The following is a 72,089-nucleotide window of genomic DNA, read 5'->3' on the forward strand; positions in this document are numbered from 1 at the left end:
GAGGTGACCATGCTCCACCGGTAGTAATGATAACCACACACTTACACTGGTAGTGACAGTGCTCTTCTGGTATTAGTGAAAATCTACAATTGAATGCTTCCCTCTCGTACTAGAGGTACCCTACACTTCCCTAGCCGTGGTCATGCCCCTCTGTTGCTAATGGTAAACCTTTCTTATATTAGAGCTCGCAATGCTCCACTGGTTCTAGTTGTACCATCTACAATTACACTAGATGAGACAGTGACCCTTCGCTGCAAGTGATACGCTACACTTGTATTACACATGACAGTGTTCCTTCAGGACCAGTGGTACCCCTGCACTCATACTAGATGTGACCATGTTCCTTCGGTATGAGTGGGATTCTTGCACTTATAATTGTAGTGATCGTGCTCTTCTGGTATTACTGGCAGTGTACTTATATATTAGAGCTGACCGTGTTCCTCCAGTGCTACTGGTTTCCTAACCATGCACTTGTGGTGAACGTGACCGTTAGGCACTAGTGTGTCCATCCACTTACACCAGCGGTGCTCCTGTTTTTAATGTACTATAGGTACCGATAAACATGCACTAGATGTTACCAGATTACTCAGTTAATAGGGTGCCTATGGTTACTCAGGATGTGACAAGGCTCTTTCACTGCTGCAGCTGATTTTATTCCTGTTCGGAGTTCCACTCTTGTTGCACTGACGCAGATCCAACTACTGCACTACTGGCGAAGTCTCTACATATGTAGCACTGATGTTATAGCTATTGCTCCGATGCAAGTACTGAACAGTTTACCACTCCCTCTATAAAGGATTCCTTAGGGAAGGATACCAGAATTATAAACAATACACCAGATGTACTCTCATCAAGATCGTATATAATTGCAGTAAGGCGTCTTTAATCTTACATTCCAATCATTTTGTAATTCAAGGCTAAAACAGGTTTTGCTTTCCTAATTGTTTGCTGTACCTGCAGTGATATAAGTACTGGGGGAAACAAGTAAGAATACAAGAACATAAAGAATTTAGAGGCACCGAGATAGTGTGGATAGGAATTGCCTGTTTCATTCCGCAGAATGATCAATAATCCAGACCGCGTAGATTTAAAGTAATTGGTAGGAGTAGAGAGAAGATGAGGAGAAAATGTTTAACCCACATGTTATATCGGTCTGGAAATCACTGCCTGAATGCATGATATAGGCAGAAAGCCTCATCTCCTTTGAAAAATATTTGTAATTGACTTGAAGTGCCGTAACCTATCAGGCCACGGAACAAGTGCTGGAACTTTGGTTTTGGTAGTTAATCGTTTTGTAATGACGGATAACATTCCACTTACTATCCTAATTGCTTGCTGTACCTGAATGTTTACTTTCTTTGATTCATGTATAACGACACCCAGGTTCATCTGAATAACAATAATTTCCAAAGATTCGCAATTTAAACATATTCTGTTTTTTTATTTTTCCTGCCAAAGTGGGCAACTTCATACTTCTCCACGTTGTATTCAATTTCACATGTTCTTGGCTACTCACTTAACCTCCCTATATTCCTTTCTGAGCTCTTTGCACCTTTCTAACAAATTAAATTCCCAGCTAGCTTTGCATCGTCATCAAGCTTGGATAGATTGCATATTGGCCCCTCATCTGAGCCATTGATATAGATTATAAATAGCGGCAGTCCAAGTACTGATCATTGTAGTGCTCCACTTATTACAACCAGCCAACCTGAAATTGACCCGTGTATTACTGCTCTGAATATCTTTCCGTTAGCCAAATCTCAATGCATGCGAATATATAATCCCTATTTCCATGAACCCGAATTTATTGTGTAATAATTTATCGTGTGGGAAGGTCTTTTGAAAATCCCATTTAGATAAATCCACTGTTTCTCCCTTATCCAACCTGCTAGGTAAACGCTCAAAAGAACTATTAGATTTATTAATGACTTGACTTTCATCAAATCAGGTTGACACTTGACGCATCATATTATGATTTTCTAACTGCCCTGATACCAAGTCCCGAACAATAGATTATTGGATTAGCATTTTCACTCATACTAATATCAGACTAATTTGTGCACAGTTCCATGATTTCGCTCTACCTCCTTTCATGAATAGCGGCTTACATTTGATAACTTCCAATCTGTGGGGACCGTTATAGAAGATGGGGAATTCTGAAGGACCAAAATCAAAAGAAGGACCACTATCTCGGCAGCCAACTTTTAAAACATTAGTGTGCAGGTCATCAGGTCCAGGGGATTTTTTGTCTTTTGGTCCCATTAATTAATTCAGTACCATTTCTTTACTAATATTAATATCTTTCACTTCCACATCGCTCTGGACCCATCGTTCCCCACGATTCCTGGAATGTATTATGTCTTCTTCCATGAAGACAGATAGAAAGGATTTGTTTAATGGGTCTCTTATTTCCTTATTCTCAATTACAATTTCTACTGTCTCACTGTAATGGTCCTAAAACGAACTTAGGGAGGCCACCTCGGGAATGTAAGTAATACTGCTTTGGGCTTGCCTTAATGTGGAGTCATTTGTTGCAGGAATGGGACCTGGGCTCACCCTCTAGCTTTTTGCCTCCCACCCTTCCCCAAGGGCCGGTTCACTTTCGGTGCCAAGCGGATTTCTTTGTGTCACGACCAACGAGCTGCATGGGACAACTGGCATCTGAAGCTCACAGACCGTAAGTATGGAAAGCCGGAAGTCCAATTTTCAATGAAATTTGGCCTCATGTCTTTGAGTATGACATATCCAGACACGTATGCAGAGATCAAGACAGGCGGCCAAACGCCTGACCAAAGCGTTAGGTTTTCAACGGCATCTTAGAGGTGGAGGAGGAGAGACAGCGAGATAGAGAGAGAGATAATTAGAGGGGAGTACAGGGGTTTATGCAGGTTTAACCAAGGGGTATGGCCTTTGCCACCAATGGTGCAGCGATCAAAATCGTGGATGCACAAGAGGATAGAATTGGAGAAGTCACATATCATAGAGGCTAGTTGGGGAGGAGCAGGTTTAGGGGTTAGAGAGGGTAAGGCCATGGAGACATTTGAAAACTTGGATGAGAATTTCAAATCGTGAACCAGGTAGTTCTGCAAGTTCAAGCAATGATGTCTGAACGGGATTTGGTGCAGGTTAGAATGCACACAGCAGAAATTGCATGTCTGAGTGTTTGAACGCCGCTTTTAGTCTACTACAGCAAATTGAAAAACATTCACACAGAAGCAGACATAAGCGTGCAACTGAATGATGTTTTGTGAGTTTAGAAATTACTGTTTGCGATAGTAGCTGATCAATAGTAATCTTTACCTCCACACTATTTAAATGGTGGCTTTGGCCTTTTTATCACGAATAACTGGCGATGTTACTTGAAATAATTAGTTACCCATGCCGATACCAATAGTGCACAGCAAAACATAGGAGAGAAAGGCTGGAGTAATCATAATCTTCTTTCAATGGAGAACAAAAGTGGTCGGAGTTTAAAATAAAGCGGAGACCAGAACCCGCTCTTTTAACGCATGAGCAGTTTGGTTAAATTACCCCATCGTTGCCTTATCAAATACTATCATAAGGAGCAACAGTGCCATGTCAGTCCTTGTGAATAACTTTGGTGACTCGCTGAGAGATTCCAATCAAATTATCAAGCACTGTCCATTTCTCCAAACTGCGTTAAGAGCCCAATCATTTACCTGTAGAGCCATGTGTCTCTGTGACTGGGGGTCACCACATGTGATCTTAGACTAAGATTGCAACGTGTAACATTGTTTTTCTTTAGATATGGTGTGAAATCATTTTATCTGAAATTAACATTTTTCAATCAGGCATCTGCTCTCCTCAGGCTTAAAGCCTGGAACCTAAAATCCGCCCCAGTTCTTCATAGATCGGTACAATTCCATGGCATTGGTAATAGGAATATTGGCACAACACGTGCAACACGTAACGTCTATTGTTCTATTCCATAGTTCAGCCCGTTTATGCAGCTGAGGTATACATTGTAACAATGTCGCAAATTCAAGATTGGCTTATAATTCGTTGGGAGGAGGAAGCAGAAAATGATTACCGCCATTAGTGACAATTTTAACCTAATCTGGCAGTCGGGGAACTGATGGAATCAGGGGAATGTGCATTTGGCACGCTGCCTAATTTTAATCTCATTGCTGGCAACGGAAAGTAATATAGAGGGGACGGCGTGCTGAGGACGTAAAACTGGCTTTCCACATGTTCCTTTGAGATACCCGGCCGGCCTCTTATGCTAAATTGCATATTGTGTGACCGGTGTTTGTGAGGGAAAGTCCAGGTCCAGTATGAATATATTCTCAGCAGACAGGCTCAGAAATGTCGAGTTGACACCGACCCTATTGACCAACTGATCACATACCACCAACAAGTAATGAAGCTCCATATGGGTGAAAGGTGAAGCGGGGTATTGACAGCTGGTGTGGGGAGAAAGTAAGATGATCTTAAGCCAATAAAGTAATCACGCCATTGTAAGTTTATTTCATTCGTATAAACAACAAGTGCATCAATTCATTATATATCAACAAGGTTGTTCACTTCTGAAGAACCAACGATTTAGACTGGTGTATTCCAGAGTGATTTTTTTTCCGACTATAAACTGTGGTGACAGGTCTCCAAGTCTCCTTATTCTGTTTAATAATGAGCTGTTTTTTGAGATAATTCTCTTAGCTTCAAAGGTGTTTATCGACAGGAAGAATTAAGCTCAACCTGGAACTGGATTTCGACGTTACGGCACCATAGAGCCTTCTTACTCAATCATAGAATCATAGAAGGGTGCAGCACAGAAAGTAGGAATTCCGCCCATCAATCCTGTGCCGACTTTCGGAAAGAGCTATCCAATTACACCGACTCCCTTGCACATTCCCCACAGCCATGACAAATTATCGGTTTTACGTGTCTTTCCCATTCCATTTTGAAAGTTACTGTTGAATCTGCGTCCACCGCCCTTTCAGTCAATGCATTCCAGCTCATAACGACTCGATGTGTCAATACATTTTCCTCATCGCCCCTATTACAAATTTGCCAATTACATGAAATCTGCGTCCTCTGTTTAAAGACTCTGCTGAAGTGGAAACAGCTTCGCCCATTTATCTTATCAAAACGCCTCATAATGTTGAATACCTCTAATTAATCGATCGTTATCCCGCCCTGCTCGAAAGAGAATCATCCTCGCATCTATCGGTACACCACATAACTGAAAAATCTCACCCCTGCCAAATTTCTAATAACTGTCAGCCATATCAATGATATTGATATGCTCCATAAAGTGTGACATCCAGATTTGGACACGATGCTCCAGCTGAGGCCTAATCAATGGTTTAAGATGTTTAAGCATACCCTCCGTGTTTTTGTAATGCTTTGCCTCTATTTACAAAGCAATAATCCCGTATGCTGTTGAAGAACTATATCAGCTTCTCCAGCCATCAGCAAAGAGGTAAGTCCCTGAAGCCCGGGATCTCTCGCTCCCTGAACCAACTTTAAAATTGTACTATTGAGTTTATAAAACCTCTCCTCGTTCTTCCTTTAGAATGCATCACTTCACACTTCTCAATGTTACATTTCATCTCTAATGTGCCCATTGTCCGGTCTCCATTTGTACCATTGACAGCCTTTCTACAACGTTACTGGTATCAGACTGTTGTGGGTTACACCTTGCAGATTTGTGTTTGAGAAAGGTTGTTCTGATCAGTAAGCTCATTGGAATATTGGGAAAGTAAACAGAATTATTGCAAAATATAAATAAACAAACCAAAATATGCATATATATGCAAACAAAAAAGCTGAGGTAAGTGATGTTAATTTCGTTCACGTATTAAATTAAATTCCTCTATAAATGAGAATTGCAGCACACGTTGTAATAGGCTAGAATTTACAGTGAAAATAACAGTTTGTCTAATGGCACTCGCTGTTAATTATTCACCAAGGGGACAGCTACTTCTGGCTAGCACAGATGAGCAGCTCAATGCGAAAAACTGGTGTTGCTGTCCGCGATCCACATCTATTAGGCAGGATGCTCGAAAACGGCATCTCAGTTTCTGGCACCCCAATCAAGTGTATTGAGCTGTGCGAATTTCTTGTACTTGCATAGTAGAGAGAGGCTAATCTCGCCACACAAAAAGAGGGATTGTCCATATCTGTCGAAGTGGCATTTTTTAAAGCGTAATAATTATTCATTACTGCCAAACAATTTCCCCAGCACTGATAATTAACTTTACGAATGTGGACGCTCATTCCTTCAGATTTTAATTGTTGATGGATTTTATTTTAGAAACTAAAAATTAAAAACAATGATTTTAACTTTCTTTATGTATGTTTTCTCTCTCAGTGAAAACAATGTCTCTTTCCCGTTTTTTATTTCACTTTCAATACCTGACTTGATATTGAATATTCTAACTTATATTTTCAGTTTCCGAATCTGAACCGTTCAAACAAGCATCCTTTAATATGATTGGTGACGGAGATACATAGATGCTTGCTGGTTTCACACAGCTTCTTCTTATTGTGGCCCTCTTGTGGGCTCCGCAACATTTTTAAATCTTGCTGCAGCTTCCAGTACAAACGGTCATGGAAGTTAAATGGACATGGACTAGTTTAACGAAAGGCGTGCACCATTCGTCCGTTGGCTACAGTAATTCCTCGTGCAAAACGTATCATTGCGAGGTGCTTAGCAAATTATGACTTTTAGCATTAATATTCTGCAGAGCCGGAAATATTGATCAGTAATTTTGCCTTGTAACTGCAACTATTATTGACTTGTATTCTGTAATGGTTCCACAGCTCCTTGCCTATGAAAATGGAAACGGCAATTGTTTTCAGCAGCTGCAACATTGTAGCAAGTAAAGAACGAGTACGAGATGAAAATCGGTAGCTTTGCATCAGTGTTAAAACTGTGTTCAAGGCAACCAGAAATAAAATGACTTCAGGCAACAAGAACTGTTGTGCATAAAACGACAATACATTTCGAGGAGAATCTGACATCAAAGCTTACAAATTAGCCAATTTTGATCCAACAAATATATTGGGAGTGACATTGATTTCCACCAGTACAGTCGAATGGGCACCGGACGCCAGTATTATGCTCCTCCTGTATATCCTCTCCAATTGAATTCAATGGAAAAGAAAATCGAGAGACGCTCAACCCAGACAAAGTGAATCTCCATTGCCTCAAAATGAGGTGGCCATCCACATGTCATCACGAACATATCTTCAGCTGATAGAATATTTCAGTGTGGGGAAGAGAATTAATGGTCCAACCCCTGGAAATATTATACAAACTCCATTTGTAAGTCGGAATTTTGCCTTTCAATACCGCAATGTCAGCAGTCTAGCAGAATAGTTCATTGAAGCATCACTCCTCTTCTTGCTGTGGAGGCAGCAGCCACAGAACACTGGCGCTTTGGCGCCACCGCTGGCCGGTTGATGTAATTACAGCTTTAAAACGTGAAGGAAATGACATGACCATTGGAAATCTTATGGTAGGCTGTGCACATAGAAAGGATCGGACAGGCAGAAGGGTGCTTTAATCTCCGTAGTACCAATTCACAGAGTCATAGAATGATACAGCAGAGAAGGAGAACATTCGGCACATCGTGCCTGGACTTGCACCTTGAAAGAGCTATCGAATGAGACACAATCTCTAGCCTTTCCCCATAACCCCGCATTTTTTTTCTATTCACATATACATCCTATTCCCGTTTGAAAGTTATTATTGAATCTGCTTCCTCCTTCATTTCAGGCATTCCAGATCATAGCAAGTCGCTATTTAAAAAACGAATTCCCTGCATTTCCCGCTGGATATTTTGCCAATTATCTTCCATCTGATTGCTCTGGTTAGCAACCCTCTGCAATTAGGATCAGCTTTTACTTATCCAATCGATAACCACAACAGGATTCTCGCGACCAATGTGATTAATCTTTTGATTAGACATTTGGAGCTTTGATAAAAGTTTATGTTGCCTCTCTAATGATTCATTTGAACTCCCAGCTTGTTTCCTGTTTGCATGACTTCACAGGATGTCCATTCATCCCATAGCAACGCTGAATGGACACTGTACTGCACTTCCTCCATTAAGATGGAAACCACGAATGGTGTTAGAACGCTTCCGAAAGGGATTTTCCACTGCTTCTCTCTCAAGCTGATACGCCGACCATTGTTTTTATTATGCCCGTTTTTGCCTGGGAAATGGAAAATCTATAAGGCGAAGGGCAATCTCAATTGATTTTGGAGGAAACTATTTCCTTGTGAAATGAACCATAACACGCTCAGATTAAGTGCCGATTTGAAACAGTTATTCACGTATTAACGTATTAATGAAGTATGCTTGCACTGTATAAAGCATGCTGTAGGTTTCAGCCGGACTACGGTAGCCGATTCTCGGCAGCATGCTTTCGGAAGGATGTAAAAGCCATAGTTGGGTGCAGGTGAGACTTTATACAAAGGCACCAGGGATGAAAAACTTCAGTTACGTGGCTAAGCTGGAGACTAGGGTTGTACTTCTTACAGCAAAGAATGATTAGCGAAAATCTGATGGAAAGTTTCAAATTCATGAAGGCGTTTCATCGATAAAATAAGGAGATTGAATCCAGTGGCAGAACGATCGGAAACAGATTTAAGGTAATTGGGAAATTAACCAGATGGAACGTGAGGAAAAAAATATCCATCGCGTTGTTGTGATGTGGAATGATTTATCTGGCAGCATATTCAATTGATAACTTTCGAAGGGGATTTGGTAAATACAGTACTGTACTACCAATATTAAGGGACCAAGAGTCGCAGAGACTACCAGAAGGGCACACAATGAGTGGAATCCTAAACTCGAAGTAATTGAAAACAGGACTAGATTGGCTTTGCCAAGAAAGGCACGGATTGTTTTCAGCGCCACAAAAAACGCTACCTTTGAGGAATAAGCAAAAGATCATTAAAATATCTGAATTTGGTGATATCTCCACAATGACATTAGTTGTCTTGGTGGACACTCTCATTAAAAGCATTCAACTAAATGCATAAATGAATTCCAACTTTGATACAAAATATATTTATTGGAATAAATATAGCATTATATAAAATTACAGCACAGAAGGCGGCCATATCTGTGTCAACTCTTTTACAGAGCTAGCAAAATAGAATATTTTTTTTCTCGCAATAACATTTGATCTAGTATGGCAGGATATGTAGTTGTCATAAAGGACAAACATTAGAAGTTTGATGTATATAAACCAATTTGAGAAGAAACGTCCCGTCTTGGTTGCAAAGAGCCTTAAGACACTTACGTTGTAAAAATTACATGAGAAAATGTGTCTGGAATTGCAACAGGGCCTCGAGGTTAAAACATTGTGTTTGAACTTAAAACAGCGACTTGGCATCGAAACAGAGAAACATAGAAATCTACAGAGCAGAAAGAGGCCATTTCGGTCCATCGTGTCTGTGCCAGCCGAAAAGGAGCCACACAGTCCTTGCTCAGCAGACCTGAAGGTTACATATGAACAAATCAACAATTAACAAGGGCGGTAAAGTTAAGAGCAACCAGCCCAACCTGTCCACCCCAGAAAACTGCGACATTCCTTGCACCGAAACATTTTACACACAAACACAACGGGAGCCATGCCATCGCCTGCTTTTATGTCAATAAAGTCCTAATTTACCCCCATTTAACATAACAAAGACAATAGCCACAAAATTGCCATTTACCCCAATTGGTCGCGGTAACCTTATGGGTTAACCTCTGCCTGGCATGGATGTCCCACCGTCAAATCGCTCCTGTGCCTCAAAGGAAATAGAACATTTTACCCGGCACTCCGCTTCTTTGAGCGGCACTCTCACTGTGCAGAACTGTGCCCATGTCCGTGAAGCAATGGCCCTACCATTCAATTAAATGGAAGGGCGGGAGCGCATTCTGCAAGCACTTTGCTGGCCGGTACTGGGCCACCAGGGAGGTGATTGACTGGGCCAGCAACCGAAATAGGAATGACGCAATACACCATTGTTAGCCAACAAATAAAAATGGTGGTCCAGCGTGTTAAAATTCTCCGCTTTAAGGGGCGCCCCGCGAAGCTGCCGTTGACATCCACCTACTCCAGCCTCCCTACCCGCAGGGACAAAATAGATCGTCACTATGTTGGCATTCACATTTACTACATAATGGCCCATTGCGCGCCAGCCATGTGCTTTAATTGTGGGGCGAGGTGCTGCCAGAACAGCATCAAAGAAGCATAGAAACATAGAAAATAGGTTCAGGAGGAGTCCATTCGGCCCTTCTAGCCTGCACGGCCATTCAATGAGTTAATGGCTGAACATGCACCTTCAGCACCCCATTCCTGCTTTCTCGCCATAGCCCGTGATCCCCCTAGTAGTGAGGACTACATCTAACTCCTTTTTGAATATATTTAGTGAATTGGCCTCAACAACTTTCTGTGGTAGAGAATTCCACAGGTTCACCACTCTCTGGGTGAAGAAGTTTCTCCTCATCTCGGTCCTAAATGGCTTGCCCCTTATCCTTAGACTGTGACCCCTGGTTCTGGACTTCCGCAACATTGGGCACATTCTTCCTGCATCTAACCTGTCTAAACCCATCAGAATTTTAAACGTTTCTATGAGGTCCCCTCTCATTCTTCTGAACTCCAGTGAATATATCCTCTGAACCACCAGCGCAATTTCGCGGCAAGCATTAGAGCCCGCCCCTTGACTGGGCGTAAACGATATTGCGAACTGTCAGCGCCCACTGGAAGGGTCAAAATTGCCCTGCCTCGCAATTGGGGATTGTAACCTTCTGCGGCTGGGACCTTAATACCTCCGAGAGACGCCCTGCCCCTGTTTCATAAATGCCTTTACCAACCCTCAAAGGCAGCGGAGCGCAATCTCGGGCATTGTTCATGTAGCAGTATCCAGGACACTACTGCGGCACAAGGATGCTGCATGTAGCGCTGGTGAGCTTCACAGCCTCGCCCCTCCGATTATAGTCGAGGCCCGCAGCACACACATCAAAGCCTCTGACTGCCTTTAATCAGCCAGGAGGGCAGAGTTCGTCCGGCCGTACAGCCCGGCAGCCAAAACGGAGTGCCGGACTAAATGATGGTGGTCCGGACATGCAAGCTGTGCAATCCCCATCCCTTAGGAGCTGTTTGGGCTGGCACTGCCTCTGAGGAAGTGTTCGGCAGGGCCCCGCCATGGAGGTAGTGTTCGGGCGGGCCCCGCCAGTGAGGAATTCTTTGGGCTGGACTGCAGCCATTAAAGAGCACCCCTGGAGATGTCCACCCGCTTCTTTACACGGAAATCAATTTTCCCCACGTGGACTCGGCACAGGGCGGAGGAAGGCACGATGAAAAGCACGTGGTTGGGATTTGGGAAAACTCGGAGAACCGGAATTATGAAGGAAAGAAGAGAGAAGACGTTATGTCCGCGATCCATGGCGAAATACCTGGCCCTGAAGCTGGTGAAATCGATTTGACATGCAAATGAACCAAGTCCGCTCTATACTCGTTCGAAAGACGAATCAATCCATCATTGACTTGGCTCTCTCTGACGTTTCCCTCAGGTGAGCTGCTTCTGACCCACACTTTACTATTTCTGGTGAAGAAAATGACTGAGGCCTCAAGCCAAATGCACCTGGAACTAACCTCAAAATTTAAACGTTTCAGAACAGCTGAATTGATCCTGTTAACTTAATGCTCTATTTAATTAAACATCACAAGATAAAAGTTTTCATAAGTACCGTTCGCTAATGCATAAGGCACAGATGCAGACGTGAAGACAAACAAGTCGGAAACGTTATAAAAACCACAATACTGCGGCTGACAGCATGCTCGATTATTAGCGCCTCAGTTTCCTCGGGACGTTTCGTTGGTCATCGGGTCTTTCCACAATCTCATGGTGGGTTGTCGCATTTTTAAATTAATCCATTTTAAACTTTTACCTGCAGTGAGAACAGGGGATTTCATTTCCGTGGTAACACCAATACCGTCCCCAGTGTTTGTAGCAGAAAATCGGAAAGTTCAGGGTGTTAAACATCACTGATGCTCACGATCACGCGCACAGAACAGCGGGATCCCAGCCGGCACATTCACCATTTCTCCCGTCCTTGTGGTGACTCATCCTGGGGACCGATTTCACGTTCATACCAAACTCAGGAACCTAAAAGGACACGTGTCCGAAAACACTTGATGTTGATCTCAGCGGAGTACACGAGTCCCCATCGTGAACTTACATGGCAGGTTCAATGGGCACTGACGCTGAGAGCGCAAAGCTTGTGAAATTTAACCCCGCAAACCCAGAATACTCTGTGCGTTTGTCAGTGTCGCACTGGAGCCCAGACTGAGCACCACCCTGGGCCCTTCCTATTTGTGCATTTCCGCAGTGCCCCATTAGGAAACATTCAGCCCCGGATATCCTGCAGAAACAGCGCTGTGAGTGGGGCGGCTGACTTCCGTGACCCTGTGGCTGTCCTCTGCTGTCACAGTAGGAGATGACGCTCGCCCAGCTCGAGAGGGAAACCATTAAAGCGCCATTAGGATTTAAACCCAGAGCACGGCCACTGAAAGTGGAGGGGCAGGAAATCGATCCAAAATGGTCACATAATGAGACCATTAATATTTATAAATTGAAAATCAAACCTTCACATTCAGTGCGGGTCTTGTACGCTGCAGTGCCTTGATTTTTTCCTTTCTTTTTGAGCTGACCTGATTCCCCAACAGCCTGAAACAGATTAAAATTAAACAGGAAATAAAAAGATTGAACAACAGTGTGAATAACAAGGAGACTGGGGGTAATATTTCAATAAGAATTTCAGACAAACATTGCTCAATAATGTGACTGAATCCCATCTATAATAATTGATTGCATTAAACAGTAACACAAACACTCACAAAATCCGCTCCAGACTCCTGCAGCTCAGTAGGAGGCGGCAGAATGTGGGGACTGGACGGCTTGTGAAGGAGTTTGATTCTCGGCTCAGAACTGTCAGTTTCCGATTTGTATTGAGAGCGGAGGCGAGATCTTTGGTACAAGAATATTTGAGATCGACATCACCAACCCAGAGAGTGAGAGGGGGAGAGTGAGAGAGAGAAGAAATGACAATAAATCCCCTGTGTGATTAATATCAGTATTACTGACACTAGTAATAATGTACAATTTAAGATCTGCAGTTATTTTAGATTCATAGATATATAGAGCATAAAAGGAGAGTCTTTGGAAAAACATTCGTGCTTTGTCCCACATCACCGCTTTTGTTCGTAACCCTATAACTTGATCATCCTGAAGAACCTCTCATACTGTGAGTTAAAACTACTTATGGAATCAGATTCCACCAACATTTGAGGTAGAATCTTCCAGATCCAGACTATTCTCTGCGTAAAAAAACTTGCATGTCCCCTTTGGATAGTTTTCCAATGACTTTGAATCTCTGACCTCTAATTGTTGGCCATCTCGTCAGAGCGAATAATTCTTTTCCCTATTTAGTCTATCAAAACCATTAATTATGTTGAATACCTCTATTAGATGACCTCCTAACCTCTGTTCCAAGAAGAATTGTCCTACCTTTTCCAACATTTCCTCATAACTGCAGTCCCTCATCTCTGGCAACATTCTGGTAAACATCCTGTCAACCTTTCAAATAAATTTTATATCTCCTGAAAGATGCTACCCAGCATTGTCCACAATACTCGAGCTGACGCCTAACCGGTGATTTTTAACGTTCTAGCTTGACATATTTGATTATGTATTCGATTCCACAATTTATAAAACCAAGTAGCTCATATGCCTTTTGACGAGCTCATTAATCTGCCCTGCTACCGTTAAGGATGTGTGCATATGGACACCAAATTCCTCATGCACATCTGCACTTTTCAAAACCGTGCTATTTGTAATACAGAGAATACTGTATTTCCCCATTGTTCCTACAAAAGTGCATCACTTCACCCGAAAGTTAGGTCGTGCCTGATGATCCTGATTGCATTTTATGAAGAAGTGACTAAAATAGTTGAAAAGGGAATCTCTATGGATGTTATTGATATGATCTTCCAGAAGGCATTTGATAAAGTCCCTCATACGAGGCTGTTAACCAACGTAGACGCCCAAGGAATTGTGGGTAATTTATTGACCTGATAAGGAAATTGGCTGAGCAACAGGAGAAAGAGTTCGGGAAAATGAGCAGCTACTCCAAGTGGCAGGCTGTGACTGGTGGTGTCCCGCAGAGATCTGATTTGCGACATCAACTATTCAGTGTATTTATTAACGATTAGATGATGGGATTGAAATTCACATATCGTAATTTACTGATGGCATAAAGAGATACATCATTGTAGGCAGTGTCGATGAAAGCATGGAATTACAAAACGATAGATTAAAACAATAGCAAAACTGTGGCAAATGGAATCCAATATAGGCAAATCATACACCTCCACTCTGCCAATGGCCGCTGGCCGCCACTCCTTTTATGGCCCCCACCTGCCGCTGATGTTTCCTCGCAGGTGGGGACCTCCACACTGCACATGGCCTCCAAAGCCGGGAGGTATATAATTTAAAGGTATAGCGTGAGCTGGTACAGGAGGGCGACAGCTGGGAAGAGTGACATCATCAAGGTCCAGGTCAGTGATTGGAGCATGGGCAGATAGAGCAGGAGCAGCGAGGTCGGGGCGAAGGAGCGGCGAAGGACTATGGACGGACATGATCAGGGCCATGGGGAGGCGCGAGTTCGGGGCCAGGGGCCCAGGGGCAGCACGGGCCAGCCCACACTGTGATATGTGTGCGCGCTCGGTCTGTGCACTAGAGTGGTCTCCAGTTGTCTTGCGTAATCCTTGCCACTGGACCAAGATTTAGCTCTGTCAAGCCTGTGTGGTGGTTTGTGTACAACAGCCACCACACGTTAACAAACTCCACGCACAGGCATCTTCCACCTTCAGGTAGTAATTCGGGTCCTTCATTGAAACACCTGTTAAATTGTTCTATTTTTGGTATGGAAGCACGTCATCCTCGTTTCGAGGGACCGCCTATGATGATGATGATCGGCAAAAGTGAGGTCAAACAATTTGGAAATTGAAGGATGGAGAGGGTTACCTTCTAAATGGTGATAGGTAAAATCCTCGAGGTCCAAAAAGACTGGGAGGGTCCAGATGCATAGATCATTGAAATATCATGAACAGGTACAGAAAATATTCAGAAAGGCGAATGGAAAGCCCGCATTCATATATAGGGGATTAGAATGCAAGATATATAATTTATGCTGCAGCTATACAAAGCCCTGTTTGCACCACATCTGGAGTATTGTGAGGTGTTCTGGTAACCACACACGACAAAAGCATATATTGACCTTGGGGGAAGTGCAGCATAGATTTCCTCGAATTATGCGACACTCCAAGGTTTAAATTACGAGCAGTGATTACACAAATTATGGTTGTATTTCCTAGAAATTTACACGGTTTATTGGTAATTTGATCAACGTTTTCAGAATATTAAAAGGAACAGACAGTGTAGACACAGATAAACTATTTCCGCTGGTTTGAAATTCTAGGACAACTTCCTAATATTAAAGCCAACTCTTACAGCAGTGATATAAGGAAACGCTTCTACAGACAAAGTGTGGTAGACGTTTGGAGCTCTCTTTCACAAAACACGATTTCCGCTGGACCATGGCACCGTGGTACAGGGGGCTATGCAAGTGGGGGGAAATGAAGTGTTGTGGTCGTGGCAGGGGACAGTATAATCAGTGGGATAAATACTGTTCGCCGCAGCCGCGGCAGGGTGTTCCAAAGATTGTGTTGCCTGCCCAGTGACAGAGTTAAGTATATCTCCTCGTGGCAGGAGAGGAACTTAGAATGGGACGGAGTGGATCCATTGTCGTGGTCCACGTATGGACCAATTATATAGATATAATTCACATTAATTCAGCATGGGAGTTTGAGGAGCTACAATCTAAATTATTGTGCTGAACCTCAAGGGTAATAATCTCTTGATTACTACCTGAGCCACGAGCGAATTGGAATAGGGACAAGCAGATCAGTGAGATAAATGCTGAGTTTGAAATGTGGTGAGGGAGGAAGGGGTTCCAATTCATGGGGCAGTGGCACCAGTACTGGGGAATCAGGGAGCTGTTCGATCGTGACGGGCTCCACTTAAACAGGGCTGGGTCCAGCGTCCTGGCGGATAGAATAACTCGGTTTGTAGTTAGGACTTTAAACTAAAAATGAAGGGAAGGAACAGTTGAAGGGAAATAAAGTGAAAGGTCAATGCAATGGAGCAGGGTAGCGATTGGTGTAAAAATAAGCAGAGTGTGACACGAAGGGACAGAAAGTTTAAGAGTAGCAGTTCAGCATAAGTTCAAAGCAGTGAATAATGAGAACAAAATAAATTAAAGGCTATTCATCTGAATGCATGGAAAATTCGTAATAAGATAGCTGAACGAGTGGCACCAATTTATGAATGCATTTGTATGACTTAATAGCCAATTCACAACAAGCAACTAAATGTTCCAGGGTATTGATGTTTCGAAAAGACAGGCAGAATGATAATAAAGGATGATATAAGTAGATCCTGCAAATAACCTAAGAGGACAGATGCACCAGCGTTGGTTTCCTCGATCAGGCCAACATCCCCAGAAGCGAAGCATTGACCACACTCGACCAGCTCCGTTCGGCGAGCTGCATGGTTCGCATGCCTGACACAAGACTCTCAAAGAAGCGGTCGACTCGGAACTCCAACACAGCAATCGAGCTTCAGGTGGGAGAGGTAACATTTCACTCTCAATGCCTCGTTGATGAAAAGCAACATCGCAACCGACACCTGCGAGTCCGTGGCCAAAGACCTCCGTAAGTGGAAGAAGAGCATCCTGGATGGAGCTGAGCACCTCGACTCTCATCGCCGAGAGCATGCAGATAACATGCGCAGATAGCAGAAGGAGCGTCCAACAGAACAGATTCCCCACCTATCGTTTCGTTGAAAGACTGGCTGTCCCACCTGTGACAGAAATTGTAATTCCCGCATTGGACTGTTCAGTGACATAATAACACACTGTTAGAGTGGAAGCAAGTCTTCCTCGATTTCGAAGGATTGCAAATGATGATGATGAGGATGGAGAGAAGGGATCTTGGCTTAGCAAAATCATGAATGTATGAGGCGAGAATTGGCTAGGAAAGGTTGGCGAATGATACTTAAGGGGTTGACTGTGGATGGGCAATGGCAGACATTTAGAGACCGCATGGATGAACTACAACAATTGTACATCCCTTTCTGGCGTAAAAATTTAAAAGGTAAGATGGCTCAACCGTGGCTATCAAGGGAAATCAGGGGTAGTATTAATGCCAAGGAAGTGGCATACAAATTGGCCAGAAATAGCAGTGAACCCGAAGACTGGGAGAAATTTAGTACTCAGCAGAGGAGGAAAAAGAGTTTGATTAATGCAGGGAAAATAGAGTACGAGAGGAAGCTTGCAGAGAACATTAAGACGGAGTGCAAAAGTTTCTACAGATATGTAAAGAGAAAAAGGTTAGTAAAGACAAACGTAGGTCCCCTGCAGTCAGAATCAGGGGGTGTCATAATTGGGAACAAAGAAATGGCAGACCAATTGAACAAGTACTTTGGTTCGGTATTCACTAAGGAGGACACAAAAAACCTTCCGGATATAAAAGGGGTCAGAGGGTCCAGTAAGACGGAGGAACTGAGGGAAATCCTTATTAGTCGGGAACTTGTGTTGGGGAAATTGACGTGATTGAAGGCCGATAAATCTCCAGGGCCTGATGGACTGTATCACAGAGTACTTAAGGAGGTGGCCTTGGAAATAGCGGATGCATTGACAGTCATTTTCCAACATTCCATAGAATCTGGATCAGTTCCTATCGAGTGGATGGTAGCCAATGTAACCCCACATTTTAAAAAAGGAGGAAGAGAGAAAACAGGGGATAATAGACCGGTCAGCCTGACATCAGTAGTGGGTAAAATGATGGAATTAATTTTTTAAGGATGTCATAGCAGCGCATTTGGAAAGAGGTGACATGATACGTCCAAGTCAGCATGGATTTGTGAAAGGGAAATCATGCTTGACAAAACTACTGGAATTTTTTGAGCATGTTTCCAGTCGAGTGGACAAGGGAGAACCAGTTGATGTGGCATATTTGACCTTCCAGAAGGCGTTCGACAAGGTCCCACACAAGAGATTAATGTGCAAAGTTAAAGCACATGGGATTGGGGGTAATGTGCTGACAGTTATTGAGAACTGGTTGTCAGACAGGAAGCAAAGAGTAGGAGGAAATGGGTACTTTTCAGTATGGCAGGCAGTGTCTAGTTGGGTACCGCAAGGTTCTGTGCTGGGGACCCAGCTGTTTACATTGTACATTAATTATTTGGACGAGGGGATTAAAATGTAGTATCTCCAAATTTGCGGATGACACTAAGTTGGGTGGCAGTTTGGGCTGCGGGGACGACGCTGAGGCTGCAGATTGATTTGGATAGGTTAGGTGAGTGGGCAAATGCATAGCAGATGAAGTATAATGTGGAGAAATGTGAGGTTGTCCACTTAGGTGGTATAAACAGAGAGACAAACTATTATCTGAATGGTGACAGATTCGGAAAAGGGGAGGTGCAACGAGACCTGGTTGTCATGGTACATCAGTCATTGAAGATTGGCATGCATGTACAGCAGGCGGTTGAGAAAGCAAATGGCATGTTGGCCTTCATAGCGAGGGGATGTGTGTACAGAGGCAGGGAGGTGTTGCTACAGTTGTACAGGGCCTCGGTGAGGCCGCACCTGGAGTATCGTGTACAGTTTTGGTCTCCTAACCTGAGGAAGGACATTCTTGCTATTGAGGGAGTGCAGCGAAGGTTCACCAGATTGATTCGCGGGATGGCGGGGCTGACATATCAAGAAAGACTGGATTAACTGGGCTTGTATTAACTGGAGTTCAGAAGAATGAGAGGAGATCTCATAGAAACGTTTACAATTCTGGCGGGTTTCGACAGGTTAGATGCAGGAAGAATGTTCCCAATGTTGGGCAATTCCAGAACCAGGGGTCACAGCCTAAGGATAATGGGTAAGCCATTTAGGACTTAGATGAGGAGAAACTTCTTAGCCAGAGAGTGGTGAACCTGTGGAATTCACGACCACAGAAAGTTGTTGATGCCAATTCACAAAATATATTCAAAAAGGAGTTAGATATAGTCCGTACTACTAGGGGGATCAAGGGGTATGGCGAGGAAGCAGGAATGGGGTACTGAGGTTGTATTTCAGCCATTAACTCATTGAATGGCGGTGCAGGCTCGAAGGGCCGAATGGCCATCTATTTTCTATGTTTCTATGTTTCTAATCAGTATGCTTGTAGATAACGAGCAACAAGGAGCAGAAATCACTGGTGGGAGTACTATATAATAGTTATACCATTGGAAAGAATATTAACCAATAAATAGCAGGAGCTTCTAACAAAGGTAATGCCATAATCGTGGGTGACTTTACTCTTCCTATAGACTAGACAAATCAAATTACTAAAATAGTCTGGAGGACTAGTTCATGGAATGCATTCAGAACAATTTCGAGGTACAATATATCATGGACACAACCAAGTAATAGGTTATTTTCGATCTTGTATTGTGCATGAAACACAAAAGGTTACTATGCATCTACGGCAAGTGATCAGTAAGGCAAATAGAATCTTGGCCGTTATTGCAAAAGGGATGGAGTATAAAAGCAGGGAAGTCTTACTACAGTTGGACAGGGCATTGGTGAGGCCACACTTGGAATACTGCGTGCAGTTTTAATATCCATATTTAAGAAAGATTATACTTGCTTTGGAGGCAGCTCAGAGAAGGTTTAAAGGTTGATTCCAGAGATGAGAGGGTTGACATATGAGGAAAGCTTGAGTAGGTTGGGCCTCTACTCATTGGAATTCAGAAGAATGAGTAGTGATCTTATGTAAACGTATAAGATTATGAGGCGAGTGGACAAGGTGTGTGCAGAGGGGATGTTTCCACTGAAAGTGGAGATTTGAACTAGAGGGCATAATCTTAGAATAAGTGGCCGCCCATTTAACACTGAGATGAGAAGAAATTTATTCTCTCAGAGGCTTGTGCATCTGTGGAAGTGGAAACCTCAGAGACCTGTGGAAGCTGGGACTTTAAATAAATTTATGACAGATAGACTGTTTCTTAAACGACAAGGGAATAAGCGGTTATGGAGAGCGGGAAGGTAAGTGGACAAGATTCCATGATCGGATCAGCCATGATCGTATTCAATGGCGGAGAGTGCTCGAAGTGCCTTCTGGCCTACTCCTTCTCCCAGTTCTTATGTTCTTATATTATTTTGTAATATGAGAGGTTTAATTAGAAACCTTATAGTAAGTGATCCTCTAGGTGAAAGTATTCATAATGCGATATAATTTCACAATATATTTGAGCGTGACTTGCCTAAGTCTGGACCTAGAAACGTAAACATAAATCAAGCCAAATACATAGGTATCAAGGTCGAGTTAGCTAAGGTAGATTGCTAATAATTTAAAAGATTTGGAAATAGATAAGCAATGGCTAGCATTTGAAGAAATATGTCATAATCCTTAACCAGAACTCATTCCATTGGTAAACACAACTGCCAAAGGAATAGTGATCCAGCTGTAGCTAATTAAAGAAGTGAAGGATAATATTGGATTTAAAAAGAAGCTTTTAATTTTGCAAAGGATAGTAACCGAAGGATTGAGAGTTTCCGACACAAGCAAAAGTTCAAGAAATATTTAATAAAAAGGGGAAAAAATAGACTATGATATAATACAAGCTAAAAATATACAAACAGATTGAAAGAGCTTCTACAAGTATGTAAAAATGAAGAGTACAGCAACATTAAACATAGGTTACTTAGAGGTTGAGATAAGATAAATACTTTAGGGGAATAAGAAAATAGCAGAAACGTTGAACAAATATTCTGTATCTGTCGTCACAGTAGAAGATGCAAACATCATACATAAAATGGTGGGGATGCAAAGTCTAATGTGAGTGTGAAAACTTAACATAATCAACATAAGTAGAGAAAACGCACAAGAGAAATTAATAGGACGAAAAGCCGACACATCCACTGGACCTGATGACGTACATCCTAGGGTTCAAAAAGAGGTGGCTGCAGAGATAGTGAATGCATTGGTTTTGATCTATGAAAATTCCCTAGATTCTAAAACGGTCGCAGCAGATTGGAAGGTAGCAAAATTAAAAGCGCTATACACGAAAGGAGGGAGAGATAAAACCGGAAGATACATGTCAGTAAGACATACATCAGACGTCGGGAAAATGCTGGAAATCGTCGTTAACTAAGTGGTATCATGACACTTAGTTAATCATAACATGGTTCGGTAGAGTGAACATGGTTTTCTGAAAGGGAAATCGTGTTTGACAAATTTATTCGAGGTTTTTGAGTGTATACCTAGCCGGGTAGATAAAGTGGAAAGGGTGAATGTAGAATATTTGGATTTCCATATAGGCCTTCGATAAGGTACCATGTGGAAGGGTATTAAACAAGATAAGTGCTCATGGGATTCGAGGCAATCATTTAGTATGAATAGAGGATTGGTTAACTGGCAGAAAACAGAGAGAAGGGATACACGGGTCTTTTTCAGTTTGGCTCACTCTAAATAATGTGGTCCTGCAAGGATAAATGCTGTTCACTCGGCTTTTTACATCCTACATTAAGCACACCCCCGAGATGAAGGGACCGAGTGTAATCTATCCAAATTTGCTGATGATACAAAGCTAGTTGGGACAGTAAGCTCTGAGGAAAACACAAAGTGTCTGTAAAGGCATATAGATTATATTATGTATGCAACCACAGGCAAACTGCATAATACCGCCGCCAAAGGCCAGTCATATTGGAGTCCCAAGGGATCCCAGCATCCCTTGGCAGCACTGTATATAAGCAGGCCTTCCACGTTGTACCAACACTCTGGAGTCTGAATAAAGGAGCTAAGGTCACACTTACTCATTGCATATAGTACTCAGTTGCTTTACTTTATTATGAGCGTAACAATTGGTGAAGGCACAAGGAACAAGAATTGTTGGTGTCCTGGAGAAATTCTCAGAAGGTGACGATTGTGAAGCCTTCGTGGAGCGACTCGCCCAATACTTCGTAGCCAACGAGCTGCAAGTGGGTGAGACGCTGCCAAATGAAGGGCGATCCTCCTTACCGTCTGCGGGGCAACAACCTATGGCCTCATGAAGAATCTTCTCGTCGCGTTGAAGCCAAAAACCAAATCCTATGAAGAACTGTGTATGCTGGTCGGGGAGCACTTCAAACCGAAGGAAAGCATTCTGATGGCAAGATATCGATTCTACACGTGTCAGCTGTCTGAAGGCCAGGAAGTTGCCAGCTATGTCGCCGAACTAAGGCTCATTGCAAGACATTGCGAATTCGACGGAATCCTTGAGAAAATGCCACGAGACATTTTTGTGTTTGGTATTAACAATGAGTTTATCCTTCGCAAAATCTTGAATGTTGAAATACCGAGTCTGAGCGAAACCATAACGATAGTCCAGCATTTATGTCCACCAGCGATAACACAAAACAAATTTCGCAGCATAAAGAGGTTTCACCAAGTACAGTCAACAACGTAACGTCGATTTCAGGCAGGAATGTACATGGCAGAACGTTCGCGCCAGCAGCTGCACGACATCAGATGACGCAGAATCCGACATTAATCGTTAATGCGTGGCAGTTAACATCTTGTTGGCGCTGTGGAGGTGATCATCGAGCCCATCAATGCCGCTTCAAATACTAAGTGTGCTAAGGCTAAGGAAAAATGAGACACATCCAGCGAATGTGTAGACGACGTGCAAAACCTGAAAACCACCACCTTGCTGAGGAGAACAGATCCATGGCGGATCAGGTTGAATTAGAGACTCGAACCGCGGAGGCAGAAGTGTATGGGTTACTAACCTTCACCACGAAATGTCCACCGATCATGGTAAAATCGAACTGGGTGGAATTCTAGTATCCATGGAACTGGACATGGGTGCAAGTCAGTTTATCATGAACAAAGAGGCCTTTGACATGCTGTGGTGCACAAAGGCACACAGCCCAAGTTGAGCCCTTTTCATACCAAGCTGAGAACTTACACTAAATAACTGATTCCTGTAATTGGCAGTGCAGCAGTAAAAGTCTCCTATGATGGAGCAGTGCACGAAATCCCACTATAGATTGTACCAGGAGATGGCCCCACAGTGTTCGACAGAAACTGTCTGGGAAAAATCTGCTGGAACTGGGAAAACATCCAAGCGCTCTCGTCCATTGATGACGTCACATGTGCCCAGGTTCTGAGCAATTCCCGTCACTGTTTGAGCCAAGCATCGGAAGTTTCTCTGGGGCAAAGATACTGATCCATTTGGCTCCCGGTACATGACCCACCCAACACAAGGCACGGGCGGTAACGTCTATAATGCGAGAGAAACTGGAAATTGAACTGGCCAGGCTGCAGCGAGAAGGCATCATGGAGTTCACCGAGTGGGCCAGTCCTATTGTTCCGGTTCTGAAAGGCAACGGCACGATTAGAATTTGTGGGTCCATAAAGTAACGTTTAACCGTTTTTCGATACAGGACCAGTACCCACTACCCAAGGCAGACGACGTATTTGTGACCGTGAGTGGAGCAAAGATGTTCACCAAGGTCTGTTCATCTACAATGGATGCTCGTTTGGGATTCGATTGGCCACAGCAATTTCCAAATGAACATGGAGAGTCTGCTAAAGTCGGTTCTGGATATCGTGGCTTTCAAGGATAATATACTAGTCACAGGTATGGACAGCATCGAACACGTGCAGAACCTGGAAGAGGTTCTAAGTCGGTATGATCGCGTGGCACTCAGGTTGAAACGCTCGAAGTGTGTTTTCCTTGCGACAGAAGTCAAGTTGCATAGAAACATAGAAAAATAGAAAACAGTGCAGGAATAGGCCATTCGACACTTCGAGCATGCACCACCATTCAATAAGATCAAGGCTGATCATTCACATCAGTACCCCTTTCCTGCATTCCCTCCATACTCCCTTATCCCTTTAACCATAAGGGCCAAATCTAACTCCCTCTAGAATATATCCAACGAACTGGCATCAACAACTCTCTGAGGTAGAAAACTCCACAGATTAGCAACTCTGAGTGAAGACGTATCTCCTCATCTCAGTCATGAATGGCTTACCCCTTATCGTTAGACTTTGTCCACTGATTCTGGACTTCCCCAACATTGGGAACATTCTTCCTGCATCTAACCTGTACAGTCCCGTCAGAATTTTATATGTTTCTATGGGATCCACACTCATCCTTCTCAACTCCAGTAAATACAGGCCCAGTCGATCCACTCTCTCCTCATATGTCAGTCATGCAGTCTGGTGAACCTTTGTTGCACTCCCTCAATAGCAAGAACGTCCTTCCTCAGATTATGAGATCAAAGCTGAACACAATATTCCAGGCGAGGCCTCACCAAGGCCCTGTACAACTGCAGTCATAATTAAAATCTCATCCAAAATGTATTTAACTTTCTAAAACTTTTTAGTTGCCTTTTTAAAATATATGAAGCATTTTCTTTAAATAATTACAGCGGAGGTCAATGCCCCCGAGATATCTGCGCTCCTCTAATTCTGCCCTTTTGTGCATCCTGGATTATAATCGGTTAACCATGAGTAACTGTGCCTTCTGTTGCCTGGGTCCCAAGCTCTGGAATTCCCTGCCTAAACCACTCAGCTTCTCTACTTCTCTTTCCTCCTTTATTGCTCTCCCTGAAACCTAACTCTTTGGCTAAGCTGTGTTCATCTGACGTAACTTCTTCTGGTGATGCTCAGAGGCAAATGCATTGGTTTTGTCTTAAAGCACTCCTGTGAAGCGCATTGGGACGTTTTGTGACGTTAAATGTGCTATATAAATGCAAGTTGTTTTTGTAGTTGAAATTATCTTCATCAAGTGTTTATGTTTATGCAATATACTCTCAAATGATTTTCCGTGCACAAACCCTTTAAATTTGCCGCACCGCTGGTCACTGTGCAGCCACGCATGCGCAATGCAGCGCCAGGAGCTGGTGAGCATCCTGTACTGGTCTGCTCGATTGTTGCGCGATCATGCAGCCACGCGCCTTAGGGTGAACATTCGTGGGCGTCCCTCAACAGTTCACCAAGACGTGTTAAATGTTTAATTTCAATTAGTGTTAAATATGTGTCGTCTGTTTTTTATTTTTTTATTACAGTGCGTTTGAATTTTTTCCTACTAATGGTAATGAGAACTCGTAGATATGCCCGTCTCCGTGCTGTTAATGGGAACCTGTGAACTACCTACCTGATTGGTTGAGCAGTCGCACGTGACTACATATTCTACAGGGGAATCCTCTGGACGGTAGTGCGCTTCACAGCGTGGGAAAAAAAACCTCCCCACTGGAATCCAGTGTGCTTCCTAGACCACCAGTTATTTGGCAAAATTTCTCTGGTCAGGAGACAATTGCCCGTGGGAAGCCTCCTACCTGAATTTCCAGGCCAATAAATTATGTGTTAGGTTTATCTTCCGGACAATGGAATCTGTACATCTGCATTAATTTCCTCCATTCTCTTCACACTTATTATGAATGCCTCCTGCATGAACTGGCCATGCTGTAATTACACACTACTCTCACTGGTGGTGCTGTAGAGCTTCATTTAGCTATCTCCCAGCACCTTGGCCAGCACCACGGAGAAGTTAAGTCCACAGCTTTGCTTCCCAAGTTGTAATTTATCTGGATTTCTGAAACAAATATTAACATAAAGCAAGATGTCAAAAGATGTATATTTTTTTAACGCAGTTACCAATTCAGCCAGAGGGGAGATGGGCAGAACTTTTCTCACACAGTGAGTTGTAATGATCTGGAATGCGCCGCTTTGAAACGGGGGTGGCCGCAGTTTCAATAGTAACTTTCAAAAGAGAATTGGATAAATGCTTGAAAGGGAAAGTTACAGGGCTATGAGGGAGAAGCAGCAGGAAGCACCCTTTCCAAATCCATTTTGAAAGAGTCTGCACAGCGATGGGCTGATTGATGAACCAAACCAAATAATCAAAGCACCTTTTGAAAATAATGTCTGAATTTTTTTTCATTGACTGAAATTTCTAAACTTCTAAATAAGTCCTAAATTAAACCAAAATATTGTTTCGCATCAACATCATTAAATCTAATGATTGCATTGTTATTAAAAGCGTTATGTCCTTCCCAGAAGGGTTTACTTCAAAGCTTCAGCATGGCTCATAAACCTGGATTTCACATGCATTTTTTTCAGTTGAGAATTGTTCAATAAATCTTTCAGTGACATTTGTACATTCTGAGCTGTTCGGATTTCTGGATCCCAGAACCCCACGTTTAAACTACCAACCTCCAGATCCCCACTTAATGCACACAAAGCTTTAGGTCACATTCCGAGAGCCACCTGCTCCCACGTTTATCGCCAGAACACTAAAACCCTGAGATTCCCCAATCATTTTACGAGAATTCTAAAGCTAATGCTAACCCGTGAGGCCTCAATGTACATATAAATACATGGAGGTTACAAGACGCAAATAATCGATTGTGCCTAACCAATCAATGTCGTTGTTTATCCAATACACAAACAATTAGTTCAAATGATATTGATCTGCCCTGTTCCAATATCTTCTGATAAGTTTAAGGTTATTAGCAGAAGAATCCGAAACGACATGAAACATAGAAACATAGAAAATAGGTGCAGGAGTAGGCCATTCTGCCCTTCGAACCTGCACCACATTTCGATAAGATCTTGGCTGATCACCCCCTCGTTACCCCTTTCCTGCTTTCTCTCCATACTCTTTGATCCCTTTAGCCGTAAGGGCTATATCTAACTCCCTCTTGAATATATCCAATGAACTGACATCACCAACTCTCTGCCGCAGGGAATTCCACAGGTTAAAAACTCTCTGAGTGAAGAAGTTTCTCCTCCTCTCAGTCCCAAATGGCCTCCCCCTTATACTAAGACTGTGTCCCCAGGTTCTTGATTTCCCTGCATCAGGAACAATCGACCCGCATTTTACCTGTCCCGTCCCGTCAGAATCTTGTATGTTTCTATGAGATGCCCTTTCATCCTTCTAAACTCCAGTGAATAAAGGCCGAGTTAATCCAGTCTCCCCTCATATGTCAGTCCGGCCATCCCGGGAATCCGTCTGTCGAACCTTCGCTGCACTCCGTCATTGGCAAGAACGTCGTTCCTCAGATTAGGAGAACAGAATTGAACACAATATTCCAGGTGAGGCCTCACCAAAGGCCCTGTACAGCTGCAGTAAGATCTCCCTACTCCTATACTCAAATCTCCTAGCTATGAAGACCAACATATCATTTGCCTTCTTTACCACCTGCTGCACCTGTATGCCAAATTTCAATGACTGATGAACCATGACACCCAATTCTCGTTGCACCTCCCCTTTTCCTAATCTGCCAACATTCAGATAGTATTCTGCCTTCGCGTTTTTGCCCCCGAAGTGGATAAAATCACAATTATCCACATTATACTGCATCTGCCATGCATTTGCCCACGCACCTAACCTGTCGAAGTCGCCCTGCAGCCTCTAAGCATCCCCCTCGCAGCTCACACCGCCACCCAGTTTAGTGTCATCTGTAAACTTGGAGATAATACACTCAATTCCTTCATCCAAAACATTGATGTATATTGTAAAGAGCTGGGTGCCAGCACTGAGCCCTGTGGCACTCCACTGGTCACTGCCTGCCATTCTGAAAAGGACCAGTTTATCCCGAATCTCTGCTTCCTGTCTGCCAACCAGTTCTCCATCCACGTCAATATATTACCCCCAATACCATATGCTTTGATTTTGAACACCAAACACTTGTGTGGGACCTTGTAAAAAAATGAGGAAACTATTTTGTACAGCTGTTGTGAGCTGGAATGCAATGCCTGAAAGGATGGTGGATGTAGATTCAATGGTAACTTGCTAAATGTATTTGGAAACGGCGCTAACTGCTACTGTGAAATGCGTCGCACGGGTGTTATAAAATAATTAAACTTTAATCACTCCCGCTCCAAGTTGTAATTAACCATGTTGTCATAGTTTACACCTCATAAAACTGGCATACATTTATTTCAGATGTAAATTGCCTGATAGTTTTGGGGGTAGTTTCGGATTTTCCTTCACCGAGCAGGGCCTAACACACAGCGGGAGGATTCTTGGACATTCGTGATTCAATGCCCCGTTTAACCAGGAATTGATTCCATGAAATTGGCAGCACGATACAGCTGGAAATAACTTGGACAGTGAAGTATGTCATGATTCACGTCGGAAGAAATGGCAAAGAGCCGAAAGAGAACAGTTCCTGCTGAGGGATTATGAGGAGTTAGGAGCTGAAATAACAAAACATGTCATCAAAGCTGATAATCTCAGGATTAATCCAAGATCCGTATGCTAATTAACATAGCCACACTCGACCAGAAAGGTGATAACGTGACTGAATGATTGGTCTGCGAGGGATGCGTTCCATATCACGAAACATTGCCACCAGTACTCAGTATTCACATTTGAGAAAGAGGATATAATGCCTAATATTGCACGGAAATTAATAATGAATCAATGAATGTAGCTTACTCAAGTTAACGTAAGCAAGAAAGAATTAGTAGAACAATTAATGGCATTAAACTCTGAGAAATCATAAGGACCTGAAGGTTTCCAAAGCAATCTCGATTAAGGAATTATCCTTTTATATTGGTAAATTACAAATGTAACTCTACTGCCTTAGAACGTTGCAAGAGAGAATCCAGGACATTATAAACCTTTTAGTCTAGCATCTGCTGCAGGAAATTTACTGTGTGTGTAAATGGTAGGATCTGCATAGCAAATCTCATTGCATTTTTACGTAGTACTAAAGTAAAAGAGTAGTAGGCGTAGTATATTTTTGCAGCTTATATGGAATTTCAAAAGGCATTCGATAACGTTCCACGAAAGTGAATGTGTGCTGAATTTAAAGTTCACAGATTGAAGGTAAATTATTGACCAAGATTGAAACTATTATTAATACAACAAACGGAGGGAATGATATGCGTTAGCCTCAAGGAAAAAAGTGCTCTTTACTAAGAGAAATTATTGTTGATGAAAGATGATTCCATGATTAAATTATCCTTATACAGAGTTGTAATTTAAGTATTATCAATTTATGCAAAGCAAAATTGTGGGCATTGACACGCAATACTGACCATAATGAGCCTTTGCAATGGACTTCGATACTAAGTTCAGCACTGGGACACTTTTGAAACCCCAACAAACCGTCGGCAGCTGTAGTTGTAGGTATTACCTTTAATTGTATGTTTAAGTACTATTGCATATACTCTGTGATTAAGCAACCTCCGAAGCCTCACTCCATTGTTCAAAAACTTGATTGAAAACCTTTCTCTAACAATAGCTTCAGTACGTTAATTGTGATTGAGCTTCATTTATTAATGTTCATGAAGTGCCCCGTTACCCATTACTCGTCAGATTTCCACTTCTCAATTTTTTGCAAAAATCAAACTCCCCCGTGGATTCAGGCTCAGTATAAGTGTAGGGGAGCACTAGTAATGGAGTAGCACTGTCACGTCGACTGTAAGTGTACGGGACGACTAGCACTGGAGTAGCTTGTCACCTCGAGTATAGGTGTAGGAGGCCACTAGCACTGGATGAGCTCTGTCTGCACGAGTATAAATGTAGGGGAGCACCGGTACTGGAGTAGCTCTGTCACTTCGAGTGTAAGTGTAGGGGACGACTAGCACTGGAGTAGCTTGTCACCTCCAGTATAAGTGTAGGAAGCCACGAGCAGTGGAGGAGCTCTGTCAGCACGAGTATAAATGTAGGGGAGCACTAGTACTGGAGTAGCACTGTCACCTCGAGTTTAAGTGTAGGAGGGCACTAGCACTGGAGTAGCTCTGTTAGCACTAGTATAAATGTAGGGGAGTACTAATACTGGAGTAGCTCTGTCACCTCGAGTAGAATTGTAGAGGACCAATAGCACTGGAGTAGCTCTGTCACCTCGAATATAAATGTAGGAGGCCACTAGCACCTCTGCCACATCTAGTACTAGTGTAAGTGAGTTCCAGCACTGGAGGAGCATAATTTCCACGAATATATGTTTAGGATTGCCGCCAGTACAGAAGGAAGATGATCAGTTCATGTGTAATTGTAGATTGGCGCACGTACGAGCAGAGCACTGCCAGTACCATTGGAAGTGTGGGTGTATCATTAATACTGGAGGAGCACGGGTACCTCTAGTGGATGTGTAGGAGCAGGGTCACCTCTGGTGTAAGTTTAGGGAATCACTATTTCCAGGGCGCCAATATTCACCACCAGTTTAAGTGCAGGGCTACCTCTCGTGCTGGAGTAGGATTGTCACCTCTCCTGTAAATGTAATTTGTCACGAGCACCGATGGAGCCCTTTCTCCTCTAGTTTACGTGTATTGTTTCCCCCTGTACAGCAATAGCACGATCATCTCGAGTTTAAGTGTAGGGTTTCAATCAGTGCATGTGGAGCACTGTCAGCTTTAGTATAAGTGTAAGGGACAATTAGTACATGAGGAGCACGCTCACATCTACTTTAAGGGTAGGTGTACTATAACAACAGGAGGAGCACCTGATTATGATTAATGCGGCAGCGCTGTGATGTTCAACAAATTGCAAGACTTGGTGCATCGCATGTTCTGGACGAGTTGCAGCTTTAGGATTGAGTCAAGCGCTGGGTCTGGACGTGTATTGTACGGGGAACTGTCTTCACTACTCCTTTGGGAATAGTTTCAGCAGCAGTGCAATGAGAATAAATTTTCTACTTGAAAATAATGGTTTTTAAACATTTCCAATAAGGAATTCAAACATTTTTCTTAACCTGACGTATGAGATAAAATTCCAACCTACAAGTCTATTTGTTCAATGTCTGTAACTGTTGATAATGATGATTTCATCTAATTGACTCCCTGGATGATTGACACGTGGATAATTATCGGTTCCCTTCCATTGCCTCAGCTGTTCGCCAGTCAGTGTCTTTCAACTCCGAAAGAAACTATCCATTCTCACAGAAAATGGGGCAACCAGCTATTCTACTGATCAAAGATATTTTGTACCCGATTCTCGCAGCCGTCGGTATCCCCGGTGAGCCATTGTAACATGTGTGTTGTTAATCGGCTGTTAACCATATCCCTGTTGTTTAATGTAACTTGCTTTCTAGCATCACACTATTGGAAGTGACAGGAAACAACTCGCGAACTGTTTGTCTGCACTTTCTGCGCTCCCTTTAAATCAATAACATGAATTAAGTGACTGTGTTCTCTGAAGCTCCAACACAAGTATTTTCGGACCGGCTTGTCACCCCGGGCAGAGTGAGCGCTGCAGCAACAAATTAAAATGTGTGGGTCGTTTGCCCTAGAAATGGCACCAATACAAATTATGTTCTCACACAGCTCCGTGTTGATAATCACACTGAATGAAGTTAATGCTCTCAACAGGTGTCTCCATATATATTTCAACCACACACCCTAACATTCTTTCCTCCTCCATTTTTCTTACAGCAAGCTTGGTGACAATTGTGATACTCTCCCGAGGTAACTGCGGCCTTTCAAAATTTATCTCTGTCTACATGGTGGCCATGGCAACAGCCGAACTATTGTTCATGATCATCAACGTAATAGTGTATAATATTTTCAGTTATCGCTTTCCATTTTTATTCATTTACCACACGCCCGTTTGTAAGCTCATTCTTTACATGTTTCTGTTTGGTTCACCATCTCCTTCACATTTGACCGATTTGTAGTTATCTGCTGCCAGACGTTTAAATCAAAATATTGCACCAGCATCTGCGGCCCCGGTTATAACAAAGTTCACAATATTCCTATATTTAAAGAACATCCCTATTTTGTTTGCATTTGAACCTGAACAAATAATTAACAATGTGAAGTGGGGCTGCCGGACAATTGTGGCTTTTATTGCATCACCTGCAGGTGCAGCGTACATCTGATTTCACAGCGCCTGGGGCGTTTGGCTTCCTTTTACTTTGATTGCCTTGTTAAATGATTTGACAATTAAACGTATTTTAGTGGCCAGTAGATCCCGCAGGACTCTCCGAGGACACAGGAGTGACGACCACAGCGATTCAGAGATGGAGAACCGAAGGGAATTCATAATTTTACTTTTCACTATTTCGGGCAGTTTTATATATTTGTGGCTGACAACAGCCGTGAGTTTGGTAACTACCAAGCTGGCAAGCATCAATTATTACAGAAGTGACACCACAGAACTGGATATATAGCCACTGCAACAGGAACAATGTTAAAAATGTTGACATGCTTTCAAAACCCGTGTATTTATGCAACAACGCAGAGGAAATTCAGAGGAGTTCTGAAGAATGTTTTGAAATCTCCCATGACACTCATTCTGAGATTAGGTAGAAAAAGACAATAAAACGATTCAATTAAAAAGAAAGTCTCCTCATCAATAAAGCTCAATTTCACCGCCGTTTCTGTTGTGTAGGCATGCCTGTTTACTGTGCGATTTCTGTAACATTGTTGCGCCACATTGAATGGATCCTTGTACTTTACACAGCTTACCGGTACACCAGAGGTTGCTATTGCTGGAGACCCAGGGGTTGCCTGTACACGGCAGGTAACCCAGAATAAAGGGGAACTCACAGGTTGTTGTCGTCACTCACGAGCTGCTAATAAAGGACTGCAGATCTGCACAGTTTAAGTGCCATACCCTGCCTACATACACGACAACTGCCGACGAGAATGTCGGCCCACCATCTACGGTCTCATCAGGGACATACTAGCCCGGGAGAAGACAACCACCAAGGGCTATGAGGAACCTGTTGCAATCATACATCAACAACTAAAACCGAAACAAAGCATCCTCACAGCCAGGCACCGGTTCTACACTTGCCGGCGACCTTAGGGCAAAGAAATTGCCAAGTATACTGCACACTTAAGAAGAATAGCTGCACCGTGTGAGTTTGGCGACCACCTTAATGAAGCGCTAAGGGATATATTTTTCATCGGAATCGGCCACGAAGGCCTCCTACACAAATTGCTCTCGGTTGACATCACGATCACCCTGCAGAAAGCAATTCAAGTAAGCCAGGTCGACATGGTTTCGGCCAACGACTCCAGGCGAATACTGAGCCAGGACTCTAAACCGCCGAGTGCAGTGCATTGCATGGATGCTTCTAAAAGCAGAAATGCTGCCCCGAATCCCGCAACCCTGAGTCCGCCACGTGGGGAAAACCGGATGGCCCCATGCTGGCGCTGTGGAGGAAACCACAGGGCCCACCAGTGCTGCCACAAAGACAATGCATGCAAAGGCTGCAAAGAAAATGGGCACCTTCAGAGACTGTGGAGAAAAGGCTGTAATCACTGTGTCTCTGATCAGTTGGCGAATCACCGGGGCTCCGACACAGATGAAGATGAAGCTGCTCAAACCCTGGGAGAAGAGTATGGAATCTTTACCTGCTCCACCGGAAGTTCTCTGTGGATGATGGAAGTGGACATCGATGGAGTGCCAGTCTCCATGGCGATCGACACAGGTGCGAGCCAGCCTGTGATGAGCCAAAATACCTTTGAGAAAAATTGGAGGAATCCTGCCACTCGAGCAAAACTGTTTCCTGTCCAGGCAAAGCTGCACACCTATACAATGTAAAATCCAAATCGTGCGCATAGTAGACGTCCAGGTCTCCCAGGGCGGCGTGTTTAACAAACTCACCCTGTGGATTGTAGTCGGCGATGGTCCCACGCTGCTAGCCAGGAATTAGATGAACAGGGTCCACATCAGGCGAAGTGGCACTGTGGAAGAAAAGAGCACGACAGCCTACCTGCAGCAAGACCACAAAATGGCTGCAGCACCACAAGCAGCAGACCTGTAATCAAAATGACCTCATCCATGCTACAAGTCAACATGGAGGAGCATCATGTGACATCGAGCGGCCAATCGGATTTGAAGGCTCCCGTAAAGGAGACCGGTAACCAAAAAAAATTAAAGGGTAATTTCCAACTTTTTGAGTGCACGGCCTTTAAAGCTAAAAATGCAATTAAAGGCTGCAAGTATGAAAATGTATGCAATGTAACCTGGATTGTGATGCTGGTTTAACTAATCTGACTAAAGAGATGAATACAGGTTTCAGGAAGGTTAAGAACAAGTTTATTATGCATATAAGTAATGATAAAGATTTTGAAATGCCAAATGTAACCATGTCTGTTCAAAACAGGACATCCATAAGTGATGCAAATGCAAGAATGTATAATGCAGGCTCGACTCTGTGTGATCAGAGTCAAGATGTCAAGTATACAGGTACGACATTGCCAAAGGATATTGGGTCCTACAGGGACCACGCTGATACTAATGGAATCCCTCTGTGGGAGACCCCCAGGTCCAGTAGGCTTCCTGGCCATGTAGCCTGGACCTTTGTAACGAACGTGATGTCCCTTGCAGGCAGACCCACTAGAGGGACAGTGTTCAATGTGCAGCCCAGCCACCACCAATGGCACCCTGCACCAGACCAGACCTACAGCCCCTGGCCACCAGGGCTAATACCAGAAGCATGAGGCCAATACCCTCTAGCTTCCCTGGCAAAACCTGGGATGACCTGAACCTCATTGCTGGACAAGAAGGCCATCCAGTCTTGTGGCCCTGCCCACCACCCCACAACTACCAACATCACAGAGTATACACACCACCTACTGCTGCAGTGTCCACATCCCTGAGGGATCCCACAACAGTGAAAACCACTTGGTTTGTGTGTGAGGGAGGGGAAACATCCCAGGCCAGCATCAAGCACAGGGGTTACACCTGGCAAACACACAACCCTCATTTGAACCTCACATAGCCCACCACACATCACCTCCCCTGGTCATGTCAACAAGGAGATGAAAAATGCTCAGGGGGGAGTATTGCTGTGTAGGCATGCCTGTTCACTGTCCGATATCTGTAACACTGTTATGCCACATTGAATGTACCCTTGTACCGTACACACCTTACCAGTACACCAGAGGGTGCTGTTGCTGGAGACCTAGGTGTTTCCTGCACATGGCAGATAACGCAGTAAAAAAGGAAGTCAGAGCTTGTTTTCATCACTCAGGAGCTGCTAGTGAAGGACTGTAGGTCTGCACAGTTTAAGTGCCATAACCTGCCTCGTGGAGTCATCACTAAAGGTGCCTACATACACTACAGTTTCCACCATAGAACGTCCTTTCTTTTCTGGTGATTTGATACATTGGTGAGATCTTGGTGTGAAGATTCATTCATTTTGTAGCATGTGTTTGATTGATGCATTGCTTTAGTTTTCGCGCTTGTTTCGCTGAGTAAACATAATCTCCTCCTGAAAATGTAGCACAGATCATATTCATGGAGCTAGGATAAAAATTGTGAAGCTCAGCAGCTGTTTCGGACATGTGGATAGTACAGTTATACACAGTCACACTGCAGGTACAGGAATCGAGCGGCCCACTTTAAATTCATCAATAAAGTTTAATTCCGTGCCAAAATAATCAAATGTCATGTGATCGCCGATATTGATAACTTTCCTGTAATTTGGTGTGAATAATACCGGCGTAATGTACACCATTCATCATTGACAAATGGTGCGGGTTCTCTTGACGTGATCAGTGTTCGCATGGAGGAAATGGTCGGAACTCGATTCATCGATTGTAGCTTTCACCTCGTGTGTCCCGGATACTGACTGCAAATATCGATTGTGCACCGACTGGTGTCTCACTGAACACAGAGTTGGAGTCTTTGTTGTTGCATTGTGCTGAGTAATATTATTGATATTCTGTATCAATGAAACTCCTCAAATAGAGTAAAGCAATGCCAAAATAATAATTTTCATAATTTTGAAAACTTTTACAATTGATGCAATTAATCTGTCAAAAACACAGCCAGAAATTCAGCTAAAATCAAACTGATATTTAGTATGCTGTGTTTTGCTGAACATTTGCAGACGGTGGGAAGAATGTTTGGCAATTATAAATTATGATGTGGTTGCACATTCTTCCAAAAAATAATGAACTCATCGCAGGAACAGTAGCTTACTTACATATTATCCATCGGAGAACTCGCCTGATTGTGTGGGAAACGCCAAGGAATGCGAGCAGTGTCTCAATGGGAAGGAGCTGAGAGTTTGGATGGACAGCGAGCGATAGCGATCCAAATACTCAATTCATAGCAAGTGTGTTTTCAGGGGGATAAATCCATGATAATTTAAACATAAATTCGGATTTATAGATATGGGCAGAGATCATAATAATAAACAAGGAATGATGCATCTTTGCACAATACTGTCGAGGCCATCGTTATAAAACCAGGTACAGATTCGGAACCTCATTGTGGAAAATCCATTAAATCCACTGAGAGCAGGTAGTGTCGATTTAGCATAATGGTGCCATGGATCAGAACTATACTTGTGATTAGGGACGAGTTATTAGGAATATATACAATACAGCTACGAAAATTAAGAGGCGATTTAATAGAAATTTAAATCATTCTAAACAGTTTCTGTGCAATTATGAGGGAGAAATGGCTTCATTTAGTTAGAGAGTCAGTGATAAAGGGAGATCGACACAAAGTGGGCAAAAAGCGAATGAGCAGATGTTTAGCCGAAACTTTTTCATGAAAGGGTTGCCTCAGGACATAGTTAAGGGAAGGGTCGATGAATATTTGAAGCAGAGGAAGATGAATTACTGAAGAGAGAGAGGAGGACAGTGTGTATAATTTATGATAGCTGTACCAAAGAACTCAGCAGAGATAGAATGGGTCTATTGGCTTACTCCCGCAGAGTATCTATGCATTTGTAATGTTTTTTTACGTAGGTATAATTTTCATTTCTATTTGTTTCTAAGATAACCTCCGCCCCATTGAGAATCTTTTAAACAAAACGTTAAAGATAAATAGTTACGGAGGGAGATTCCAATAGTTCAATCGTCACCCGTCACTTACAGGTTCCAATTTCTCGATAAAGTAAGAATATACGAAAATAAGAACATAACAAATAGGAACAGGAGCAGGCCATACGGTCCCTCGAGCCTTTCTGTCATTTAATATAATCATGGTTGATCCGATCATGCATTCAGGTCCACTTCCCTGTCCGCTCCCCATAACAACTTAATCCCTTATCAGTTACGAAGCTGTCTATCTCTATCTTAACCTACTTTCATTTCGGAACGAGCTGTCTCCCAGCCCATCGTATAATTCCTCATCCTTAGTAGATGTGGAGCTTTGTCCGCTGAGTCATTAAAATCAATTTTACACTCCAACTATATTTCCCCCACACTTCAGGTGATGTGTTTGAGAAATTCTAGAAGTTTAGCTAAAGACTAAATAAATTCCCTCAAAACAATCTAATTGCCTTTTACATTGCTCGTTTCCCAGGTGCTCCCCCTCTCGATCTATCCTAGCCTTATTTTAAACACTGGGATTATTTCTGCCACTGTCTTGCACAATTGAGGAAACATCCTGCAGTGTCAGTAACCTTCACTCCCGTCGGTCCCCATTCCTTTATTTCGTAGTGTCTGTGTCCCTGGATTTCAGATTCCTATTTTATGTGGTTGAACACGATAACTACAATTAAAAACCCCACTTCATCACTGCCGCTCACACATACATTCCTCAAAGATTTACTTGTGTGCCCTCCGAATCCTAACCACATGGCCTTTGCTAGTCGTTACTGTCTAACTGCCATATTCGTTGGCTAATTTAAAAGGTTTTTTTATAATCCTCAATATTATCCCGAGATAATGCTTCCGATTATCTTCCAAAAGGGCAAGTACATTCTAATCCACACTCATTAATACTTTCTTAGCTATTCTCCGATTGACTACTCCAGCGCTGGGATCTCCCAAACCTGCACCATGGCCGGAGTCTCACACACACAGCAGGTGCATTATCAGACAATTATGGAAGATCTTCAGCAGCTTTCATTCCATTGAAATTAATGGGTGGAAGATCGCGGGTAACGCATTCTACATAGATTCACAGAATTAGAAAGCTCTATCGTACCTATCCTGGCTCTTTGTAAGAGGAATTCAATTTGTCCAACTCCGTTGCTCTTCCGTCTCATCCCAGCAATCCATTCCTTTTCAAGTGTATATCCAATTCCCTTTAGAACATGACTATTTTTAGAAAGTAGTCAGCAGTGGCTCTGTGGTATAACTCTCGCCTGTGATTCAAAAGGTAAGTCGGTTAAACTCTCGTGACAGAGACATGGGCACCAAATATGTGCTGACACTTCAATGCAGTACTGAATGTGCGCTGCACATTTGGTGGTGCCGTCTTTCGAAATGGACTTTAAAACGAGGTTTGTTTGTTTTCTCAGATGGATATAAAAGATCTCACAGCACTATGTCTTGGCCGAGCAGTAGAGTTCGCCACAATGTACTGTGCAATATTCATCCTTCAAACAACATCACTAAAACAAATTATCTGGTCATTACTTCATTGCTATTTGTGAGACCATGCAGTGCACAAATTGACTGCCATGTACCTATATTACAACGGTGTCTATACTTCAAATATAATTAATTGGCTGTAAACGCTTTAGGGCGTCATCAGGCCGTGAAAGGAGCTGTATATGTGCAAGATTTTCTTGTTTTCATTGTCGAATCTGCTTCCATGAGACTGTTCCGCAATGCATTCCCGATCATAAAAGTTCATCATGTAAACATATATCTCCTCATCTCCTCTCTGGCACTTTTGCCAATTACCTGAAATATATGTCCTATGATTACTTATCCTCCTGCCATTGGAAAAAATATCTTCTTATGAGCTCAAAACCACTCACATTATTGAACCAATCTCCCCTTTTCAAACTTTACTTTATGGAGAAGTGTTCCAGCTTCCAACCATGTCGACAATTTTCGAGTCATTCACCGGATGTGAGCAAGGCCTGAATGAGGACTCAGATGCGGATCACTCCACCGATGCATGAACTCTTTCTTGCTCAGGTTAGAAGATTTGTGTTTATTTTTATGTATAATCAACAATTTAAGGTTAAGCGAAATTAATCTTAATATTTTAAGGAATTCCATTTTGACACGGATCCTTTACATTTACAATGTTAATGATTCACGGTTAACTCGCATTCTTGCCTTTGTTACCGCTCGGCTCCTGCTGATCTCGCACATTCTACTTATGTAAACTACGTGACCCACAACTCGACTGCCGGTGTCCTAAATCGCACCAAGTCTCGCTCACCCATCATACCTGTACTCGCTGACCTTCATTGGCTCCCGGTTAAACAAAGCCTGAATTTCAAAATTCGCATCCTTGCTTTCATATCGCTCCATGATCTCGCCCCTCCCTATTTCTGTAATATCCACCAGCCCCACGACGCCCCGCGATAGCTGCGCTTCTAATTCTGCCCTCTTAAGCAGCATGCGTATAATCACTCAACCATTGGTGGCCGTGCCTTTTGTTGCCGAGGCCCTAAGCTCTGGAATTTCCTCCCTAAACCTCTCTGCCTCGATACCTTTCTTTTCAAGTTCAAGTCGATCTTCTATCCCACCTCTTTTACCAAGGTTTTGGTAACCTGCCCTAATTTCTCCCTATGGGGCTCACTGTCAATGTTTTACAATCTCATAATACTCCTGTGAAGCGCCTTGGATGTTTCACTAAATAGAAGGCGCTGTCGAATTACATCTTGTTGCTGGTGATGTTGTGAATATAAATTCACCAATCCATATTTTAACGCTCAAAATAAAATAGGTTAGATATTTTATTAATTCAAGTGATGCTGCCTCACTCTTTTATGAATTCAATACTTCCTGCGCTACTCCTCATCGTGGCCGCCCTATCCTGGTTTCCTTTCTTTCTTTCGGATCCTACAATCTGCCAATTCCATCGCAGGGATTCCCACATTCTGCTATTTCCAGGCCTCACCTTTCTTCGAGAATGGCACCTTAAATATGAGAAGGATAGGGTTCAAATGTAATGTATAATAGTTATCATGGCAAGAGTAGTGCTGGCTTCATTTCGACTGCGTAGACAGGTATGCCAATAAACTCATCGACAGGATATTTCTGCACTGTATTGGAACAAAACTCAGGAACAGAAATTCTAGGACAAAAGAATTCCAGTTCAGAAGAAATTATAGAAAATCTTGCTTTCTTTCTTTAGGTAACAGGAATAATTTAGGCATTCTAATATCAGTTTTACTGTTAGTAACAGAATGCACACATGGCTCAAATTCTTCACTGCTGCAGGAGCTCAATCATAAATAATTACAACCTCAAAATGTGAAATGTCGTTTGGAAGGGACCCATTGCAGAACATTTAAGCTCATTGGTTAACTGTATTCTATATATTGTTTAATCATTTTCCAGGAGGGTCGGTCAGCATAAACCTATTCATGTGGCTCTGAAATCGACTACTATGTTATGACAAACGGTATTTTATGTAACCAATCTGCAATGTCCATGTATTCTCCAACACAAGCAAAGGTAAACTTCGAAATTTCGATGTGACGAGTTTATCATTCATGATCTATAACGATGAAGGGAAGAAAATGGGGTTCTAAGGGAATGATCAGCCATGTTCTTGTTGAATGGTGGGCCAGGCTCGAATGGGCCGAATGGCCTACTCCTGCACTTATTTTCTATGTTTCTATGTTTCAAATTATCTTGAAAGAAGCGATGCACGAGGTTGATTCCTGAGACGAACGGGCTGTCTTATGAACAATGATTAAGCAGGTTTGGTCTATACTCATTGGAGTATAGAAGAATGAGGGGTGATTTATTGAAACATGGGAAGCAGAGAAATGGCAGTGATTTCAACATTAATTTGGTATCGCTCATCATGTTAGATGATACTAAAAGCATCCCAATAATTGATAATCCAGGAGCTATTGGGTGGGTGGAACTTAGAACAAACACTATCATTAGAGAAACGTACCAGGTAAACGAATTGGACTAAAGTTGGAAATGTCCCCTGGCATGACGGTCTGCATCTTATGGTATTAAAATATGTCGCTTCAAATATAGTGGATGCATTGGTTGTAATCTACCAAAATTCCCAGGATTCTGGAGAGGTCCCAGCGAATTGGAAAACCAGAAATATAAGGCCCCTATTAATGAAATGAGGTAAACTGAAATAAGAAACTTGAGACCAGTTAGCCTAACATTTATCATTGCGAAAATAGATACAAAGAAATATAGAACATAGGTGCAGGAGTAGGCAATTCGATCCGTCGAGCCTGCACTGCCATTCAATAAGATCATAGCTGATTATTCACCTCAGTACCCCTTTCTTGCTTTCTCTCCATACCCATTGATCCTCTTCGACATAAGGGCCATATCTAACTCCCTCTACAAAATATCCAATGGACTGGCATCACCAACTCTCTGCGTCAGGGAAGTCCACAGTTTCACAACCCTCTGAGTGAAGAAGTTTCTCCTCATCTCAGTCCTAAATGGGCTACCACTTATCATAAGATTGTGTCCCCTGGTTGTGGACTTCCCCAACATAGGGAATAATCTACTGGCATCTAACCTGTCCCGTCCCGTTAGAATCTTGTATGTTTCTATGAGATCCCCTCTCATCCTTCCAAATTCCAATGTATAAAGGCCCAGTCGATCCAGTCTCTCCTCATATGTAAGTCCTGCTTTCGCGGGAATCAGTCTGGTGAGCCTTCGCTGCACTCCCTCAATAGCAAGAGCGTTCTTCCTCAGATTAGTTGAACAAAACTGAACACAATATTCCAGGTGAAGTCTCACCAAGTCCCTGTACACCTGCAGTAACGGCTCCCTACTCCTATACTCAAATCCACTAGCGATGAAGGCCAACATATAATTTGCCTTCTTCACTGCCTACTGTACCTGTATGCCAATTTTCAATGACTGATGAACCATGACACGCAGGTCTCGTAGCACCTCCCTTTTCCTAATCTGCTACCATTCAGATAATATTCTGCCTTCGTGTTTTTGCCCCCAAAGTGGATAACCTCACATTTATCCACATTAAGCTGTATCTGCCATGCATTTGCCCACTCACCTAACCTGTCCAAAGCATCCTGCAGCCTCTTAGCGTCCTCCTCACAGTTCATACCGCCACCCAGTTTAATGTCATTTGCAAACCTGGAGATATTACACTCAATTCCATCATCCAAATCATTGATGTATATTGTAAAGAGCTGTGGCACCAGCACTGAGCCCTGCGGCACTCCACTTGTCACTGCCTGCCTTTCTGAAAAGGACCCTTTTATCGCGACTCTCTGCTTCTTGTCGGCCAACAATTTCTCGATCCACGTAAGTATATTACCCCCAATACCCATCGAGATACATCACTGACCTCACTCATAAAGTCACTACCTATGCAGATACATCACTGATCTCACTCATACTGTGAATGCATTTCCAGGTACATCACTGACCTCACTAATACTGTCCCGATACAGTCAGATACATTACTGACCTCACTCATACTGTCACTGCCCATCCAGCTACATCACTGACCTCACTCATACTCTCACTGTCCATCCAGTTACATCACTGACCTCACTCATAATTTCACTACCCATCCAGATACATCACTGACCTCACTCATACTGTCACTGCACATCCAATTACATCACTGACCTCAGGCATACTGTCACTACCCATCCAGTTACATACACTGACCTCACTCATACTGTCACTACCGATCCAGGTACATCACTGACCTCAGGCGTACTGTCACTATCCATCAAGATTCATCACTGACTTCTCTCATAGTGTCACTACCCATCCATATACGGCCGGCTGAGTAACCTGACGTGTTTAATTCTGGAATTCAGTATCCCTCTTCCTGTTTGTAATATCAATCTGATCTTGTGTTGTCAGATTTCTCTCAGGACCAGAGCATTAAAAAATATGATCCAGATTTTCACCATTGTAGGCAAAAATTCAGCCCAATCTCCCTCCCCACAATGAGGTACTGTTATTTTGTGTGGTTCCTGTCTTTTTAGTACGAATGGGGATTTCCAAATTGATGCACTTTAGACTGAAATTATAAAGATGAACAGTGAAACTATGAAGCTGCTTTTAAAGTGGGAGAAGCTGTAGCTGTGTTTTGGAAGGCCTGCTATGACTTACAACAGTCCCACATAATGTCTGCATCTTCAATCCTGCACTGTGACCCCGATTCCCACAATGCAACCTCACTGAGTGAGATTAACATCGCTTCGTGCTTTACAGTCAGGATTTTAATGATTAAATGATAGGAATTGATTTATTGCCGTGAGCAACTTGCAGATCTGAAATATGTTCGAAATATATTCCAAAATAATAAAGTTGTAGAAGTATACAGAATGAACCTGCTGCGTTCAACTGACTGGAGTTAATATCAATAATTAGGTCCCATACAAAGTAATATTAATTACAGTCATTACACAGGGGGATATTAACCCGTTCTGGTCCGGCACGTTTCATATAAAACAGAAGGTGTATAATATATACGCATATAATTAGAGTGGTTTTGAAATTTCGCAAGGAGGATGCTCCAAATATCGAAACATTAAACATAGAAAATAGGTTCAGGATTAGGCCCCTCGGCCCTTCGAGTCTGCACCACCATTCAATAAGTTCATGGCTGAACATTCGCCTCAAGCCACCTTTCTGCTTTCTCTTCATACCCCTTGTTATCTTTCGTCATAAGGGCCATATCTAACTCCCTCTTGAATATATCCAATGAACTGGCATCAGCAACTCTCTGCTGTAGGGAATTCCACAGGTTAACAACTCTCTGAGTGAAGAGGCTTCTCCTCATCTCAGTCCTAAATGGATTTCCCCTTAACCTTCGTCCTCTGTGACTGGACTTCCCCAATATCAGGAACATTCTTCCTGCATCTAACCTATCCAGTCCCATCAGAATTTTATATGATTCTCTGAGATCCCCTCTCATCCTTCTAAACTCCAGTGAATACAGGCCCAGTCGATCCAATCTCTCGTCATATGTTAGTCCTGCTATCCCGGGAATTAGTCTGTTGAACCTTCGCTGCACTCCCTCAATAGAAAGAACGTCTTTCCTCAGATTAGAAGACGTAAACTGAACACAATATCCCACGTGAGGCCTCACTAAGGCCCTGTACAACTGCAGTAAGACCTCCCTGCTCCTATACTCAAATTCACAAGCTATGAAGGGCAACATACCACTAGCGTACTTCACCGCCTGCTGTACCAGCATGCCAACTTTCAATGACTGATGTACCATGACAATCAGCTCCAATGCACCTCCCCTTTTACTATTATGCCGCCATTCAGATAATATTCTGCCTCTGTGTTTTGGACACCAAAGTAGATAACCTCACAATTATTCACATTATACTGCATCTGCCATGCGTTTGCTCACTCACCTGACCTGTCCAAATCATCCTGCAGCCTCTTATTCTCCTCTTCACAGTTGACACTGGCACCCAAATTAGTGCCATCTGCAAACTTGAAGATATTACACTCAACTCCTTCATCTAAATCATCAATGTTTATTGTAAACAGCGGGTGTCCCAGCACTGAGCCCTGCGGCACCCCACTAGTCACTGCCTGCCATTCTGAAAAGGACACTTTTCAACCGACTCTCTACTTCCTATCTGCCAAGCAGTTCTCTATCCACATCAGTACATTACCCCCAATATCATGTGCTTTAATCTTGCTCTGCAATCTCTTATGTGGGACCTTGTTAAAAAAAGTTTTGAATATCCTAATGCATCACATGAACTGGTCCTACATTGTCACTCTACCAGTTACATCCTCAAAAAATTGCAAAAGATTTGTCAACAATGATTTCCGTTTCGTATATCCATGCTGATTTTGACCACTCCTGTCACTACTTTCCAAATGCGCTGCTATTGCATCTTTAATCATTGATTCCAATATTTTCCCCACTACTGATGTCAGGCTAACCGGGCTATAATTAGCCGCTTTCTCTCTCCCTCCTTTCTTAAAAAGTGGTATTACATTAGGTACCCTCCAATCCATAGGAATTAATCTAGAATCGTTAGACTGTTGGAAAATGATCACCAATGCATCCACAATTTGTTGGCCCACTTCTTTAAGTGCACTGGGATGCAGACAATCAGGCCCCTGGGATTTATCGGCCTTCAAGCCCATCAATTTCCGAACACAATTCCCCACCTAATAATCATTTGCTTCACTTCCTCCTTCTCACTGGAACCTCTGTTCCCTTGTATTTCTGCAACGTTATTTGTGACTCCCTTCGTGAAGACAGAATCAAAATATTTGTTCAACCGGTCCGCCATTTTTTTGCTCCCCGTTATAAATTCACCTGAATCCGACTGCAAGGGACCTACGTTTGCCTTCACTAATCGTTTTCTCTTCACATATCTATGGATGCTTTTGCATTCAGTTTTTATATTCCCATCAAGCTTCCACAAATACTCTATTTCCGCCCTCCTAATTAAACCCTTTGTCCTCCTCTTCTGAATCATAATATTCTCCCTGTCCTCAGGTTTGCTGCTTTTTCTGGCCAATTTATATGCCGCTTCCTTGGATTTAACACTATCCTTAATTTCCCTTGTCAGCTACGGTTCAGCCACTTTCCCATTTTATTTTTACTCCTGACAACGATGTACAATTGTTGACTTGGACCGATCCTGTTACTGTCATGTGAGCTTTAAACATTTGCCATTGCCTATCCACCTATTTCAGTAACTACTGGGAAGTTTAGCGCATGTGGATACTACAGTGTGACAGCACTGGCAGATTTTCAGAGAGGTTTTTGGGAATTTCGGTAATAAATTGTTCCTGCCATTTCAGCGCCTGGCCTTCCAATTTACGAGTTTCGTCCTTGAACCATGGTGCAAGTCAGTTTATAACGAACATTCTCTGGGACAGTACGTCATAATGATCATTGTACACTCAAGACGGTCCATGCTCCATTGAGCAAGTCAGATCACAACGAACATTATCTGTTACAGTTCGATTTAACGATCATGCTATTTTTGCAAAAGTGGTTTGTTCAGAAACTGATCTTTGGGTGAAACTGATTGCCCCTTCTCGATATCTGTACTTAAATAAATTCAGTTGTTTAATAAACATGACCGCGAATAATTTCTGATGCTGCTGTGTGCAAGCGACTGGCACTAATATGGTGATCAAATCTGAAAGACTCACTGGAATTTGCAACACCAACAACAGAAATCATCCCTTCACATAGAAGATGCGGCAAGATTTGGTGGCTATTTGGATATATCACTGACAGAATATCAACAGTTACAGACCATTCAATGTTTATCGTTGCTCTCAAGCGTAATCTCAAAATACATCCATATACATCACTGACCTCACTCATACTGTTACTACCGATCCAGATACATCACTGACCTCACTTATATAGTTATTACACATCCAGGTGCATCACTAACCTTACTCATACTGTCACTACCCACCCAGGTACATCACTGACCTTTCTCATACTGTCACTAACCACCCAGATACATCACTGACCTCACCCATGCTGTCACTGCCCATCTAGGTACATTACTGACCTCATCCATACGTTCACTACCCTTCTAAATACAACACAGATTACAACGAAACTTTCTCTATCCATCCAGGTGCATCACTGACCTCACTCATATTGTCACTACACATCCAGATACTTCACTGCGCTCACTCATACTCTCACGAGACATCCAGATACATCACTGACCTCGCTCATACTGTCACTACCCATTCAGATACATCACTGACCTCATTCATACCGTCACTTCCCATCCAGTTACATCACTGACCTCACTTATACTGCCACTACGCATCAAGATACATCACTGACCTCGCTAATACTGTCAATGCCCATCCAGATACATCACTGCCTCATTCATACTGTCACTACCCAGCCAGATACATCACTGACCTCGCTCGTACTTTCTGTTCGGTTAACTTGAAACCACCTCTCGGAGTCAGTTAGCCTTAAGGTAAATGCTGTTACTTTACATTCACAAATACAAGCAGTCAGCTGAGCTATTCTGTGAAATAACGCTCAAACATGTGCCTGGAGTCATCTCCTTTTTTGTATTTTCAGATTAAGTCATTACGTAATTACACAAGTTGAATTAATACATGATAATTAATACATGACGATTGATTAATATATTGGTACAGCACTTCCTTCTGTCTGCCTTCCGTATGCCTTAATTGGTAAGTCTGGACACTTGCTATAGTGTCCATTTCTATTCTACCTTTATCTTGTTGTGGCTTCAGTTTCTATGTTTTCTCTCGCTGTACGTGCCTCCCAAGGCCTTGGTCTGTGAACTAGAACATTTGCTTCTCTCTGAAATGTTTACCACAGTCCTTGGGTTCCATTTTCAAATTAGTTAACTTAATTTTAAAATGGCCCAATTAATTAATAGTATAAAGAATTGTAATTTACCTCTTCAGTCCCTCCTGTTGGTCCCTGATTATTTCTAAATAATCAGCTGACCACATATATTCTGAGCCATCTGCTGGGAAAGGTGATCAACTCCATTTCCTTTGGTTCACTCATAATTCGTTCCTTTTATTGGAGTCTTTACATGCTACCCCTGACCATTTCCGTGAAATTATTGGCTAGTTACTTATATTTATTTTTGTACATATAGAGCGTAAGCTCGGGGGTCTTAGTTGTTTCCCTAATGTGTTACATAGTCATTCGGCTCCCTATCACACCTACTTTACATAGTTGACAGGGCTTTTTCCTGTTCGGCTTGAACCACGCGGTTGTGTATCCCTCGAATGTTGCACATAAGTTACATTTGGATCATGATACATATGCCTACCACTACCATTATTACAACAATTCTGTGCCACATCAATTTGTGGACCACGTAGGCCTTAGCTGACCAGCCCTTAAAAATGTCCCACCAGTGATGAACCGTGGGTTCATTTAGTTCCTCCGTCACTCGGATAAGTTATTGTTTTTTGTAACTCATAAGGACCTTTTGTCTGAATAACCGTTCCCTTTCTTCTCCCAGGTACTTGGTCACCTGAATGAGTTTCTCCAAGAAGGTCCTTAACTTTCTCAAGTTCACTCCTGGTGGTAGTACGGACAGTCCGTTGTTGCTCCTGTGTTGAGCATTGTTTTCCATTTTCCTATTTGGTAGGACTTGGTTGTTTTACCGTCGGAGATGACATACATTTCCTTCTGGCATTCATTTACCGGGGGTTCCAATCGATCTGCGTACAAATATACCGTGTGGGTATTGGTTACACATATGTATTTTTTCCGATTTCATCTATTACGGTATCATTAAATGGATGCAGCTGCCATTCACAAGCCCCTGTTGTGCCTTCGATGATGAATGGTTCGACCACTGGTGTCTGTAGTGGGCATATTTGCCCGAATGGCCACTTTATACAGTCCTTCACTTCGTGTGTTTTATTATTCGGGTGGATCCATTTTCCTTAAAACTGTGGCTTCCATAACATTTTACCGATTAGCTGTGGTAGGACCACAAACGCGCACCATATCTGACTGTTAGCAACATTAGCTAACAATATAGTCACATTACATCCCTCTTCATCACATCGCGCATGCTTCATATATGGCCTGAGTGTTAGCTTTCGGTGGTCAAACTGAAACAGTTTGGCCCATCGTCGGTCATTTCCAGTGAATGCTATCCTTTCTAATTCAGCCCGTTGTCCTTCGCTGATCAGGCCAATTTTAAGGCAGTGAGTCTCATTGGCTTCCGCATTAAATTGGTCGATACATTTTGCTGGTCCCAGTTAGTTTTGTTCGACCACTCCCAAATCATTTTGTCTGAGAGCCATCCCCGCAGGCTATTGGCCTGAAAGTGTTCTTGCCGCACATCTGACAGCCTTATGGCATCGTTAGTCAAAACTCAAGCTTTCTGTATTTTATTCAGCAGCGTTTCGATATCCATTGAATTTAATACTGCTAATCCCGTTCCTAAGCGTTCTAGTACGTTTGGCCGATTGTGAGCTTTGGTTATCTTTAGGGCAAGAACCAGGTTCTTACATTACCTGCGTACCATCTATTGATGATACTGTATATTTATTGTTGCATTTATTATTGAAGGGGCTATCAGTGTGCTCAGACACATATCGTGCAGCATTTGTAATTGTGGCATCCATTCCTGGTTCGGACAGAGATATTTTCCTCTTATCATGACGAGCCATGTAACCCTCCTGCCAAACTCTGAATTATTCCTACACAACAGCCAACCTCCGTCTGCCAACATTCCCTTTCTCCACTCTGTACTATTGGAATACTCCGTTTTTTTAGTATTCCAGGCTTCTTTCAGAATTGTGTTTATATTCTGGGGAGTATCGTCACAATCTCGCTTACAGATCATCCATGGACCGTCGGCCATCCATGTAAAGTTGAAGGTAACATTCTCATTCTTATGGGTGATCAGAATAAAATTGGCAGAGCCTGGTGCCGAATAGGTCCACCGTTGACAGTCAAATCAAAAATCAAACACATGACATTTAATTCCGGCGGGACATGATTGGCCTACTCCTGCACCTATTTTCAATGTACAGTTTCCCAGAATTGCGTCTAGGTGGGCCTTCTACATATAATAACGTCTACGCCCTTTTCCTTCCAAACGTGTCACTTGCGGCACTGGGAGGTCATGGCGGCTACTAACCCAGTCACCACCAGCACTATCCACAGGTCCAAGCCGTTGTGTTCTGGCCTGCTTCCATATCGGACGCTTCCGTGGTTACCAGGTGTACCGTCACTATGGGTTAAAACAGACGGGAATTGTTTAGTGTCATATGGTTTTACCTGTGTCCAGTGTTTGCATATATTCCCATTGGGCTTCTGTAGACAAACACAAGTATTGCGTGTCATTAGTATCGAGTATGGCCCCATCCATCGGCGCTCCATTCCCTTTCGGATCCCTGTCAAACTTATCATGACCTGTTCTCCTATGTTAGGTAGCGCTTCGGGTCTCATTCCCTCATTCTGAATTTCTAGGTCTCTGATCTGCTGTCTGCTTCTAACTTCTTTATTCATAGCCTGCATCCCTTGGTTAAGCTGGATCAAGAACCGCCTCAACTTTTCCTAAATTGCCCCTGCTTCACCTGTCCCTCCGCATAAGTCCTCTGGTAGTCTCATATCCCATCCAATCACCGGCTGATATGGTGTTAGTCACGTGGTTCGCCCTGGAGTGGCTCTGAGCCGCATTAAAATTGCCGCAAACAGACCAGTCCATCCCGTGCCTGTCTCCTGGATTGCTTTGGGAAGGGTCGTTTTTAAGGTCCTATTCATTTTTCCACCATTCCCGAACATTGGTGATGATATTGTATATGGTACCTCTGTTTGATTCCCAGCAGTACACATGTTTCTTTCATTAATTTGCCCGTGAAATGTATCCCATTTTCTGAATCTTTCTGTAGGGATACTCCCCACCGAGGTATCACCTCGCTTGCCAGGATCCTTGCTACCGTCTGTGTGGAGTAGTCCCTGGTAGTGAAGGCTTCCACCCACCGTGTGAATTGATTTATGATTACCCGGCAAAAGCTTTTTCCGCTATACTCTTGCAGGGGGCCGGTGAAGTATATCTGTAAATTGTCCCGAGGTTCCTGTGAACTTGGCTGATGTCCCATTGTGACCTTGCATCCCCTGCCTACATTATGTTGTGCACAAACAATGCACCTTTGGAAACATTTATCGACATCCTTCCCCGTTCCTGGCCACCATCAGTACTGCGAGATCAGTTCCAGCATGTTACTTCTCCCGGTGTGTGTTATCGCGTGATGTAATTTTAGCAGTTGCTACCCACAGCATTATGGCGCCACAACTTGCTCCTGGGGAACCCATACTCACATGACACCCTTTTGATGGACTCCATTCACGTCTTTATTCCTGCTCGACACTCTGGTGGACCTTTGCTATACTTATGTCAGTCTGAACACTTTTGTCATTATTGCTTGCATTTCAGCCTTAAATGCTGGCTCTGGCTTCCGTTCACCTGCCACTCGTTAGGCTCCGAGGTCTGCAAACCTAATTCCGATGATGGGTAGGTCTTGCAGGTGCTTTTGGTCCTTATTAGTTAGTTTTGTTTGTGCTTTTACCTTTATTGACGCTGCTCCCATTGGTTCCTTTGCTGGTTTCACTCGACTTTCTGCGAGTTTTCCATCTTTTACCAGTTCGCCAGCAGATGTCACATACCCTCGTCGTGACCAGGCTGCCATGTAGTGGTGAACCACAACAAAAGCAAATTGATTATCTGCATATTTGTTTACTCACTTTCATTTCGCTGACTCGAGAGCCTTTATACCAGTTCTGCCACTTGAGGTGACTCGTCTCCTGGGAGCGTTCCGACCATTATTTTCTCTCCCTCCTGTGTTACCACTGCCGAGCAAGTATGGGGTTCTCCATCAATGTATTTTCTGGATCCATCCACGTTGAAAGACTCATCAGGATTGTCCAATGGCTCTTCCTTAACCGCGCTATGCGTTTCCTCCTCTACTTGTTCCCTAGAGCTATGTTCCTCTCCTTCTGTCAGCACCCCGGTAGCGAGGTTAATTGCATTATGCTTTATTATTATTACTGACTTGTCTTTGGGCAGGAATACCGCCTACCCCTTAGCCTTTCGGCTGTCTGAGATCGACCGCAGCTTTCTAGTATTTAGTAGTTCTACCAGGGTATGTTGTGGGTGCAAAGTCAACTGTCCCATCATCACTACTGGTTGGCATACTTTAACGGTCAAGTCGCACAGTCCAGGGCGGCCACACATCGAAGCATTCCACTGACCACTGGGTCGTTCTTCATCGATTAGTAGGCTATAGGTCCCTGCTGGCTCCCATGTACCTGCACTACCCCGGAAGAATAGCTTGACCATCCTGATCACAATGTAGTTGGAAATGTTTATTGGGATCTAGCAATCCTCGGGCGGGGGACGACATCAGATCTCTTTCAGTTCAGTTTATGCCTCGTCCTGCTCCGGTCCGCAATCTATCAGATGAAGGTGTCCCCCGGTCCATTTAATTAATTTCTGTATGGGTTCCGCTATTATTGTGTGAACATTCCGACTATGATTAAAATGTCCTAATACCTTCTTACTCCTTTGACATTCTGGGGCTGAGGCATGTCTTCAATAGCCATCCGTCTTTCCTCTGTCATGTATTTCTTGCCCTGACTGATAAAATGTCCAAGGTACCGAATCTAGTCTGGGCCACCAGCGCCTTTGTGGGTGATGCCTTGAACGCCGCCCGCACACAGACAGCAACTCACATACACATTTACAGACAGACACGTACTGACACACAGTCATGCACACAGCTACTCATTCACACACACTCACTCACACACAGAAACTTACACACACACACACACACACACACTCAAGCACAATCTTGCAGACATACACACTCAAACATATACCCAGACACACATTACACACTCGCACACTTAACCAGACACACGGTTACGAACACACACTCATACGCAGACACTCACACACACACACTCACAAACACACTCACACACACACAATTACCCACACACTTACACACACTTACACACTCACAGACTTACACACACACAGACACACACTTCCAAACTTACACATTCACGAACACGCACTAAATCACCCGCACACCCAGGCACAGACGTATATAATCACTCTCTTACACACTCACGCACTTACTCACGCATATACTCAAAGATGCACAATCACGCACACACATGCGCACACACAGAAACTCCCACACACTTACAGATTCACATATTCATACACATACACACGCAAACACTTACCTAGGCACACATGTGCACATTTACGCACTCATACATTCAGGGACTTACAAACTGACACTTTTAGCCAGACACACAATTACACACGCACGCACTTACACTCACAGACTTACACACTCACACTTTTAGCCAGACACACTCTCACACATTAATACATTTACACACGCACACACTTGCCCAAGCACGCGCTTACACACTCACATGCTTATGCAATCATACACTCACACACTCACAGATGTCAGCACTCACACACTTACCCAGGCATGCACTTTCACCCTCGCACATTCACACTCACAGATGTACACACTCACAGACTCACATACTTACACTGACACGCATTCACACATTTACATTCTCGCAGACTTACACAGTCACACACACTTGCTCACACACACACTTACCCAGGCACACATTCACACACAATAATACACACACACTCACATGCACTTACCCAGACACACACTTAAACATTCACATATTTACACACACACACGCACTCACTTATACACACAGTCCATCCATCATAGGCAATCACTCGAATTGAGGATGACTTGCTTCCACGTCAAAACGTTCACAGGTGCCTCAATGAAGGACATAAAATTCCACGTCCGAACAAAATCTTCAAGGATGGCAGATGCCTGTGCATGAATTTTTATAACGTGTGATGACTGTTGTGCAGCAATTACCCACACACACACTTACTCAGACACATGCACATACACTCGTGCATAATAACACACACACACTCACTTACCCCGACGCACACATACACACTCACACAAATGCACGCACACTTACCCAGATAGAAAGTCACACACAATAACACATTCATACTCTTTCATGCTTACCCACACACACACTCATTCCTTCACACACTCACACATTCACACACATTAACACACTCACACTCACATACGCTTAACCAGAGACATAATTACACACTCACATAATTGCACACACACACACACACTTACTCAGGCAACACTGAAACACTTACACACAATAACACAAACATTTACGCAGAAACAAAACCACCCACTCATACACACATTCACATTCACATAAACCTACACTTAGCCAGGCACGCATTTACCCAGAGACACATTTACACTCGCACAGTTGACTCATGAGATGGCCAGTTGGGACAAATTCCTAAATGAACAATTGTGTGTCAGGCGATTAATTAGACAAGTTGCCTTTACTGAACGGGGTAGAGGAGCAGAGAGGTGCAGATACACATATCACTATAAGCAGCGAAGTAGGTTAATGAGCCCATAATAAATATCAAATAAAGCTCCAGGGTACATTTCAAGAAGGTCAGATTTCAAAACCATAATAACTTGTATTTACTTGGCGCCTTTATCAGAGTGAATGATCCCATGGCGCTTCACAGTGGTGTGATGAAACAAAACATTTGACACCGAGACATATCAGAAAACTCACACACGTTCTACACTGGCCTCCATGAATGAGGCTTTTGATCAGGGTGAATATTAACACACTAACACAAACCTTGTCTACACTGGGCTCCCTGTGTGCGGCATGTGATCAGGGTGAAGGTTAATGCACTCATTCATACTCTGTCTACGCTGGGCTCCCTATGTGAGGCTTCTGATCAGGGTGAATACTATCACACTCAATCACACATTGCCTACACTGTGCTCCGTGTGTGAGGCCTGAATGTGAAATTATGTCGGGAAACACCACCACCACCACCATTGAAAGCCTGAAGATCATGTTTGCCACCCACGGCCTGCCTGACATACTGGCCAGTTACAACGGGCCATGTTTCACCAGTGCCGAATTTAAAGAATTCATGACCTGAAATGGGATCAAACATGTCACGTCGGATCCGCTTAAGCCAACCTACAATGGGCAGGCAGAGCGGCCAGTACAAACAATCAAACAGAGCCTTAAACGAGTCACAGATGTCCTCACTCCAAACGTGCCGATCCCGAGTACTGCTCATCTATGGCACGAGACACACTCCTTCACAGGGCTGCCCCGGCTGAGCTACTCATGAAAAGGACACTTAAAACGAGACTCTCGTTGGTTCACCCCAACGGACATGATCAGGTATAGAGCAGGCGGCAGCTACAAAATGTAAGCGATGATCGCGCCACTGTGTCATGGGAAATAGTTTTTAAACACTCTGTGTATGTGCTAAATAATGGACATTGTCCCAAGTGGACCGCCGGCACGGTGATAGTTAATGAAGGGAGTAGGGAGTTTGTAGTCAAACGAGACAATGGACAAATTGCAGAAATCACCTGGACCAAACGAGGCTGCGGTTCGCAGACTGCCCTGTACAACCCACGGCAGACACCACCTTTTTAGAGCCCACAACACACACCCAAATGATCAACGTAACCACTGCGGACTATAAAAACGAACCCATCACGCCCAACATCCCAGCTCGGCCAGGCTCACCCAGCAGCCCTGCAGGGTCAACAACACACCAACCGAGCGAGGGCACAGCTAACACACCAGAACAGACATTTGTACCGAGGCGGTGACCCAGAGAAAGATAGGATCCCGACCGCCTCACATTCTAAATATTTTTCCCTTTGACTTTGGGGGAAGTGATGCTTTGTATATATAAAGCATGCACTTCCATGTTCCGACACCAGGGAGTGCATCCCCTGAAGACCCAAGTGATCCCAGCATCCCTTGTGAGCACTGCATATAGTCCGTCCCCGAAGGCCTGTTCCTCACTTTAGAGTGCCTTAATAAAGGCTGAGATCACTGTGACTTTAAGCTCCCTGTGTGCAGTCTCATCTGTGTTAAGACCACAATAAGATGGAAAAGAAATGTGACGCCGAAAGGCCGAAAGAAGATGGAATTCTGATTCTCTTTCTGCCAACAATTACTTTCACAAAAATTTCTCTGACCGAAACTTCACAAAAAAAAAATGTTGCTTCATAGTCATAAAACCCGAATTTTCACGCAGCCGAATCTTCTGAATCAAATGCCTCTCGTGGTGCCAACGCAATACATGACTCTTTGCAATATTGCGCTTCCATGCACACTATTAAATGTGCCACTAACTTATATTATCACAGAATAAGGCAATGTTTGATGCATGGAAGAAGGCGATTCGGCCCATCGAGCCCATGCCAACTCTCAACTGGTGCCACTCCTCCATCTGTTACCTGCAGCTGTGCATTTTTTTCCCTTCAGATCCTTATCCAACTGCCTTTTGAAAGATAAGATTAAATCAGCCTCCACGACCTTTAAAATATTGTATTTTAGATTCTAACTGCTTGCTGCGAAATGGCCTCCTTCAGTTCCCATCTATAAAGTCTGAGAAACACAGGATCAATTGCTGCTACACTCACAACCTTGTTAAATAAAGCACCATCTTTCTATTCTTGGAACGCAAGCTCCTGGAGTGTAGTGCAGCTGTTGAGGTTAAAGCTCTGCTTATGTTCCCAAGACGGCTTTTGCCACAGCTTTTCCGTAGTGTTGTGCTTATCACGTTTGCCTAACACATGAAAGATCCCCGATGCGAAACCGAGCGGAAACATTTTGCAAACGTGTTCAATTAATGATTGGAACAAATTGAATAATTCATATTCGTGGTTAACAGAGTGCAGTGTCTCATGACGCTTTTGCATTTGTTGATTTCTCTGTACAATTCTGTACACACTTAAACTCTACATAGTGTTTCTCACTCCCTCGCGTTTCCAGCCCTGACGGTGGAGAAACCCCATCTCAAAACTGCACATTCCCTGCCTTCAGTTCAACATGAGAGATATTTAAAGGATCCTGCCGCACATGCTCGCTTCACAACAGAAAATGAAAGCCACAATAATCCCCAGCTCCTGAGTGAGTGAGGGTGGGATAAGCCCCAACATTCCGGTCCCGCATCTCCAATCAGCCGCTGCCGGCGGAAAGCGACGAATGCAAAATCAACACTGGTTTACCGCCCATCAGTGGGCTATAATATGCCACGGTTCGAGCTAAAGCTTCCCGTACACCGAACAGTAACCTCATAAGATTCTTAATCTCAGTTTCCTGAGTTTGAGCCCCAGCTTACACGAATATGTTTTCACTGGAAACACAACTAATTAGCTGATCGCCTCGTTTTGCATCATGAAAGTAATGCTAACCTATAATTATACGATCATAGAAGATTACACCATGGACGGACTGCATTTCGGCCCATCGTATCTGCTCGGCGAACATATGTCAAGTTTTCGGTGTGTAACCCTGCACCTTACGGCATTTCAAGTGCACATCCAAGTACTTTATTAATGTGGTGAGGGGTTCTCCCGCCACCATGCTTTCATGCAGTGAGTTCCAGACCCCGACAAACATCTGCATGAAGACTGTTCCCTTCAAATCCCCTTTAACTCTGATACGAATTACTTTTAATTTATGTCCCCTGGTTGTTGACCATTCACCTACGACAAGTAGGCCCTTTTAATCAACAATATTTAGGCCCCTCCTAATTTTAACACCACAATGCTGTCGCCCATCAGCCTCCTCTGTTCCAAGGAAACCAAACCCAGCCTATTAATCTCCTCATAGTAAAGTTGCTCCAGTCCCGGCAACATTCTACATAAATCTCCTCCATACCATCTTCAGTGCAATCACGTCCTTCCTTCAATACGGTGACTAGAACTGCACACAGTAGTCCAGCTGTAGGCTAACAAGAATTTTGCACTTTTCAGACATAGCCCACTTGCTTTCGATTCCATGACTTTTCTCGTAAATGCAACCCTTCTGTCTGCCTTCTTAATCAACTTATCCAAATAGCCAGCTACATGCTGGGATCTGTGGACATGCATTGACAGGTCCCTTTGTTCCTCGACACTTCTCAATGTCCTACAGTCGATGTGTATTCCCTTTCGTTGTTAGCCCTCCACAAATGCACAATCTCACACCTCTCTGGATTAAATTAAATTTGCCACTGTTCTGCCCAACTTACCAGTTGATTGTTATCTTACTGCAGTGTCCAGCTATCTTCTTCTTTATCACCAACACGGCCTATTTTACTATCACCTGAAAACTTCTTAATCATAACCCCTATATTCAAGTTTAGATCATTGAAAAATGCCACAAAAAGCAATGGACCCAGCACTGAAAACTGCGGAACCCCACTGAAAATATCCTTCCATGCAAATAAACACCCATCAAACATTACCATTTGCTTCCTGCATCTGAACTAATTTTGAATCCAATTTGCCACTTCGCCCTAGATCCCATGGGCTTTTACATTCATCACCATTCTGCCATGTGGGAACTTAGCGAAAGCATTAATAAAATCCATGTAGACGACATCGTATGCACTACTGATCGACCAATCTGGTGACGTCCTCCAAAAATGCATTCAAGTTCGTCAAACGCGACCATTCCTTAACAAATCGTGCGGACTGTCCTGATTAACCAGTGCCTTTCGCAATGTTGAGAATGTATCATCGTTCAATGTTATTCTGCTTTCACTGGAAAACATCATTAATTAACTGATGAACTTCATTTGCACAACTAAAGAAATGTTAACTGAAGGAGAGTCCTCAATAAAATAATTTCTCTGTGCTCTGCAATTTACCCCATAAAGCATTTTAGACACTGTGCTTTAGTGGTCTGCTTCAAAATGTTCATTTCTGTTAACAATACATGAGACTTGGGATACAGTGAGAAGGACTGATGAGCAAGGGACTGGTTATTGTGAAACAGCAAAGAAAATATACATTCTGGAAGAATAACATCGATAAATAACATGCCGCCAACATCCAGAAGGAAGAATAGCTGCTGAGTCCCTTTCAGCAAAGAATTCCTTCCCCAAACATTTCTCTGACCGAAAATTCACAAAACAAAAATGATGCATTTAAAGTCATTAAACACGACTTTTCGCGCGCCCGAATCTTCTGAATCAGATGCCTCTTGTGGTGCCGAGTCAATCCATTTCCCTTTGCAATATTCAACTTCCATGCACATTATTAAATGCGCCACTAACTTATAGAATCACAGAATAAGGGAATGGTTACAGCAAGGAAAAACGCCATTCGGCCCGTCGAGGCCATGCCAACACTCAACTCGTCCCACACCCCCGTTATTTACCCACAGCTGAGCAATTTTATTAGTTCGATACTTATCCAACTCCGTTTTCAAAGATAAGATTGAGTCTGCTTCCACCGCCCTTTTAAGTAGTGCATTCCATATTCTGACCACTTCCTGAGGAACGGCCACTCTTGTTACTATGTAATAAATCTGAGAAACACAGGATCAATTCCTGCCACACTCAAAACCTTGCTAAATAAAGCACCGTAATTCTATTCTCATTACGGAAGCTCCTAAAGTGTAATCCTGCTGTTGAGCTTAAAGCTCTGGTTATGTTCCCAACACTAACGCTACCACATCGTTTCCGTAGTGTAGTGGTTATGACATTCGCCTAAGACGTGAAAGGTTCTCGGTTCGCAACCGGTCGGAAACATTTTGCAAACGTGTTCCATTCATGATTGTCACAAATTGAATATTTCATATTCGTGTTTCAATATTAACAGAATGCAGTGTCTCATGACACTGTTGCATTTGCTGATTTCTCTTCACAGTTATGTACATACTCAAGCTCTGCACAGTGTTTCTCACTCCCTCCCGCTTGCAGCCTTGACGGTGGAGAAACCTCATCTCAAAGCTGCACATTCCATGCATTCATTTCAGTGTGAAAGATTATTAAAGGATCCTGCAACGCCGCATCGAAAATCGAAGCCACAAACAAACCCATCGACTAAGCGCTTTTCCCCAGCTCCAGAGTGAGTGATTGCGTGACATTCCACAACATTCAGGTCCCGCACTGGCCAATCAGCCTCTGCAGGCGGAAAGCGGCGCATGCAGCTTCAACAGTGATTTACCACCCTTCACTGGGCTACAAAACGCAACCATTCGAATTAAAATCTCCCCGTACACGGAACAGTAGCCGCATAAAACTCTTAATGTCAGGTTTCTGAGTTCGAGCCCAGCATGTACGAACATTTTTCACTGGAAACACCATTAATTAGCTGATCGTCTCGTTTTCTATCATGAAATAATGCTAACTGATAACTATACAATCATAGAAGTTTACAGCTTGGAAAGAGTCCTTTTCGGCTTCTCGTATCTGCACCGGCCAACAAATGTTCAGTTTCAGGCGTGTAACCCTGCACCTTACAGCATTTCAAGTGAACATCCAAGAATATTTTAAATGTGGTGAGGGGTTCTGCCTCCACCATTCTTTCAGGCAGTGAGTCCCAGACCCCCACAAACATCTGGATGAAGAATGTTCCTTTCAAATCTCCTTTAACCCTTATACTAATTACTATTAATTTGTACTCCATGGTTGTTGACCCCTCTAATATGGGAAATAGGCTCTTTTAATCAACAATAACTACGCCCCTTCTCATTTTAAACAACTTACCTGTCGCCCAGAAGCCTCCTCTGTTCCAAGGAATACAAACCCAATCTATCCAATCTTGTCCTCATAGCAATGTTGCTCCACTCCCGGCAATATCTATGTAAATCTCCTCTGTACCCTTTCCAGCACAATCACATCCTTCCCTCAATGCGGTGACCAAAACTGCACGCAGTACTCCAGCTATTGCCGAACCAGAATTTTATACAGTTCTTACATACCCCACTTACTGTTCTGTTCCTTGCCTCTGCCAATAAATGCAACCATTCCGTATGCCTTCTGGTCAGCTACCTTTAGGGATCTGTGGACATGCAATCCGAGTTCTCTTTGTTCCTCTATATTTCGCAATGACCTACCAGTTGATGTGTATTCCCTTTCCTTGTTAGCCCTCCACAAACGCACGATCTCACACGTCTCTTTGTTAAATTCCATTTGCCACTGTTCTGCCCACCTTAACAGTTGATTGATATCTGCCTGCAGTCTCCAGGTTTCGTCCCCGTTTTCAACCACACTGCCTATTTTACCTTAACCTGAAATCGTCTTAATCATAACCCATATATCCAAGTTTAGATCATTGATAAATACCATAAAAAGCATTGGACCTACGACTGAAAACTGCGGAACCACACTTGAACTATCCTTCCAGTCACAAAAACACCCATCAAACATTACCCTTTGCACCCTGCGTCTGAGCCAAATTTGGCTCGAATTTGCCACTTCGCCCTGGATCCCATGGGCTTTTACTTTCCTCACCAATCTGCCATGTGGGACCATAGCGAAAGCATTAATAAAATCCATATACACTGCATCATACGCACTACTTCATCGAATCACCTGATGACTTCCTCCAAAAATGCAATCAAGTTCGTCAAACGCGGCCGTTCCTTAACAAGTCGTGCTGACTGTCCTGATTAACCAGTGTCTTTCAAAATGTAGAAAATGTGGAATAGTTAAATGTTATCCTGCTTTCACGGGAAAACATCATTTACCAACTGATGATCTTCATTTGCACAAGTAAAGAAATGTTAACTGAAGGAGAGTCCTCAATTGAATAATTTGTCTGTGCACTGTAATATAACTCTCAAACAATAAAAACTGTGCTTTAGTGGTTTGCTTCAAAATGTTCGTTGTGGTAACATGTATATGAGACTGGGGAAACAGTGAGATAATGTAAAGCAAGGGGCTTGTTATTGTGAAACAGCAAAGAAAATATACATTCTGGAAGAAGAACATCGACAACAAATGTGACCCCAACAGCCACAAATAAGATTAAATGCTGAGTCCTTTCCAGCATAAAATTCCTTTCCCACACATTTCTCCGCCCGAAACTTCACAGAACAAGAATTATGCTTTTAAAGTCATTAATCCCGAATTTTCGCGCACCGGAATCTTCTGAATCGGATGCCTCTAGTTGTGCCGACACAATCCACGTCCGTTTGGAATATTCTGCTTCCATCCACGCTATTAAATGTGCCACTAACTGATATAATCACAGTATAATGAAATGGATACAGCAAGGAAGAAGACCATTCGGTAGTCTAACCCATGCCAGCTATCAACTAGTCTCAGTCCCCTGTCATTTACCCGCAGACGTGGATTTTTTTCCCTTCAGATCCATATCCAACTCCCTTTTGAAAGATATAATTGACCACTTTTAAGAAAGTGGTTGAGAGAAAACGGGTAAATATAGACCATTTAGCCTGCCATCAGTAGAGGGGAAAATGTTGCAATCAATTATTAAGTATTAAACAGCAGCACATTTGGAAAGAAATGATGGGATCGGTCCAGGTCAGCATGGATTTATGAAAGGGAAATCCTGCTTGACAAATCTTCTCGAAAGTTTTGAGGATGGATCTGGTAGAGTGGACAAGGGAGAACCAGAGGATGCGGTGTATTTGGACTTTCAAAATGCTTTTGAAAGGGTCCCACACAAGAGATTGATGTGCAAAATTAAAGCACATGTTATTGGGGTTAATGTACTGACGTGGATATTGAACTGCTTTGCAGGCAGGAAGCAGAGAGTTGGGATAAACGGTTCCTTTTCAGAATGGCAGGCAGTGACCAGTGCGGTAATGCAGGGCTCAATGCTGGGACCACAACTATTTAAAATATACATTTATGATTTTGGATGATGGAATTGAGTGTATATCTCCAAGATTGCAAATGACACTTAGCTGGATGGCAGTGTGAGCTGTTTGGAGGACGTTAAAAGGCTGCAGGATGAATTGGACCGGTTTGGTGAATGGGCAAACGCTTGGCAGTTGCAGTATAATGTGGATAAATGTGACATTATTCACTTTGAAAGCAAAAACCAAAAGGCAGAATGTTATCTGAATGGCGGCAGATTACGAAAAGTGTAGGTGCAGCGAGACCTGGGTGACATGATTCATCAGCCATTGCAAGTTGGCATGCAGTTTCAGCAGGCGCTGAAGAAGGCAAGTGATATGTTGGCGTTAATTGCTGAGGGATTTGAGTATAGGAGCAGCGAGGACTTATTGCAGTTGTACAGGGCCTTAGTGAGGCATCAATTGGAATATTGTATTCTGTTTTGGTCTCCCAGTCTGAGAAAGGACGTTCTTGCTTTTGAGGGAGTGCAGCGCAGGTTCACCAGACTGATTCCCGGGATGGCAGGACTGACATAGGAGGAGAGACTCGATCGACTGTGCTTGTATTCACTGGAGTTTAGAAAGATGACAGGGCATCTCATAGAAACATAGAAAATACTGACGGGACTGGACAGGTTAGATGCAGGAACAATGCTCCCGATGTTGGTGAAGTCCAGAAGCTGGGTCATCCTCTAATGCTAACGATTCGGACTGAGATTACAGAGAAACAGCTTCACTAAGACAGTGTTAACCTGTGGAATTCCCTGCATCATAGAGTTGTTGCAGCCAATTCATTGGATAAATTCAAGAGAGAGTTAGATTTCATTGGATATATTCAAGAGGGAATTAGATATGACACTTATGGCTAAAGGGATCAAGGGATATGTAGAGAAAGCAGGAATGGGGTACTGACTGAATGATCAGCCATGCTTTTATTGAATGGTGGTGCAGGCTCGGAGGGCCGAATCGCCTCCTTCACCTATTTTCTATATTTCTATGTTTCCTTGTTTCTATTCAGATATTTGATAGCATTCATGTATGAGCTGACAGAAATCAATCAATTGCAATGTGTCGCTCTTTGAGTAAAGTGAGAAGCAGCTGCGATATCACTGCTGCGAGGCGAGTCTAAACAAGTCTACTCTCGGAGGCGAGGCAGCCTAAAGACTGGTAACTATTTGGACAGTGAATACCAGGTGCTGTAGACTTTAACTGCCACTACAGTCTGCTCACAATATTCGCACTGGCTTCAACCAATAAAAAACAGTTAGCTTTTCACCCCTTCATTCAATTTCTCTCTCACCCTCGCCTTATTTTTCCAAAATTTTGCTGCCCATTCTCCTGCTGTCATAGAAAGTCAAGGGGGTCCACACAAAACCCATCAAAAAACACAGCAACAAAGTAACCGAGCAAAACAACACATGCATTCCAATAATTCATTGTCAAAGAAAGCTTCCTCGACGAAACCTAGACATTGTATGATAATTACCACTTGTAGTTTATTTCTACAACAAGGTAGGGACAGGTCTGATTAGTACTTGGATAGGAGTCTTAATACCAGGTGTACTATGCTTTTCCAATTAATGGAGGTTGTCGCTGGCTTCATTCAGCATCCCTTGGAATTTCAATCCTGCGCTTTCAACAACACTCTCTGTCGCTCTTGCTCTCCCTCTCCCTCTCTCTCTCTCTCTCTCTCTCTCTCTCTAATAGCCTCAGGCCTGCTTTGTAATTGCAATGGAGGCTCTGGCTTGTAGGTTCTCAATGTTAGGTAGAGATGGCGCGAAGATCGACAGAAAACAAGGAGGGAAGGCAGGTAAAAGGACACCTAAGAAGCACAAATGCTTCCGAGCTTTTTGATAGCATTCAACTATGAGCTGACAGATAGCAATAAGTTGCTGTCTGTCGCTCGATGTGTAAAGAGAGAGCCAGCTGTTAGATACCTACGGCCATACCAGTCTGAAAATTCTGCTTTTCGATGCGAAATAGAGTAAGGCCTGTTTAGGACTTGGACGGGAGAACGACTAGGAGTATCAGGTGCTGCAGACACTTGCTGCCACTGTAGGCTGCTCGCAAAATTCACACTGCCGTCAAACAGTCAACACGCTGTTCACTTCTCCCTCCTGAATTGAATTTCTCTCTCACCCTCTCACGTTATTGTGCCAAATCTTTGCTGCTCATCCTCCTGCTGCCACAGAATGTCAAGGGGGTCCACACACAACTAAACAACACTACAGCAGCAAAATAACAGAGCAAAATAACAGCTAAACCAGTAAGTCCTTGTCATCCAAACCACATTGCGCTATAACAACCACATCGTAGCTCATTACTGCAGCAAAATAGGGACTGGCCTGATATGTACTTCGGTAGGATTCTTAATACCAGGTGCTAGGCTTTTCCTACTAATCGAGCTTGTTGCTGCCTTCATTCAGCACTCCATTTGCTTTTGTTTCCTCCGCTTTTTCTTCAACTCTCGCTCTCGCTGTCACTATTTCTCACTCTCTCTCTCTCGAATAGCCACAGGCCTGATTTGTACTTAGCCATGGAGCCTCGGGCTTAATCATTAACTGTGTGTTAGCGAGAGATGGCAAGAAGAAAGATTAAAACAAGGTGGGGAGGCAGGAAAAAGGAAATGTAAGAAGTTCAAATGCTTCCGGGCTGTTAAATAGCATTCATGTCGGAGCTGACAGAGAGCTGTCTGTCGCTCTTTGAATAAAGAGAGAACTCGATGTAATATCGCTCCGGTCATACCAGTCTGAAAATGTCTGATCTCGGATGCGAAGCAGACTAATGCCAGATTTGTACTTGGAAGGGAGACCGACTGCAAATATCAGGTGCTGTAGACTTTGTTTTATCTCCACAGGCTGCTCGCAACTTTTATACAGCCGTCAAACAATAAACAAGCTGTTCGCTTCTCCCTGCTGCATTAAATTTCTCTCCCAACCTCTCACTTTAGTTTTAGAAATATTTGCTGCTCCTTCTTCTGCTGGCATCGAATGTCAAGAGGGTCGACACACAAAAAAAACAAAAAGAATAATAAAATAAACGAGCAAAACAGCACACCCAAATCTGCAAATCCTTGGCATGCAAAGCATCCTAGATCAAACCGGCCGCTGCTGTCCCTTGCCGAAGGGACTCTATTCTGGCCGCTGCTGTCCCTGGCCTAAGGCCCACCGCCTAATCTGATCGATCATCACAATTAACATTGCCCCAAAGCAGAGGAGACATCAGAAGTATTTCCACAAAAATTTATGCCGGAGCACTTCACGACCAAGCGAACAGACTCATATACAGCAGGCGCCTCAGAGCCAATCTGCCGTGCCTTGATGACCCTGAGATGCTGAATCCCCATAGCGTTTGGTCTGCCCTCCAGGCCCCTAACGAAAATGCCTCTGAAGAGACACTTCGTCACTCAACCGGAAAAAACTAGGACTGGTTTGATGAAAATGATCATGAGATTGAAGAACTAATAAATCTCAAGCGCAAAACATTTCTGAGGATCAAGCAACAGCCCAACTAGGGAGCTGCAAACCAACGTTACATACGGCTGAAGGTCCAACAAAAAACCCCGGACCTAATGAATAGGAGGTGGATGGAGAAAGCACACGAGATACAACAACTGGTCGACAGCCACGATATGCGAGGATTTTTCGCTGCAGTCAAGGTCTCCTATGGTCCAAACTCCCACGGTCCCAACACACTACTGGTCAAGAACGAGGAATCACTCATCAAGGACACCGAGGCTGTCAGGGCCACTTGAAAGGAACACTTTGAAGATCTCCTCAATCGGGATCTGCCTTTGACTCGAGTGTTCTCGATTCCATCCCGCAGCATGTGACCCTCCATCAACTCAGTGAAATTCCAACGTTGCACGAGGTATGTAAACCATAAAACAGCTTAAGCAGAACAAGGCCACGGGTGCGGATGGATTCTGTGCTGAGGAGCTAAATCATGGTGGAGAGGCGCTGTTGGCGCGCATACATGACCTCATCTCTCTCATCTGGAGGGAGGAGAGCATGCTGGGAGATCTGAGAGATGGACTGACTGTGACCATTTAAAAAAAGAGAGACAAGTCCGAATGTGGCAACTACAGGGGAATCCTCCTGCTTTCATCCACTGGGAAAGTTGTAGCTCGAGTTCTCCTCAATCATCTTCTACCTGTGGCAAGGAGCTCCTCCCGGAATCACAATGCGGATTTCGTCCCCTACGGGGCACAATCGACATGATCTTTGCAGCGTGCCAGTTGCTGGAAAAATGCAGATAGCAGCGTCAAATCTGAAACATGGCCTTTTTCCATCTTACAAACTTTTCGACCTTTTACACTGTCAACCGTGAGAGTCTATGGAGCGTCCTCATCCGTTTCGGACGCCCCCAAAAGTTTGTCAACATCCTTCACTTGCTTCACGATAACATGCACGCCGTGATCCTGACCAATGGATCCATTACAGCCGCAATCCACGTCCGCACTGGGGTCAAAGAGGGCTGTGTAATCGCTCCAAACCTCTTTTCAATCTTCCTTGCCGCCATGCTCCATCTCTCAATCAACAAGCTCGCCTTTGGAGTGGAATTAAACTACAGAACCAGTGGGAAGCTGGCTAACCTCCGCCACCACCAGGCCATTTCCAAGATCACCCCAACCTCTGTCATTCAACTGCAGTACGTGGACGATGCCTGCGACTGTGCACATTCAGAAGCTAAACTCCAGGATATAGTCAATGTATTCACTGAGGCATATTGAAGCATGAGCCTTACGATTAACATCCGTAAGACAAAGGTCCTTCACCAGCCTATCATCGCCACACAGCACTGCCCTCTGATGATCAATTCCACTGCGCGACACTGGACAACGTGAATCATTTCCCATATCTCGGGAGCCTCTTATCAACAAATTGATCTGGAGATTCAGTATCGTCTTCAGTTCACCATCGTAGCCTTCGGCTGCCTGCGGAAAAGAGTGTTTGAAGACCAGGCCCTCAAAACTACCATTTAACCCGTGGTCTACAGGGCTGCAGTAATACCCGCCCTCATGCATGGGACAGAGGCATGGACGATGTACCGAAGGCACCTCAAACCGCTGGAGATACTTCACCAAAGATTGGTCCGCAAGAACCTGCAAATCTCCTGGGAGAACAGACGCACCAACGTCAGTATCCTCGACGAGGCTATCTACCCCACTATTGAAGCACTGACCATACTCGATCAGCTTCGCTGGGCAGGACACAGAGTACGCTTGCCAGATACAAGACTCCTGAAGCAAATGCTTTATGCGGAGCTCCTTCACGGTAAACGGGCCAAAGGAGGACAGCGGAAACGTTACAAGGACACTCTCCAAGCCTCGCTGGTTAAGTGCGACATGAGCACTGACACTTGGCAGACCCTGGCCGCAGACCGCCCGAGGTGGAGAAAGTCCATCGGGATTGAGCTCTTCGAATCTCAACGCAAAAGAGCACGAAGAGGCCGAGCGCAGGCAGCGGAAGGAGCGCGCAGCAAACCAGCCCCACCGACACCTTCCCTCGAAGAATGTCTGTCCCACCTGTAACAGGGTGAGTGGATCCCGTATCGGACGGATCAGCCATCAAATAACTCACTTTTGGAGCGGAAGCGAGTCCTCCTCGATTCCGAGGGACTGCCTTTGATTGATTGATTGAGATCAATCTGAGACATTGCGCTGTAACTGCCACATAGGAGCTCATTCTGCAACAAAGTATGACAGGTCTGATTAGTACTTAGATAGGAGTCTTATTACGAGCTGTACTAGGATTTTTCTATTCGTGGAAGTTGTCACTACCTTCATTCAGCACTCCATTTGCTATTCGTTCCTCCGCTTTCTACAATTGCCTCGCTCTCTCTCTAACAGGCACAGGTCTGATTTGTACATAGCAATGGAGGCTCGGGTTTATAGTTTGTGTGAGTTTTAGCGAGAGATGGCTCGAAGAGGGATAGAAAAGAAGATGGTAAGGCAGGTAAAAGAAAATGTAAGAAGTAGAAATGCTTCCGAGCTGTTTGATCACATTCAGCTGTTTGATAGCATTCATGTATTAGCTGACAGAAAGCTATAAGCAGCCGTCTGTGGCTCTCTCAGTACAAAGTGAGCCAGCGGGCAGATATGTACGGCCATACTACTCTGCAAAATCCTGATCTCATCAGATCACGAATAAGATGCAGAGTCAAGCCTGGTTAGACTTAGAAGGGAGACCGCCTGGAAATACCAGGTGCAGTAGGCATTTGCTTCCGCCATAGGCCGCTCATGGTTCTGCACACACACTGCCGCTAATCCATCAACAACCTTTTTGCTGCTCTCTCTTTCCCAGTTTCCGTTCACCATTTCTTTCTTGCACATTCTCCTACTGCTACACAAATGCAAGGGATGCGACGCTGGTGGCGAAAGAATGCAGAAGAACAAAATAAGAAAGCAAAAAACGCATGCTGACGGAGGGGCACCAGGACGCAGCAGCAGAGAGGAGAGACAAGGTGCATCGGAACCTCGGAGGGACAAGCAGGAACAGAACAATGAATAATGTAGAAAGAGCTGAAATTCAATGCAGGTAAAAAGCAAAGCTAACTAACATACTGCTTGAATGCATGTGTGTTACAGACGGGATTGAGGGGTTGCAGGTGCCACTTGCACATGGAGCTCTGAAATATGGCTGTATCAGAGATCGGGCTTAAAAATTGGAAATTAAACAATCGTGGCGATTTGGGGTTGTGGAAGTTTTTTGGGGTGAGGTCAGATTTGAGGATTGGTAGGTTTGCGGGAGAGCGGTTTAAGGGGTGAGAGATTTCGAGGTTGCCGAGCATGAGGTTTCTGAGTGAATGAATGAGTGATTTGGGGGTGAGTTATAGAATGGTGAAAGTCAGGTACTTTTGTAGCTTGAGGCAAGGCAATGAAGGGGGTAGGGATTTGCAGCTTTTTTGTATGAGAGGAGAGCAGCAAGAGGTGTGGGTGGCGTAAGTTAAATGGTGAAATGAAAATTGAGTGCTGATTACTTGTATGTATGCATGGAATGAGAAAATGAAATGAAGAACAGCCGTATGTCCTTTTCAGTAAAGAGATAGCCAGTGTGCTGATACCAACGTCCACACTCGTCTGAAAACGCTTGATCTCAGATGTAGTCGGCTATTGCTGCCACCACAGGCCGCTCGTCGTTCTCCATGCACACTGACCTTAAGCAATGAACAACCGTTCTGCTACTCTCTCTCTCTCACATTTCATTCGTGCAAGTTCTTCTGCTGCTACACAAATGCAAGCGGTTCGATGCACAACAACAAAATAAAATACCAAAAAACCACATTCTGGCGGAGGGGCAAAAGAAAAGAATGCAAGGTGCATCGTAACCTGGGAGGGATAAATAGCAACAGAACAACGAATAATAATGCAGGAAGAGCAGCAATTCAATGCAGGAAAAAAGCAAAGGCTACTGAAATGCATGTGTGTTAATGTGATGAATGTTACAAATCAGATTGGCGCGTTGCAGGCGTCACATGCCACATGGTGTTCCGAAATGTGGCTATAACTGAGACCTGGATTAAAAATGGGTAGGATTTGAAATTAAACAATCTTGGTTTATTGGGTTGTTGCAAGCTTTTTTAGCGGAAGGAAAGTTTGGGGAACGGGAGATTTGGGGGGAGAGCGATTTGAGCTGCTGAGAGATTTCGAGTTTGGCGAGCGTGAGATTTGGAGGTGAGTGAGTGAGTGATTTGGGGGTGAGCGAGGGCTTGTTTAAAGTCAGGCAGTTTTGAAGCTTGAGGCAAGGCAGCGAAGGAGGTAGGGCTTCTATTTTGTTTGTGTGGGAGGCAGAGCAGCAAGAGATGTTGGTAGCGGAAGGAAAATGGTGAAATGAAAATTGAGTCCTGATTACTTTATGAATGCATAGAATGAGAAAAAGAAATGAAGAACAGCTGCCTATCATTTTAAGTAATGAGAAAGCAAACGTCTTGAAGATTGTGGCCAGAATAGTCTGAAAACACCCGATCTCCTTTGTTCTTAGAACTGAGCAAAGTCAGGCCTGGTTAGTATTTAGATGGGAGAGCGCGTGGGAATACCAGGTGCAGGAGGCTTTCGTTTGCGCCACAGGCCGCTCATGGTTCTGCACGCAAACTGCCGTTAATCCATCAAAAATCTTTTTGCTGCTTTCTCTCTCACTTTCCTTTCACCATTTCTTTCCTGCACATTCTCCTTCTGCTAGGGGATCGACGCAGGGTGTGAAAGAACGCAGAACATGAAAATGTAGCAGCAAAAATCCACACGCCGGCGGAGGGGCACCAGGATGCAGCAGCAGAGAGCCAAGACACGGTGCATCGAAACCTGGGAGCGACAAACAGCAAAGAACAAAGAATAGTGCAATTCATTGCAGGAAAAAAGCAAAGGCAACCAGCTGGCTGGTGGAATGCATGTGTGTTAACGTGAGGAGTGTTACAAGTCAGATTGACGAGTTGCAGCGTCACTTGCCACATGGGGTCCTTAAATGTGGCTACAAGAGAGTCCTGGATTAAAAATGGGTTGGATTGGAATTGAAACAATGCTGGTGATTTGGTTGCGTTGGAAGCTTTTTTGGGGTGAGTTCAGATTTGGTGATGGGGAGATTTTGGGGAAGAGCGATTCTACGTTGGCGAGCATGAGATTTCGGGGTGAGTAAATGAATGATTTGGGGGTGAGAGAGGGAATGTTGAAAGTCAGGTAGTTTTGAAGCTTGAGGCAAGAAAATGAATGGGATAGGGCTTGTAGATTTATGCGTGGGAGGCAGAGCAGTAACAGGTGTGTGTGGCGGAAGGAAAATGGTGAAATGAAAGTTGAGTGCTGATTACTTGTTTGAATGCATAGAATGATATAAAGAAATGAAGAACAGCCGTATGTCCGTTTAAGTAAAGAGAAAGCCCATGTGCTGATGCCGATGGTCACACTAGTCTGAAAACGCCCGATCTCAGCTGATGTCGGAACCTACGCTGACTCAGGCCTGATCAGCATTTGGATTGGAGACCGCCTGGGAATGCCAGGTGCAGTCGGCTTTTGCTGCCACCACAGGCTGCTCGCAACATTCACACTGCCGTCAACCAATCGACAAGCTTTTCGCTTCTCCCTCCTGCACTTAATTTCTATCTCACCCACTCCCTTTATTTCAAGGCAAAAAACAAAAAGCACACAATTCCAGCAAAATTCTCAAGGGACAAATTGTGTTAAAAAGACAAGCCTGAGGGCTCTGTGCCTCAATGCGAGGATTATTCGGAATTAGTTGGACGAATTAACTGCGCAGACAGCAGTTATCGGATATAATCTAATTGGCATCATGGACACATGGCTCCAGGATGACCAAGGTTGGGAACTCAACATCCAGGGGTAATCAACCTTTAGGAAGGATAGGCAGAGAGCACAGGAGGCGGGATGGCGTTGCTGATTAAAGAGGAAATTAATTCAATAGCAAGGAGGGATATTAACCTGAATGATTTGGAATCAGTATTGATGGAGCTGCGGAATACCAAAGGACAGAAAACGCTTGTTTATAGACCACCAAACAGTAATAGTGAGGACGGGAACAGCATCAAATATGAAATAAGAGATGTGTGTAATAAATGTACAACAGTTATCATGGGCGACTATAATCTACATATGATTGGGCTAACACACACTGGTTGCAATGCGGTGGAGGAAGATTTCCTGGAGTGTATTAGGGATTGTTTTCAATCCCAATATGTCGAGGAACCAACTGGAGAGCAAACCATCCGAGACTCGGTGATTTGTGAAGAGAAAGGAGTCATTAGCAATCTTGTTGTGCGAGGCCCCTTGGGGAAGACTGACCACAATATGGTAGAATTCTTTATGAAGATGGAGAGTGTCACTGTTAATTCGAAACTATGGTCCTGAACTAAAGGAAAGGTAACTTCGACTGTATGAGGGGTGAATTGGCTAGAATAGACCGGCAAATTATACTTAAAGGGTTGAAGG

The sequence above is a fragment of the Pristiophorus japonicus genome, unplaced genomic scaffold (assembly GCF_044704955.1).
Source record: "Pristiophorus japonicus isolate sPriJap1 unplaced genomic scaffold, sPriJap1.hap1 HAP1_SCAFFOLD_30, whole genome shotgun sequence".
Taxonomy (NCBI): domain Eukaryota; kingdom Metazoa; phylum Chordata; class Chondrichthyes; family Pristiophoridae; genus Pristiophorus; species Pristiophorus japonicus.